Raw genomic sequence first — 72,089 nt, 5'->3', positions numbered from 1 at the left:
ATGCTATGCGGGATGACAATGCGGTCCAGTTTTAGAAGAACCCCGTCTACAACCGCCAGATCATCTCTGACATTATAGAATTGAGGGCATTGGCCCTTGAGCCACCCGTCCGTTAGGTAGCGCATGACACGCTGTAGCAAGGGGTCAGCCGCCGTCTCGCGGCGAATTTGGACGAGGCGTTCATCCGAGGCAGGTAGATTGGAGGCCGCAAATGCCACATGGGCGTCAACCTGGCAGACAAATCCCGCTGGGTCACATGAAGTGTTGACTGCCCTGGAGAGAGTATCAGCAATGATGAGGTCTTTGCCTGGGGTGTATACCAACTGGAAGTCGTATCGCCGGAGCTTGAGAAGAATACACCGGAGGCGAGGCATCATGTCATTCAAGTCTTTCTGTATTATATTGACCAGCGGGCGATGGTCGGTCTCGACGGTGAATTGAGGAGGTCCGGAGACATAATCGTGAAACTTAACCACACCGGTCAGAAGGCCCAGACACTCCTTTTCTATCTGCGCGTAGCGCTGCTCCGTGGGGGTCATCGCATGTGACGCATATGCGACGGGGGCCCATGATGAGGCCTCATCACGTTGAAGGAGCATTGCTCCAATGCCGGATTGACTGGCATCGGTCGAAATTTTGGTCTCCTTTTCTGGATCAAAGAAAGCTAAGACCGGGGCCGTGGTCAGTTTTGTTTTGAGTTCTCTCCATTCGCGCTCGTGGGCAGGGAGCCATTGGAAGTCTGTCGTCTTCCTGACCAGGTTCCTGAGAGCCATGGTATGAGAGGCGAGGTGAGGGATGAATTTCCCTAAAGATTTGACCAAGCCCAGAAATCGGAGGACTGCCTTCTTGTCCTCTGGGGTTTTCATAGCTGTGATGGCAGTTACCTTGTCCCCATCCAGCTGCACACCTAATTGGGAGATGTGGTCCCCGAGGAACTTGAGTCCCGTCTGACCAAAAGAGCATTTGGCCCTGTTGAGGCGGAGGTTGGTTTAGCTCACTGGGCTAAATCGCTGGCTTTTAAAGCAGACCAAGGCAGGCCAGCAGCACGGTTCAATTCCCGTACCAGCCTCCCCGAACAGGCGCCGGAATGTGGCGACGAGGGGCTTTTCACAGTAACTTCATTGAAGCCTACTCGTGACAATAAGTGATTTTCATCTTCATTTCATTTTCATGCTCATGTATACGTCTGAATACGCGCTGGAGGCGACTAACATGCTCCTGCGAGGTGGTGGACCAAATGATTATGTCATCGACATAGACGCGAACACCTTCAATGCCTTCCATCATTTGTTCCATAATCCTATGGAACACTTCTGATGCAGATATGATCCCAAACGGCATCCTGTTGTAACAATATCTGCCAAAGAGGGTATTAAAGGTACACAGCTTCCTGCTGGATTTGTCGAGCTGGATTTGCCAGAATCCTTTTGAGGCGTCGGGTTTGGTGAAGAGCTTGGTCCGAGCCACCTCACATGTGAGCTCTTCGTGCTTGGGAATTGGATAATGCTCCCTCATGATATTGCGATTTAGATCCTTGGGTCAATGCAAATTCTCAATTCGCCGGAAGGCTTTTTTACACATACCACAGAGTTGACCCAGTCGGTCGGTTCCGTGACTTTGGAAATCACTCCTTGGTCCTGGAGGTCCTGCAGCTGCTGCTTGAGGCGGTCCTTAAGGGGTGCTGGGACCCTGCGAGGTGCATGCACCACAGGCGTGGCATTCGCTTTTAATAAAATCTTGTAGGTGTACGGGAGCGTGCCCATGCCCTTGAAGACGTCGTGGTACTGGTTGATAATGGCGTTGAGCTGCGCCCTGAAGTCAGTGTCCTGAAAGGCAGACGTGTCAGCAGGAGAGAGAGAGTGAACTCTCTGAACTAGGCTCAACAGCTTGCATGCCTGCGTGCCAAGCAGGGAGGCTTTCGAAGAGCCCATGATTTCAAAGGGAAGGATGGCTTTGCGTGACCTGTGCGTTACTTCAAGCTGGCAGGAGACGCTGGCAGCAATGGCATTGCCATTATAATCTAATAGCTGGCAGGCAGATGGGAGGATGGCTGGTTTGACATGAAGGCTTTGGAGGTCAGACCGGGCAATGAGATTGGCGGAGGCACCAGTGTCCAGGCGGAATCGTATTTGGGACCGGTTGACCGTAAGGGTGGCACACCACTCACATCTGGATCGATGCTGTACACCGATAGAGGCTGGAATCTTTGCCTCGGGGATACCCTGTTTTTTGTAACGATACCGATTCGAAAAGGTGCCTTCGGGTCCTCGGTGTCAATATCGGGTAGTAGGTCCGCATCGGAACCGGTGACCGTGGGTTGAATGGCCCGGACATTCCTGCGAGGCTGGCTGGAGCGATAAGAGTTGGCAGGCTGAGCTGATCTGCATAAAGCAGCATAGTGGCTAAGTTTGCCACATCTCAGGCATCGTCGGGCATTGCCGCTTTAATTGGGCGGAGCCACAGTTGCCACACGTTGTAGCGTCAGTATGTTTGCTGCGCCACCACGCATGCGCGGTGCAGTCATACGTGGTGCGCGCCTGCGCAGTACATCCGTCGACGTCCCCTCGTTCGGTGCGCACAAGCACGGGAGTCCGCGAAAAGCGCGCGAAATGGCCGCCCTCATCCAGGCCGAGGCCCTGGAGTTGCTCGATTGCTTGGACCTGTTCTGCCTCGTGGGGACCTTGGCCCGCCGTTTCAGCCGCTTGGATGTGGGAATACCGACTAGTGGCGTGTTCGTGTAGCACGCAGGTCTCGATGGCAGTCGCTAGGGTGAGCTGCTTTACCTTGAGAAGCTGCTGGAGTAGGGGGTCCGACTGAACACCGAAAACGATCTGGTCGCGTATCATGGAGTCGGAGGTGGGCCCGTAATTACAGGACTGCGCAAGGATGCGGAGGTGGGTGAGAAAGGATTGGAAATGCTCATCCTTACCCTGCAAACGCTGTTGGAATACATAGCGCTCAAAACTTTCATTCACCTCGATGTTGCAGGGAGTGTCAAACTTGAGGAGGACCGTCTTGTATTTTGATTTATTTTCATCATCAGCAAAGGTGAGAGAATTGAAAATGTGGATGGCATGTTTCCCTGCAGTGGATCGGAAGAGAGCGATCTTTCTGGTGTCTGAGGCAGCTTCCCGGTCTGTGACTTCAAGATAGAGCTGGAAGCGTTGTTTGACTATCTTCCAATTGGCCCCTAGGTTACCGGTGATGCGGAGCGGCGGCGGCGGGCGGACGCTGTCCATTTTGCAGGATGGCTGTATGCTGGTGGAAGGCAGATCACTTGCAGGTAGGTCTAAGAAGTTCTAATATCCCTCGACTCCTGGTATCATGATGTGTTGGGTGCTCTTGATCCATGGAACACATACAGGCCACCAACACTTAAAATAGTGCAACACTATTTTATTAAGTTAGAAACTGTTTAACATACTTTCACTGTGGGTTAACACGATGTTAGATTAAACTAAAGACCTATGCCTGTTCTAACCAGTCAATGCACTCAGCACATGGTGAAGATCTGTGCTGTAGGCTCTGTCCTTGTAGGAGGCTGCATCCCGAATGAGCGGGAACTCTGATGCCCCCTGTCTTTATAGTGAGTGTGCTCTAATGGGTGATTGGCTCCGGTGTTGTGTGTGTTGATTGGTCTTGTTGTGTGTCCATCAGTGTGTGTGTCTGCACCATGATATACTGGTGTATATTATGACAGATGCTGGCCTGATGTTCGGTGACTCCGGGAGCGTGCCAAAATCCTCTTCATCCTCGGGCATGGGCAGGGGAAGGACGGATGGTCCTGGTGGGGCTATTGCTGGGAGCGCCAGGGGAGGGGAGGGTGGCACCGGGCTGGAGGGTTGTGTGTGTATGGAACCTTCTGGTGCCAGGTCCCTGAGGGAGACAGTATCTTGGCGGCCGTCAGGGTACGCCACGTAGGCATACTGGGGGTTGGCATGGAGCAATTGCACCCTTTCCACCAATGGGTCCACCTTGTGGAGGCAGACGTGCCTACGGAGCAGTACTGGTGCTGGAGCTGCGAGCCAAGTCGGGAGTGACACCCGGACTTCCTGGGGAAGGCAAAAAGACGTTCATGGGGTGTGTTGTTAGTAGCGGTGCACAGCAGTGACCGAATGGAGTGGAGTGCATCAGGGAGGACCTCCTGCCAGCGGGAGGCCGGGAGGTTCCTGAACCGTAGGGCCAGTTGGACGGCCTCCATACCGTACCGTTCTCCCTCTCTACCTGCCCGTTTTCTCCGGGGTTATAGCTGGTCGTCCTGCTGGAGGCGATACCCCTGCTGAGCAGGAACTGAAGCAGCTCATCGCTCATGAATGAGGATCCACTGTCACTGTGGATGTAGGCGGGGAAACCGAACAGAGCGAAGATAGTGTTTAGGGCTTTGATGACGGTGGCAGACGTCATGTCGGGGCATGGGATGGCGAAGGGGAACCTGGAGTACTCATCGACCACACTGAGAATATACGTGTTTCGGTCGGTGGAGGGGAGGGGCCCTTTGAAATCCACGCTGAGGCGTTCAAATGGAAGGGAGGCCTTCACCAGGCGCGCACGGTCCGGCCAGTAGAAGTGTGGCTTGCACTCCGCACAGACCTGGCAGTCCCTGGTGATTGTCCGTACTTCCTCGACCGAGTAGGGCAGGTTGTGGGCCTTTATGAAATGGTACAACCGTGTGACTCCCGGGTGACAAAGGCTGTCGTGCTGGGTCCGGAGTTGGTCTACTTTTGCGCTGGCACATGTACCTCGGGATAGGGCATCTGGGGGCTTGTTGAGTTTGCCGGTGTGATACAAAATCTCGTAACTATAGGTGGAGAGCTCGATCCTCCACCACAATATTTTATCGATTTTGATCTTGCCCCGCTGTGTGTTATTGAACATGAAGGCTACCGACTGTTGGTCAGTTACCTGCCGGCCAGGTAATGCCTCCAATGTTGCACAGCTTCGACGATAGCTTGGGCCTCTTTTTCGACGGATGAGTGCCGAATTTCTGAGGCATGAAGGGTGTGGGAGAAGAATGCCACGGCCTGCCTGCCTGATTGAGGGTGGCGGCTAGGGCGATGTCCGATGCGTCGCTCTCTACTTGAAAGGGCAGCGTCTCGTCTACTGCATGCATCCCGGCCTTGGCGATATCGGCTCTGATACGGGAGAAGGCCTGCTGTGCATCGGCCGTCAGGGGAAAATGGGTGGACTGAATGAGTGGGCGGAACTTGTCCGCATAGTTTGGGACCCACTGGGCGTAGTACGAGAAGAACCCCAGGCAGCGTTTGAGAGCCTTGGGGCTGTGGGGGAGGGGAAGCTCCATGAGGGGGCGCATGCGGTCGGGATCGGGCCCCAGAACTCCGTTCTGGACCACATAGCCGAGTATGGCTAAGCGGTTTGTGCTGGACACGCACTTCTCCTTGTTATAGGTGAGGTTGAGGAGAGTGTCGGCGTGGAGAAATTTGGCAAGGTTAGGATCGTGGTCCTGCTGGTCATGGCCGCAGATGGTGACGTTGTCTAGGTACGGGAAGGTGGCCCGCAGACCGTACCGGTCTACCATTCGGTTCATCTCCCTTTGGAAGACCAAGACCCCATTAGTGACGCCAAAGGGAACCCTGAGGAAGTGATAGAGACGACCGTCCACCTCGAAAGCGGTGTATGGACGGTCTGATTTACGAATGGGGAGCTGGTGATAGGCGGATTTGCGGTCTACCATTGAGAAGACCCGGTACTGTGCAATCTGATTGACCATATCAGATATGCGTGGGAGGGGGTACGCGTCGAGCTGCGTGTACCGATTGATGGTCTGGCTGTAGTCCACGACCATTCTGTGTTTCTCCCCAGTTTTAACGACTACCACTTGGGTTCTCCAGGGCCAGTTGCTGGCCTCGATAATGCCCTCCCGAAGCAGCCGCTGGACCTCGGACCAGATGAAGGTCCTGTCCTGGGTGCTGTGCCGTCTGCTCCTCGTGGCGACGGGTTTGCAATCCGGGGTAGATTGGCGAAGAGGGAAGGCGGATCGACCATTAGGGGCGCGAGGCCGCACACAGTGAGGGGTGGTAGGGGCCCGCCGAATTTGAGGGTTAGGCTCTGGAGGTTACACTGGAAGTCCTGGCCGTGTAGTCGGGCAGCGCAGAGGTTAGGGAGGACGTAGAGGCGGAAGCCGCTGAATTCTACGCCCTGGACCGTGAGTGTGACCGTGCAGAACCCCCGGATTGCGATGGAATGGGATCCGGAGGCCAGGGAAATTCTTTGGTTGGCGGGGTGTACCACGACGGAGCAGCACCTTACCGTATCCGGGTGTATGAAGCTTTCGCTGCTCCCGGAGTCCAGCAGGCAAGAGGTCACGTGGCTGTTGATTTTCACACTGGTCGATGCGGTGGCCAGGTTGTGCGGACGAGACTGGTCGATTGTCACTGAGGCGAGTCGTGGTCGGTCGTCGCTGACGTTGGATGATGGGGAGCCTGTGGAGCCCAGGTCCTGGAATGCTGTCGGTGTCCATGTCCCGTGGGGAGACAAGATGGTGGCGCCTGAAGATCGTGCGGGGGACAAAATGGCGGCGCCCATGGGCCGCACATCGCGGGGGTTGGACAAGATGGCGGCGCCCATGGGCTGCACATGGACTAAGGGGGAGAAGATGGCAGCGCCCACTGGCCGCGCGTGGCCCCGGGAGGTGAAGATGGCGGCACCCACTGGCCGCGTGATCCGGGGAGATGAAGATGGCGGCGCCCATTGTGTGTAGGCTAGGGGGGGTGGGGGGCGATAGCGGCGACTGTGCGGGCCTGGTACACGAGGCGAAGTGCCCCTTTTTGCCGCAAGCCTTGCAAAGGACAGCGCGGGCCAGGCAGCGTTGGCGAGGGTGCTTATGCTGGCCGCAGAAGTAACATCGGGGACCCCCGGGGTGTGCGGGCTGGCGTGTGGTGCAGGCGTACTGGCTGGGTAAGGCCCCCGCTGGGGCGGCTGTCTGTGGGGTCCATGAGGGATAGGAGGAGTGGACCGCGCGGCTGGTGGGGTTGGCCTGAATGTTACGTGAGGCAACAGTCATGGAGAGCGCTAGCTTCTTTGTTTCAGCTAGGTTGAGCGTGGCCCCTTCTAACAGTCTTTGGCGTATGAGGTCCGACCCATTCCCCGTTACGAACGCGTCCCACGTAAGAAGGTTGGAATGTTCAGTGGCCATAATGGCCTGACAGTCACAGTCCCGGACGAGTGGGATTAGGGCCCACCAGATGTCTTCTATCGACTCGCCAGGGAGTTGAGAGCGAGTGGCGAGTACGTGCCTGGCGAAGAGCGTGTTCGTTTTCTGTGCGTAGTTTGGGGCGTCCTGGGTCAGCGGAAACACATTGGAGCTCAACCTTGAGTACAGGATCTGTATCTTCTGAGCCTCCGGAACAGGGGTGGTCGCTGAGTTGATGTACGCCTCGAAGCAGGCTAGCCAGTGATTAAAGTCCTTTTTGGCGTCGCTTGATTGCGGATCCAGCTGCAGGCGATCTGGTTTGATTTGGAGGTCCATCTTTTAGAAAGTCTTAAAGCAATAAATTGAGGCACGATCAATTGAACAAAGACTAGAGTTGGATACAACTGAGGCTTTATTGCTCTAAGATGTGTGGCCTCCCACAGCAGCTGGCGAAATGGCTGCTGAATGGAGGACACGCATATTTATACTCTGCCTACTGGGCGGAGCCAGCAGGCAGGGTCTACCGGCGAACCTGTAATACAGGTCCTACCTTACATCACCTAATACAGGTGCAACAGTGGTTTACCACACACTGGTCTTGGAATATGTGCTGGGGATGCGTTTAAAAGGAGCACCCCACTGATTACAGAGATTAAGTTTACACAGGGCGAATGTGTCAGAGGCAAGCCACCACGAGTGCGGCGTGAATGATGTGGAAAAAACAATTGTTAAAGGGGCTGAATATATGGTGAGGTTTACCCCAAGTGCCAACAGAATTCTCCCCGGTTTTCACACCGGAACCAACACTTTGAAAAGATACGGTAAGATTCTGCCCAGAGCCTGCAGATTGCACACTGGATTTATCAGCCATCTTAGAGCCCATTGAACTGGAGTGGATGCAAATCATCCATGATCCTGAAGGACTGTCTGAGAAGGAGGAGAGAGAGAGAGACAATTAAATATTTGTAAAATATTTTTGTCAGGAGAATGAGGATTTTCACAATTGATTTGTTGAATGGAGGAATAATTCAGATGCTGGAAGCAAAGGTGCTCCTCCGGAGGATAGAATTTGTAATCAACATCTGACTGTTGGGCGGCACGGTGGTTAGCACTGCTGCCTCATGCACCGAGGACCCGCCTTTGATCCCGGCCCTGGGTCACTGTCTGTGTGGAGTTTGCACATTCACCCTGTGTCTGCGTGGGTCTCACCCCACAATATAAACATATGCAAGGTAGGTGGATTGGCCACACTAAATTACCCCTTAATTGGAAAAAAAAGAATTGGTTACTCTAAATTTTTTAAAAATCTGACTGCTAATTCTCTGTTTAGTTTTAAATTTGTTTCATGTGGAGGAACTAACTGAAAATGCTCAGAGGCAGGATCATGGGCGAGGAGGTTGCTTGGTTAGGGTGGGAATGGGGGAAGCCTGTGGCAAGGCAAGGCCATGGTTTTCTTGCGGAATCCAAAACGAGGGCTATCAATCTGACCTGGTTCAGGTGGGTAACCAAGAACATTTATTTAAGGGGCAGCATGGCGGCGCAGTGGTTGGCATTGCTGCCTACGGCACTGAGGACCTGGGTTCAAATCCCAGCCCTGGGTCACTGTCCATGTGGAGTTTGCACATTCTCCCCGTGTCTGTGTGGGTGTCACCCCCACAACCCAAAGATGTGCTGGTTGGGTGGATTGACCACGCTAAATTGCCCCTTAATTGGAAAAAAATAATTTGGTACTCTAAATTTTTTAAAAAAGAACATTTATTTAATTTAGGCCCCGCTCTTAAGTTCAGGCCAGGCCAGGGCTGCACGGTGGCGCAGTGGTTAGCACTGTTGCCTCACGGCGCCATGGTCCCAGATTCGATCCCGGCTTCGGGTCATTGTCCGTGTGGGTTTGCACATTCTCCTCGTGTTTACGTGGGTTTCGCCCCCACAACCCAAAGATGTGCAGGCAATGTGGATTGGCCATGTTAAATTGCCCCTTAATTGGGAAAAAATGAATTGGGTACTTAAAATTTTTTTTTTTTTAAAGATCAGGCCAGGCTTCCACCTTCCCAGAATCCCTCAGTTTGTTGTCCACTTCAGGGCTTGTGAAAAACACATCCACCCCTTTTCTTTAAAGTCAGGCCTTAGGTCTTTCAAAGCATTCCGCAATGTTATTCATAACTGGTGTTATGTTCATTCCCATGATTTTAATTCTCCTGATGCAGACTCGATGGGCTGAATGGCCTCCTTCTGCACTGTAAATTCTATGATTCTATAAGGTCACCCTTGGTAAGCGGTCATTTGAGCTTTTTCCACAGCAATATAGAATCCATAGAATCCTTATAATGCAAAAGATGGCCATTCGGCCCATCGAGTCTGCACAAGGCCTCCATGCCACCTTTGATATGCCTGAGCCACTGCCCTTGACATGATTTATAAGGCGTGGGTTTCTGCAAAAAGAGACAGTGGAAGACTTGAAGCACCCAAGAAATGGCACCAATTACTGTAAAAACTACAAGTATGGGTAGACTATGAGATAAACATCCATATTTGCTGCTGAATTCAACAGTGACTTGCCTTTATTAATCAGCTTGCTTCAGGGTACACAATAACCACAGTATTTCCGATGAACAGCAGGGAATCTTACACAGAAAACGACAGTTATTCCACTAATTTATCCAATCCTGATATGTCGGAAGGCAGGGGTGTGAGGGATGGTGCAAGCTATTTCATCTCATGTTATTAAAAGTTATATTTTAACATCAGTAAAACAGAAGATCTGGTCATTGCTGTTTATGGGACCTTGCTATGTGCAAATTGGCTGATGCGTTTCTGCATTACACCATTGATTGTACTTCCAAATGTACTTAATTGGCTGTAAAGCACTTTGGCATGCACTGAGCTTGTGAAAGGCACAATAGAAATGTCAGTTCTTATCGCTTCTCGGCCTTTTGGCTAAGATGAGCGTGAGGTCAGTTGTAATGCCTGGATCTGGTATGTCTCTCTTGTGGGGACCATGAATTGGATTCAATTTGAATGGGTTTTTGGAGCAGGCGAGGAGCTGGATTAGGGGTTTGCCCCTTTCCACACTCTGAGCTCTGGCTTTGTAACTGATAAAGTAATTTTAAAAAATGTCCGTTCTTTCTTCACAGTCACTACTTGATAGGCCATCAGTCCAATCCACAGGAAATATCCAGATAAGCAGACACTGGAAAGAGCCAAGCTTCCTGTCAGCAGTTTCCTTGGCTAGCTGGATATTCCCTTAAAAGGGCAAATGGAGTTCTTAATTTATTGGTTTCAGAGTATTAAAAAATCCTCTCTGATAGGGTGACTGGCATTCCATGAACAATTAGCTGCATTCTTCTCATTAATATTCATGAGACCTAATCAAGGTTAGCCTTCGCGAGTAATTGTGTCTGTTTTAGTAAACCCAATTCAACTGTTGTCGGAAAGGGGGATAGACGTTTGGAATAATAAATATACCATAAATGTACCAGTTGGACCTGGAAATGTTCTAATTTAATTGCATTGTGCATGTGGAAGGAATCATTTCTTCCCCCACTTTACCTCTGAAGGGTTGGTCAGTTTGGATTTCAGTTACATCAGCTGAGCGAATCACAGCCTTCCTGTTTCGGGTCAGCTGATTAAGTGTGTGCAAGAGTGTCTGAGCTGAGGAATGTTGTCGCTGTGTGATAGCTGAACGCAGGTGTGTTAGCACTGGGTTATTGGAAATTGGGAGTGTTCACGCTGTGCATTACCTGAATTGCTTGGCAGACCCCAATGCCAAAAACAATATCCTACCACAACACTTGGTAGCTTCATGTACAGAACCTCAAGGATTGATCTCTTCAGTCTTCAGCAAAAGCGCACCATATTGTTACGACCGGTCTCCCAGCAAGGTTCCCTAATCTGTCATGATTCCGAACAAGATATCCCCAAACAGATATGCTCCCGGATGAAGAGGGATGAACTAGTTCACTTTCTTTATTCAATCCCCTTGATTGGTTACAACAAGACTGATTTAAAAAGATCCCTTCCCTCATGAATATCTTTTCCCAATCCAAATATATTTATGTTTTAAAAAGAGCCAATATAACCAGGCTTTCTTGTGTTAAAGAAAGGGTTATTTTATTAGTCACTAAAACACAAGAAAAATAAAATAACAAAGCACAGTGCACGTGCACACAAATTAAAAATGAGAAGTGAGCCCAAAAATAAAAGTTTTAAAAAAGTCTTTGGCTTGTCTGTGAGAAGTGTATGGTGAATCATTGTAGCCGTTAAGTTGGGTGATTCCAGTAGTGCTAACTTTGGCAGTTGGTTTAGAGATTCCTGGTTAACTGAAAAGAATTGTCCTGTTTCATCCTCGACTGTGGCTTTGCTGACTTGTGACTTGCTTCTAAAAATATTACCTGCAAGCATCGAGGATGCCCAGTGGACGTTCTTCAGCTGTGACCTTTACAACACACACTAGCACAGTAGAACAGCAGAGTAGCACACAGAGGCCAGGGTCGCGGTTGGCTTTTAACCCTTTCCTTGTGTATTCCTGGAAGTAGAAAAACACAAACATGTCTTTTGTCTAGAAACCACGGGCTCGATTCTCCGACCCCCCCCGCCGGGTCGGAGAATCGCCGGGGGCTGGCGTGAATCTCACCCCTGCCGTGTCCCGAATTCTCCGGTGACCAGAGAATCAGCGGGGGCGGGAATCGCGCCGCGCTGGTCGCCGGGCTCCCCCCCGGCGATTCTCCGGCCTGCGATGGAGACCACCTCCACTGCGCGTGCGCGGGGATGCCGTGAGCGGCCGCTGACGCTCCTGTGCATGTGTCGCCCGGTGAAGCCCTTTCGGCGCCGGCTGGCGTGGCGCCAAAGGCCTTTCCCGCCAGCCGGCGGGCCGGAAATCACTCCGGCGCGGGCCTAGCCGCTCAAGGTGAGGGCTTGGCCCCTAAAGGTACGGAGAATTCCGCACCTTTGGGGCGGCCCGACGTCGGAGTGGTTCACACCACTTCATTACGCCGGATTCCCCCGCCCCGCCGGGTAGGGGAGAATCCCGGCCCGCATTCTGTCAACTCACATCAGAGCCATAGATCTGGGATATAACTCACATGATATTACTCTGGATTAGTTGGTCAAGTGTAATCCACAATAGTGTTTTCCTGCAAGTGTTTACTTTGCAGCCTCAGCTAGGTTTTACTTGTAAGTCCTTTCAAAAAACAATTACATTCTTAAAAGTTCAATATTTCCATAAGTAATTCAGGGCTATGATCCATTTGTCACACGTCCAAAATGGATGTGTTTGCTTTTTAAAAAAATGTATTTTATTCAAAGCTTATTCAAAAAGTACAAAAACATAAATAATCCATGGAACACACTCTCCAACACAGTTTTACAGTCTGTACAAATTTTCCCCTTTTCACCGCCCATAAAAACTCTGAAATGACTGTCAAACTTCTGAAAAATGGCTTTTGGAATAAAAATAAGGAACATCTGGAATACGAATAGGAACCTTGGCAGGACATTCATTTTCACCATTTTCATCCTCCTCGCCAGCGTCAGGTGCAGTGTATCCCACCTCCTAATATCCTCCTTTATCACCTCCATCAACTTTAAATTCCACTTGTGCAACATCGCCCACACCCCCGTCACCTGGATCCCCAGATACCTAAACCTATCCCTGGCTACCCTAAATGGCAACCTCCCTAAATTATCTCCCCAGCCCGACTCATTCACCAGGAACTCACTTTTCCCCACATTCAATTTATAACCCGGGAAAGCCATGAATCTCTCTAATAGGCTCATAATCCTCCCCATACTCTCCAGCGGGTCTGAGACATATAACAGTAGGTCATTCACGTACAGCAACACCCGGTGCTCCCTGCCCCTCATAATCCCTTGCCACTCCGCTGACCCCCTAAGGACCATTGCAGAGGGCTCAATCGCCAATGCAAACAGTAGCGGCAACAGTGGACACCCCTGCCTCATTCCCCTATGCAACCCGAAACTCCGTGAGCTCATCTCATTGGTCCGTACATTCGCCACCAGGGTCATGTACAACAGATGCACCCATGCCACAAACTTTGGCCCAAACCCAAACTCAAACCTTCCCAGGACCTCGAACAGTTACCGCCATTCCACCTGATGAAATGCCTTCTCCGAGTCCATAGATACCATTACCTTGGGTGCCTGTCATCTTAATGGGGCCATGATCACATTTGGTAATCACCTCATATTACTCGAGAGTTGCCTGACCTTTACGAAGCCAATTTGACCCACTGCAACCACCCCCAGAATGCATCCTTCCATCCTCCCCACCACTAACTTAGCCAGCACTTTCACTTCCGTATTTAACAGCGATATGGGCCTGTACGAACCACATTCTAATGGGTCCTTCCCTTTCTTTGGTATCAGCGTAATTGTCATCAGTGTAATTGGCTCCAGCAGCTCCCCCTTCTCCAGGGCCTCGCTAAATGCCCCAGTAGGTGTGGTGCCAGTTCCACCATAAACACCTTATATAATTCCGCCGGGTAACCGTCCGGCCCCGGGGCCTCCCCCGATTTCATCCCTCTTATACTCTCCATTACCTCCCTCAGCCCTAAAGGCTCCTCTAGCATCTGCCTCCTCTCCTCATCCAGCCGCAGAAATTTCAACCTGTCTAAGAACCACCACATACCCCCATCCTCACCCCCTGGGTTTACCCTGTAAAATTCTGATGCACGATCAATGACCACTGAAGCGAGGTTGTAGTCCAACTGAAGGCTTTAATAAGCTAGATGTTTCCCCAGCAGCTCAGGTACAGAATGAGGGCTGCTGGGGCGGCACGGGTTCTTATACTCCGCCTATCAGGGCGGAGCTATTATACAGTCTAGCCAATAGAAAGCATACAGTTTCCACCAATGGTGCTTTAGCCTATCAGGTACCGTAATACCTATAATACCACATTCACCCCTGTTAAAAAAAAGAGTCCGGCGGGGGTGGTGGCCAGAAACTACAAAACATAACAACATGGTATAATTAGTTATGGAGGTACCGTAATACCTCTATACAGTGTTTAGTAACTATTTACAAGTCTGGTAGCTATGTACATTTGATGGTTTATATTTACAGATTAGAGTCAAAATGAAGCAATCAGTCGATCCTCTGTGATCGTCGGAGCCTCAGTGGTGACTCGGTGGATGCTCGGGTGTCTGTGACTCCAGGAGCGTGGCTTCGATCTCCATGGCAGCTTCGTCACCCCTAGACGGTGCTGGTGGTGAAAATGGCCTGACCTGGGAAGGGAGCACCTGCGGGGGGCGTCGGTGGGTGGGGGGGCCTAGACGGGGGCGGCGGAAGGACCGATCCTCCTGTAAGGTGCTGCGGTGGAGGGGAGGGTGGGACTGGTGGCAGGAATGTGCGTGGAGTTCCGGCGGGCGCCAGGTCACGTAGGGAGGCCGTATCTTGTCGGCCGTCGGGGTGCGCCACGTAGGCGTACTGGGGGTTAGCATGGAGCAGATGGACCCTCTCGACCAACGGGTCCGACTTGTGCGCCTGCACGTGTTTTCGGAGCAGGATGGGTCTGGGTGCTGCCAGCCAGGTCGGGAGCGATGTCCCAGAGGAGGACTTCCTGGGGAAGACAAGAAGACGTTCGTGAGGTGTCTGATTGATGGTCGTACAAAGCAGTGACCAGATGGAATGGAGGGCATCCGGGAGGACTTCTTACCAGCGGGAGACTGGGAGGTTCCTGGAGCATAGGGCCAGTAGGACGGTCTTCCAGACCGTTCCGTTCTTCCAGACCGTTCCGTTCTCCCTCTCTACCTGTCCGTTTCCCCGGGGGTTGTAACTGGTCGTCCTGCTCGAGGCGATGCCCTTGCTGAGCAGGAATTGACGCAGTTCGTCGCTCATAAAGGAGGACCCCCTATCACTGTGTATGTAAGCGGGGAATCTGAACAGTGCAAAGATGCTATGGAGGGCCTTGATGACGGTGGTGGCGGTCATGTCGGGGCAGGGGATGGCGAATGGGAACCGGGAGTACTCGTCAATCACGTTCAGGAAGTACATGTTGCGGTCGATGGAGGGGAGGGGGCCTTTGAAGTCCATGCTGAGGCGTTCAAAGGGACGGGGAGCCTTTATCAGGTGCGCTCTCTCTGGCCGGTCGAAGTGCGGTTTGCACTCCGCGCAGATTTGGCAGTCCCTGGTGGCTGTCCTGACCTCCTCGATGGAGATGGGCAGGTTGCGGGTCTTGACGAAATGGAAAAAGCGAGTGACCCCCGGGTGGCAGAGGTCCTCGTGGAGGGCTCGAAGGCGGTCCACTTGTGCGGTGGCACATGTGCTGCGGGACAGGGCGTCAGGAGGCTCGTTTAGTTTCCCGGGACTATACAAGATCTCGTAGTTGTAGGTGAAGAGTTCGATCCTCCACCGCAAAATCTTGTCGTTTTTTATCTTGCCCCGCTGTGCATTATCGAACATGAACGCCACCGACCGTTGTTCAGTGAGGAGAGTGAATCTCCTGCCGGCCAGGTAATGCCTCCAATGTCGCACAGCTTCTACTATGGCCTGGGCCTCCTTTTCGACTGAGGAGTGGCAGATTTTGGAAGCATGGAGGGTACGGGAGAAGAAGGCCACGGGTGTGCCCGCTTGGTTGAGGGTGGCCGCCAGAGCTACGTCGGACGCATCGCTCTCGACCTGGAAGGGGAGGGACTCGTCGATGGCGTGCATCGTGGTCTTTGCAATGTCTGCTTTGATGCGGCTGAAGGCCTGGAGAGCCTCTTTCGACAGGGGAAAAGCTGTGGATTGGATCAGGGGACGGGCCTTGTCCGCATAGTTGGGGACCCACTGGGCGTAGTAGCTAAAAAACCCTAGGCAACGTTTCAGGGCATTGGGGCAGTGAGGGAGGGGGAAATCCATAAGGGGGCGCATGCGTTCAAGGTCGGGGCCTATAACTCCATTTCGCACTATGTAGCCGAGAATGGCTAGACGGCCGGTGCTAAACACGCATTTATCCTTATTGTATGTTAGGTTAAAGATTTTAGCGGTCTGGAGAAATTTTCGGAGGTTAGTGTCTTGGTCCTGCTGTTCGTGGCCGCAGATGGTGACATTATCGAGATACGGGAATGTTGCCCGTAAACCGTTCCAGTCAACCATTCGGTCCATCTCGCGCTGGAAGTCCGAGACCCCGTTGGTGACACCAAAGGGAACCCTTAAGAAATGATAGAGCTGCCCGTCTGCCTCGAAGGCAGTGTATTTGCGGTCACTAGTGCGGATGGGGAGCTGGTGGTAGGCAGACTTGAGATCCACCGTAGAGAAGACCTTATAATGCGCGATCCTGTTTACCAGGTCGGATATGCAGGGGGGAGGGTACGCATCCAGCTGCGTAAACTTGTTGATGGTCTCGCTGTAGTCGATGACCATCCTATGCTTCTCCCCGGTCTTAACCACCACTACTTGAGCTCTCCAGGGGCTGTTACTGACTTCAATGACCCCTTCCCTCAGTAGCCTTTGGACCTCTGACCTAATAAAGATCCGGTCCTGGGCACTGTACCGTCTGCTCCTGGTGGCGATGGGTTTGCAATCCGGGGTGAGGTTTGCAAACAGGGAAGGCGGGTCGACCTTAAGGGTCGCGAGGCCGCAGACAGTAAGGGGGGTATCGGGCCGCCGAATTGGAAGGTCAGGCTTTGAAGGTTACACTGGAAGTCGAAACCCAGATGTGTAGCCGCGCAGAGGTGGGGAAGGACGTAGAGATGGAAATATTCGAACTCCCTTCCCTGGACTGTGAGGTTTGCTACACAAAACCCCTTTATCTCCACTGAGTGGGAACCGGAGGCCAGTGAGATTTTTTGATTAACAGGGTGGATGAGGAGGGAACAGCGCCTTACCGTGTCAGGGTGTATGAAGCTCTCCGTGCTCCCAGAGTCGATTAGGCAGGACGTCTCGTGCCCGTTGATGAAAACGGTCATCGTAGCGGTTGAGAGTGTTCGAGGTCGAGACTGATCCAGGGTCACCGAGGCCAATCGCAGTAGTTGAGAGTTCTGTTCGGGCAGTGTGTGGTCGGCCGAGCTGGGGTCCTGGGGGTTCATCCAAGATGGGGTCTCCCATTGGTCGACCATGGCCGGGGGTGCACAAAATGGCGGCACCCATCCCTCCAACGTGGCATCCGCGGAACAAGATGGCGGCACCCGGGGTCCGCACGTGGCCCTGGGATATCGAGGTGGCGGCGACCACTTGCCGCACGGGGCCCGTGGAGAAGTTTGTGGTTGCGGTCCGCATTCGCCGCTGGAGACCGCTGCCACCGCTCGGGCCTGACATACCGCCACGAAATGGCCCTTTTTGCCGCATCCCTTGCAGCTGGATGTGCGGGCCAGGCAGCGCTGGCGGGGGTGCTTGGCCTTCCCGCAAAAGTAGCAGCGGGGCCCCTCCGGTTTGCCAGGCTGCCTTGCAGCGCAGGCCTGTGGGGGAACGGGGGAAGTCTCGGGGTCGGCCGCGGCGGGTTTCCACGCTGCCCAGGGGGCTGCCGCGCGGTTGGGAACGTAGGCGCGGGCGTTCCTGGAGCCACGTCCAGGGAGCCTGCAAGGGCCCGTGCCTCCGTGAGACCCATGGTGTCCTTCTCTAACAGGCGTTGGCGAATTTTTGACGGAAGCATACCTACCACGAAAGCGTCCCGGACTAAGAGTTCCGTGTGTTCGCAGCCGCAGCTTCTTCCCAGCACCAGGAGTGCGCGGTAGAATTCCTCCAGTGATTCCCCAGGGGTTTGTCGCCTTGTTGCAAGCAGGTGTCGGGCGTAGACCTGGTTTACCGGGCGAATATAGTGTCCTTTTAGCAGCTCGATTGCTGCATCAAAGTCTTCCACTTCCTCGATGAGGGTGTAAATCTCCGGGCTCACCCTTGAGTGTAGTTTCTGCTCTCCCGTGGGTGTGTTTTTGGCCGTCTCGAGTTACCCTTCAAAGCACGCCAGCCAGTGCTTAAAGATTGCCGCTGAGTTTGCCGCGTGGGGGCTAAGTTGCTGACACTCCGGCTTGATTCGGAGCTCCATCCTTTCTTCTTGAAATTCTAGCTTATTAAATTGATGCACGATCAATGACCACTAAAGCGAGGTTGTAGTCCAACTGAAGACTTTAATAAGCTAGATGTTTTCCCCAGCAGCTCAGGTACAGAATGAGGGCTGCTGGGGCGGCACGGGTTCTTATACTCCGCCTATCAGGGCCGAGCTATTACACACTCTAGCCAATAGAAAGCATACAGTTTCCACCAATGGTGCTTTAGCATATCAGGTACCGTAATACCTATAATACCACAAATTCCTCATAATATTCCCTGAACATCTCATTTATCTTCCCCGGCTCAGACACTACCTCCTCCTTCCCTGTCCGTATCCTCAAGGTTTCCCTAGACATGGCCTGCCTCTGTAGCTGATAGGCTAGCATGCGGCTCGCTGTCTCTCCATATTCACACTGCACCTCTCCTCCCTCACCCCCGTAGCTGCCCAACAGCCCTTCCCGTCGTCAACCTAACGAACTGTCCCTGTAATTTCTTTCTCTTCGCCAATCCCTCCGCAGTGTGGAATATTATCCTTCGAATAATCCCTGTCCACCTTGACTATCTCGCCCAATTTGTTCGTATTCCTCTCTCCTTTTCCTATCTTCCTGCACGTTGAATGAGATAATCTCCCCCCAAACCACCGCCTTCAATGCCTCTCAGAATATGGCCACCGATATTTGGTTCAACTCCACGGCGTCCTTAATCACTGACCGCACCTTATCGCAAAATCCCCTGTCCATTAACAGCCCTGAATCTAACCTCCATCACGGCCTCTGCTCCTGTCCCGAGCTAAGTCGAACCTCCAGCCAGTGTGGCTTGAACCTAGGGCTCGATCTCTCCACCCTCAGCTCCAGCACACAATTCAAATCCCTTCCCATAATCAACTGATGTGTGGCCAGGTCCGGAATCGCTCCCAGCAGCCCCCTCACAAACCCCACATCATCCCAATTTGGTACATATATGTTCACCAGCACCACCGGCATCTCCTCCTACACCCCGCTCACCATCACGTATATTCCACCTGGGTCCCTCACTTCCTTCGCACTCACAAATGCCATCTTTTTATTCAGCAAAATAGCCACGCCCTGCGACTTAGAGTCAAACCCACCCATCCCTTTCTCAGCCTAACTTGATCCCTCACGCAGAGGTTCATCTCCTGCAGAAAGACCCCCCCCCCCGCCTTCAGACTCCTTAGGTGCGCAAAAACCCAAGATCTCTTCACCGGCCCGTTTAGCTCCCGCACAGTCCATGTTCTAAGCCTTACCAGAGGCCTGCGCCTCCACCCCCTCTACTGCACCCATCCTCCTCTACCGATTCTGTCCCCTTTAATTTCACCCTAAACTGGGCCCACCCAAGATGGCCTCCTTCTCCACCCATGAGGACACTCCTTCTCCAATTCTACCACATCACATCTCCTTCCCCTCCATCCCTCTCCCTCCCCATCCCCCTCCCCCTCGGCCATCCCTCGCGGCCATCTCCCCCACCTCACTTCCATTCACCAGCATTACCTATCAGCGTGGCAGCTCCTGCCTGAAGGCTCCTCCTATTTACCCCTCAATCCCTCCCAAGCCCTTTCCTCCTTGATCTGTGTAAATGTCTCCCCATGGACCTCCCCCTCCCCCAGCCAAACAAAGATACTTCCAAAACCACAGGTTGCTTCCAAAACATAAACACCACCACAGGCGGCAAGAGGAACGGGGCAGTTTCCCCTTACAAACTTGTTATCCCCTTAACAAATAGTCATCCCAATGAAAAACCCGACCTGAGAAGAAAGAAATGCCCCCCCACCTTCTGACCCCCACAAGACCCACCCCCTCCAAACTCCATTGTGCCAACTCCTCTGGCTCTCATCAAAGTTCAGTTCTCCTCAAGTTTATGCTCTTTAATAAAGTCATTGGCCTCCTCTTGGGTTTCAAAACAGTACCCTCGGCCTTCATAAGTCACCCACAGTTTCGCCAGGTACAGCACCCCAAACCTGATCTGCCATCGATAGGGAGCCGCTTAGCCCTGTTGAACCCGGCGCGACTTTTCGGCAGCTCCACTCCAATGTCCTGATATATTCGGACTTTGTTCCCCTCCCATTCGCAGTTCTGTTTCTCCCTGGCCCACGGCAGGATCTTTTCCTTCTCCATAAACTTGTGGAGCCTCGCAATCACCGCCCATGGCTGCTCCCCAGCTCTTGGCTTCTGAGAGCTATGCGGTCTATCCACATCTGGGACCTTGTCGAGCACCCCCTCCACCACCAGCCCAGCCAGCATCCTCGAGACATGTGTCGTAGCACTCGTGCCTTCCACTCCCTTCAGGCAGGCCGACAATATGAAGATTCTGCCTCCTAGACCTGTTCTCCTGCTCTTTCACCTTTGCCCTTAACGACTTGCAAAGGTCCCCCAGGAGCCCCACCTCCGCTTCCAATGCTACTGCCCAATCACTGTGGTCCAACACCACCCAGTTCATCTCCCGGATCTACGACCCCTGTGCCTCCAAACACTTCTCGACCCTTTCCAGCGAACCCTTCAGTGGTGCCACAATGATCAGCCAGAGTTTTTGTTCTTGAACATGGACATCTAAGTTAATGGTCATCTCACAAATTTTAAACTAGATATGCGAGCCAACGTTAAGGTGTTCTCGGACAAGGGGTGGGAGGGGGGGAGGCCCTCCATGTTGGGGGGGAGTGCGTGGGGATGACAGCCCCGCCGGCCGGGAACGGCCCACCATGGCAGGGCGGAGCCAAAGCCATGGACGCCATTACGGCAGTCAGGGTGATGGGCACCGACCCCTGGCACTAGCTGAGCGCAAGCCTCCGGCCGTGCGGATGGGTGCCGGACCCCCCAGGGGGCGGCCCTCCCAGCTGCCGGCACAAACCGGCGGGTAGGTCCAGGGCCGCACCCACGTCAGTCTCCAGTGAGGGCAGTGCCATCCAACGGTGGCGCTTGCAGGAAGGACGGGAAACAGGAGTCAGGGCACCAAGGGTGAGGGCAGGGGTGGGGGGAATGCGTGGCCGGGGCGCAAGCTGGCAACCAGGGCGGCCATGTAGCCCATGGCACCTGGTTGTAGAGACAGTCATGCGCCATGGTTAAACCTGTAGTCTGCCCCCCCCACCCCCAAATCACCTGCAGATCATAAGGTTTGGGCACCAGCCAGCGATGTTGGCCGCCATGGCGGGGGCGCTGCCCTGCATGCAGCCCTGTAGCAACGTCGGCGCAGGCAGCTCAGAGACGCAGCAGAGGCTGCAGCAGAGAGACGGGCTGCAGAGAGCCAGATGGAACCCGCTCAGGCTGGAGGGCCGCCCGCCTGACAGGTGCAGGAGGAGGAGGAGGAGGACAACGTCGAAGGCGAGGCACAGGAACGATGATACCGATGAGGAGGACGAGGAGGAGGAGGAGGGGGTGAGGGGGGAGGAGGAGGAGGTAGTGGTGGTGCCACAGCGCCGCTGGCGCCCGATGGGGCCTCATGTCAACCGGCGCCGCATGTCCTCCCAGGACCTCCCGGACAGGGCATGTAGGAGGAGACTCAGGATGAGCTGGGAAACCTTCACCCATATTTGCCACCTGATGGCACACCTGGCACCGCGTGGAACTGGGGGAGGAAATGCTCTCCCGGTGGCCATCAGGGCGACGGTGGCCCTGAACTTTTATGCCACGGAATCGTTCCAGTCGCCGAGTGGGGACCTGTCCCTGGGCATCTCCCAGGCATCGGTGCACCGGTGCATCCATGCAGTGACGGACGTATGACATCACGGAGTGCTACATTAAGTTCCCTGTGGACCGCACCCACCAGGATGCCCGGGCAGCGGGCTTCACTGCCGTGGCCAGGATACCCATGGTATAGGGGGCGATCGATGGGGTGCACGTCACCAGGCGGCCACCAGCGGATAACAGGGCCGTGTTCATGAACAGGAAGGGGTCCTACTCCATGAACATTCAGGTGGTGTGTGACTACCAGATGAAGATCCTGCACGTCTGCGCCCGTTACCCGGGTAGTGTGCATGACTCATTTATCCTGGCACAATCGTTTATCCCCGCTATGTTTGAGGGACCCCCCTCCCCCCCCCCCCCGGCTGAGGGGCTGGTTGCTGGGCGACAGGGGTTACCCGTCGTGGTCGTGGCTGATGACGCCTATACGGAGGCCACAGTCTGGCGCGGTGATCAGCTACAATGATGCCCATGCAGCCACCAGGGGTGTGGTTGAGAGGTGCTTTGGGCTGCTGAAGATGCGCTTCAGGTGCCTGGACCACTCTCGAGGGGCCCTCCAGTATCTGGTGGAGAGCGTCAGGCATATCGTTGTGGTCTGCTGCGTCCTGCACAATATAGCCCAGCAGAGGGGCGATGTGCTGGAGGAGGAGGAGGGGGAGGCAGAGGGGCAGGATAGCACGAGGAAGGGCATGCCTCTCCAGATGAGGAGGATTGGGGGGGCGGGGGGCAATCAACGCGACCTGGTGGCTGGATATGGACGGGAGGCTGCACGGTGCCACCTGCAGGGCCAGCGAGCACGGGAGACGTTGATCGCCGCACGTTTTACCAACTAGGGGGTAGGGGTTCGCTGAGCAGGGGCACTGACCCCACTGTACTGCACCACCTAACCACCTGCCACCCCTACCTCTCACAACACCCGTGAGACGCACCTCCCACACCACCCACCACCCTTAGGTCCCACAACACCCCTCCATTGCACATCCACCTGCGGCACAACGGGCTGGGCTCACACGGTTGCCAGTGGAAGCGGGTGTGCTCGATGCCATGGAGGATGATGACAACCCGCTGTACGATGAGCTCTGAGCTCCAAATCGGCAGACAATGTCTGACACATGGCCACAGTTACACCCTTCACCTGGGTGGTCCCTGCATGCGGGCTGGACATTCCATCACATGGCCCTGTTGTGGAGTGGGGGGCTGGGATGAGGGTGTGGAGTGGGGGACTGGGGTGAGGGTGTGGAGTGGGGGACTGGGATGCGGGTGTGGAGTGGGGGGCTGGGGTGCGGGTGTGGAGTGGGGGGCTCGGGTGCGGGTGTGGAGTGGGGGGCTGGGGTGAGGGTGTGGAGTGGGGGGCTGGGGTGAGGGTGTGGAGTGGGGGGCTGCGGTGAGGGTGTGGAGTGGGGGGCTGGGGTGAGGGTGTGGAGTGGGGGACTGGGCTGAGGGTGTGAAGTGGGGGGCTGGGGTGAGGGTGTGGAGTAGGGGGCTGGGGTGAGGGTGTGGAATGGGGGGCTGGGATGAGGGTGTGGAGTGGGGGGCTGAGGTGAAGGGGTGGAGTGGGGGGCTGGGGTGCGGTTGTGGAGTGGGGGACTGGGGTGAGGTTGTGGAGTGGGGGGCTGGGATGAGGGTGTGGAGTGGGGGGCTGGGGTGAGGTTGTGGAGTGGGGGGCTGGGATGAGGGTGTGGAGTGGGGGGCTGGGGTGAGGGTGTGCAGTGGGAGGCTGGGGTGAGGGTGTGGAGTGGGAGGCTGTGGTGAGGGGGTGGAGTGGGGGGCTGGGGTGAGGGTGTGGAGTGGGGGGCTGGGGTGAGGATGTGGAGTGGGGGGCTGGGGTGAGGGTGTGGAGTGGGGGCCTGGGATGAGGCTGTGGAGTGGGGGGCTGAGGTGAAGGGGTAGAGTGGGGGGCTGGGGTGAGGTTGTGGAGTGGGGGGCAGGGATGAGGGTGTGGAGTGGGGGGTTGGGATGAGTGTGTGGAGTGGGGGGCTGGGGTGAGGGTGTGGAGTGGGGGGGCTGGGGTGAGGGTGTGGAGTGGGGGGCTGGGGTGAAGGTGTGGAGTGGGGGGCTGGGGTGAGGGAGTGGAGTGGGGGGCTGGGGTGAGGGTGTGGAGTGGGGGGCTGGGGTAAGGGGGTGGAGTGGGGGGCTGGGCTGAGGGGGTGGAGTGTGGGGCTGGGGTGAGGGTGTGGAGTGGGGGGCTGGGGTAAGGGGGTGGAGTGGGGGGCTGGGCTGAGGGGGTGGAGTGGGGGGCTGGGGTGAGGGGGTGGAGTGGGGGTCTGGGGTAAGGGGGTGGAGTGTGGGGCTGGGGTAAGGGGGCGGAGTGGGGGGCTGGGCTGAGGGGGTGGAGTGGGGGGCTGGGGTGAGGGGGTGGAGTGGGGGGCTGGGGTAAGGGGGTGGAGTGTGGGGCTGGAGTAAGGGGGTGGAGTGGGGGGCTGGGCTGAGGGGGTGGAGTGGGGGGCTGGGGTGAGGTTGTGGAGTGGGGGGCTGGGGTGAGGGTGTGGAGTGGGGGGCTGGGATGAGGGTGTGGAGTGGGGGGCTGGGGTGAGGGGGTGGAGTGGGGGGCTGGGGTGAGGGTGTGGAGTGGGGGGCTGGGCTGAGGGGGTGGAGTGGGGGGCTGGGGTGAGGGTGTGGAGTGGGGGGCTGAGGTGAGGGGGTGGAGTCAGCCAGGGGAGTTTCATTTGATGGTGCACCTCCGACCTGGAAACCGACAATCTCCCGGTCCTTGGCTCCTCCTGCGAGGTCCAATGCCCCTTGCTGGTCAGTGAGCGGGTGCAGCACGGGTGGACTCCCTCCGGTTCTCTCTCGCTCCCTGTGGTTGTGGTCAGTCTTATCCTGGGGGGTGAAACAAACATCAGTGTTAGGCTGTCCGATGCATGCAATGCAGCTGTTGGGTATATGATGGCATGGCAGCACGGGGCACCCAGCCAATGCGGCTGGCATGGGTGGGTGCAGCCCATGTGGGTCAGGGCGGGGGTTACGCCGTCCTCATGGGGGTGGGGGGCAGCCTTTCACATGTGTGGGGGGTAGGGGTGGTGGTTCCAGGGGCACGTTGCTGTGTACTCACCCTGGCTGCCCTCGTTAGGTCTTGCAGCATTTTGCGGCACTGGTCGTCGGTACGTGGGGTGTGCTCTACGGTGCTGACGGCCTGGCCACCTCCCTCCACATACGCCGGACGGTGCTGAGCGGGTGGTGCTGGCACCGTCTGGGGCACAGGACTACCCCCCTCTCCTCTACCGCGTCCAGGAGTGTGTCCAAGTCGTGGTCCCTGAACCTCGAGGCAGCACGGCGGGCGGTGGCCATCTTGCCAGTGTCGACAGTGAGCGCCGCTCGCGCACGTGAAATGACTCGGCGCCGCGTAAGTGACTCGGCCCGCGTGGCCGACGCTGGTCTGCGGCCGCTCCCCCCTGCGCTTCTCGCGGCACCCTTGCTGGCCCCTTTTGCGGCGCAGAATCGCTGCTCCCAGCGGCCCGCTGACGCCATCGTAAAACGCTCCGGCGTTTACGACGGTGTCAACGCTCGGCCGCTGGATCGGAGAATCCCGCCCATGATTCTTGAACCATGAAGATATGGTGGCAAATAAATCTTTGAAGGCATGTGTGCAGCCCATAACCAGTCTATTTCTCTTCTATCTGTGTTGACGGATATCTGTGTTGCCCTGAGCCTTCTTAAAACTGCACAAGATGGCAAGCAACGTCTGTTGTCAATTACATAGAACTGCAAGTTCCTGAGATCCCCGACAGAAAAAATACTCTTGTAACTGGAACTTTAGCTCTGAATTGTGTTCACTCTTTGCACAACTGGTTTGTCCATTTTCTTTGCAGGTGCCTGAATTTCCTCATTTGGTCAGAGTTACCAACCACTCAGGTGGTTACCATAATGCCTCAAGTGAAAGAACATCCTCAACCTCCGACTCCATCATATTTTGATAAGATGTCTCAAGACACCGCAAACAGACACTGCAACCTCCGCCCAAACAACCATTAGCCAGAAGATGCTGGAACAAAAAAATAGCCATCGTCTGACTGCATAGGACACTTTGGAAGGCCTGTCAGGCTAACACAACCAGGTGAACAGATGATCCCAAGACAATTCACCACGGCATCTCAGTGAGACTAGGAAGCAAATCAATGAGAACGTAACTGTCTACCCATTCCTCCAATTGTTGTAAAGGCAAGGTTCGTGATCTAGCGGCTGTGCTAGCTGCAGGTGCAAATCCTGAATGGCTGCTCAATCTCATGAGTGGCCCAAAACGGGATTTGCGCCAGTGAGGTCTCAGCCTGGGATCTTGCCCACTCCACCCTCCGAAGATATGATCAGGTTAACACCCAAGAAGAGTGCGAGCCTGATTTGAATATTTAAAAATATATTTACGTCTAATTATGGTGTGCACTAGGGTTGGAGGGTGATGGCCCTGCAATGATGGGTAAAGGGGCAGTTAGGGTTGATAAAGTTCTAAATAAATTGTTTCAAGAAAAGCTAAATGTTGACTATCTCCAAGTCATTCATAGACTAAGAGAAATGTTATCGAGCCAGAAGACCAGCGGCACGGTGGCGCAGTGGTTAGCACTGATGCTTCAAGGCACCGAGGATCCTGGTTCGACCCCGACCTGGGGTCACTGTCTCTGTAGAGTTTGCACATTCTCCCCGTGTCTGCCTGGGTCTCACCCCCACAACCCAAAGATGTGCAGGGTAGGTGGATTGGCCACGCTAAATTGCCCTTTAATTGGGAAAAAAAAGATTTGGGCACTTTAAATTGTTTTTTAAATTTAGCCAGAAGACCAAACAAATAAAGGGCTAGAAACCACGGTGACCGCCCAAAACTATAAATTATACTCAGCTACATTCTCCCTGAAGGAAGGGTTCCTTCCAGAACTGAACAAAATACAGTACTGCAGATTTGGTTGGAACAGCACACTATAGGGAGAAAGAAAGATTTGCATTTATATAGAGTTTATACAACCTCAGGACATTTCCAAGCAGATGACAGCCAATTAAGTACTTTTAAAGTACTTTGTGTCAACACACCTTGGGTGGTATTCTCCCATTCGGTGGCAGAGTGTCCACGCCATCGGAAACGCCGTCGCATTTGATGACGGCGTGAACGGGTCGCTGGGAGTACCGATTCTGGCCCCTACAGGCCAGCCTCCCATCCCGGTGCGAACTGTGCGCCGCGGGATCCGTGCATGCGCAGTGGCGCCGGCGCCAACCTACGCATGTGCGGTGGCCTCCTTCAACGCGCCGGCCCCAACGCAACATGGCGTGGGAGTTCAGGGGCCGGCGCAGAGGAAAATAGGCGCGGGGAGCAAGAGGCCGGCCCGCCGATCGGTGGACCCCAATCACGGGCCAGGCTGCATTGGAGGACACCCCCCCCCCCCCCCCCCAAGGGCCGCCCCCCGACCCTGCACGCAGAGTTCCCGCCAGCTGAGAGCAGGTGTGGACGGAGCCAGCGGGCGCTCGGCCGATCCCGGGCTGGGAATTTGCGGCCCGGCGTCGGGGGGGGCGTGGCCCGGTTGCGGGGGGTCTCCAGCCGGTCCCTGGGCTGGGAGAATCCCGCCCCTTATATTGAATTTATACAGAGAAAGGTCCCACAAACAGCAATGTGATAATACCCAGGTAATTTTTTTTAGCCTTATTGGTTGAAGGATAAAATTGTGTCTCATCCGACATACTGCATCTCTCAGAGTGCAGCATTCAACTGTCAGCCTTCATTCTGTGTACCTACAACATTCTGATTCAGATGCAAGAGTGCTACCACTAAACTAAAGCTGACTGTATACTGTACTGCAATAATTTTCTTTAACCTATGCTCTATTCCCTTTTCTTGCAACCGAACATCCCATTTCATCACAGGACGCAAATCCTACAGTGATGTCCTGTGGAAGTGATCTGCTTCTTTCCCGATTCTTTTCTTAATGGCAGCTTTGCTGCCAATGTTATGTATGTGCAACTGGAATGTGCTACTCCATGACGTAGGAGCAGCCAGGGCCAAAGATGGTGCTGCTCAAATCATCACAGCTCTGTTTTAGGCAGCAGCATCCTTTTACCCATCCTTAGGCCATCCTACTGGCTCCATAAAGTTAACGCAACAGTTCCAAATTCACTAAACAGAGAAAATACCTAAACTTAACTATATTAATGTGTATTTAACCAATTATTTAAAATTAAGGCATTGTATTTTTACCCCCATTTGGACAGATATAGATTAAATTGACTATTTGGAGACAATTTATTGTAACCTGTTGCATTAAATGTGTTACTTTTCCTGCTTTTCAGCTTTCTTAAATTTCAAAAAACATGTTCAATATTTATTGAATAATATAGTTCCATAGGGCAAGATTTTCCAGGCCTCCCGTGACATGTTTCACGGCAACTGAGGCGGTTCACCATTGGCTAGCGGCGGGAATCTTCTGATCCTGCCACTGTTGTTTCCCATTCTATGCACCCCCACCGCCGGAAAATCTGTGACAGGGATTTGCGGTTGGCAGCACCAGAAGATCCCGCCAGCGAGAGAGGCCGGAAAATGCCGGCCACAATGTCTCTGAGGGGGATGTACAAGGGTGGACTGATGTCCCTACACATGCGCATGCAGTGGAGTGATGGCACTGGTTTCCACACATAAGCAGACCAGTTTGCATTGGCAGAAGACAGTGGGCGGAAATCTCCGTTCCTAAGGTGTGATTCACGACAGGACAGTCGGTGTGAACCCCTCACCGATTCTGGTACCAGTGAGGGGCCGCGCATGCGCTGGGTTGATGAGCTGCACCGGTCGTGCCGGAAAACATGACGCCGGCTGTGCTGGAACCCTAACCCACCCACCCCGCCCCCACAGGCCACCCCCTTGCCACCCCCCCCCCCCCCCCCCCCCCCCCCCCCCCCCCCCCCCACCACCACCACTCGCCCCAGCCCTAGCAGAAGTCCCCCGGTCAGCAGCACGGATCCCGGATGAGTGTGGCAGCGCTGGACACTATCTGCAGCCAGCACACCAGGTTGCCGAGCGCCGGGACCACATGTGGCCCGCGCCGTCGGGAACTCGGCCCATCAGGGGCGGAGCATCGCAGGCGGGCCAGCTGATGACGCGCCAACAACATTGAACTGTATATGACAATCGCCTGCCCATCTCTTCAAGCAGCCTAGATCCCTCTATATCTTGTCTAAATTAACCACTTCTGTCATTATGGCATCATCCATAGAGTTTGAAATGGTGATTTGGGTGGAGACAGGGGGGGTGTCGGTGCACATAGGAACCATATCCGCGCCACATTTCCTTAGCAATAAGTCAATATCCTCAGGGCAGAAAATGTAAGTAGGAAAAAAAAACAGCCTAATTCCAATCAAAAAATAATCACAGCCACATGTTTGGATATTGTGCATATCTGGTGAAACATTAAATGTAAACAATTTTTTATAAAGAATTTACATGAACAGACAAGTTACATTCTCTACAAGGAAAAATGTTATGAAAATGCTGGAAATTATGCAAAATGTAAAAATAATTCCTGCAAAAATGTTGCAAAGTAAACCATTTTTCTTCAGCCGGAACATGGCTTTGATCTAAATCACTGCCTTCACAGGAAATCTTAAATCTTTAATAGTAAGTAGAACCAAATGGTTCCTTTGTGCTGAATATGCTCATTACGGAGACCTTAAACACATATTCCACCTATTTGAGCGAATGGCGTTTTGTCCTTCATTGCTGGAGGGATGGAGTTTAAGACTGGGGAGGATTTGCAGCAATTGTATAAGGTGTTAGTGAGGCCACACTGGAGTATTGTGTTCAGTTTTGGTCTCCTTACTTGAGAAAGGATGTACTGGCGCTGGAGGATGTGCAGAGGAGATTCACTAGGTTAATCCCAGAGCTGAAGGGGTTGGATCACGAGGAGAGGTTGAGTAGACTGGGACTGTACTCGTTGGAATTTAGAAGGATGCGGGGGGGGGGGGGGGATCTTATAGAAACATATAAAATTTTGAATGGAATAGATAGGATAGATGCGGGGAGGCTGTTTCCACTGGCGGGTGAAAGCAGAACTAGGGGGCATAGCCTCAAAATAAGGGGAAGTAGATTTAAGACTGAGTTTAGGAGAAACTTCTTCACCCAAAGGGTTGTGAATCTATGGAATTCCTTGCCCAGTTAAGCAGTTGAGACTCCTTCATTAAATGTTTTCAAGATAAAGATGGATAGTTTTTTGAAAAATACAGGAATAAAGGGTTATGGTGTTCAGGCGGGAAAGTGGAGCTGAGTCCACAAAAGATCAACCATGATCTCATTGAATGGCGGAGCAGGCTCGAGGGGCCAGATGGCCTACTCCTGCTCCTAGTTCATGGGCGTAATTCTCCGGTATCGGCACGATGTCCGCCGACCCACGCCCAAAACGGCGCAAATCAGTCGGGCATTGCGCCGCCCCAAAGGTGCGGAATCCTCCGCATCTTGGGGGGCCGAGCCCGAACCTTAAGGGGCTAGGCCCACGCCGGACTAATTTCCGCCCCGCCAGCAGGCGAAAAAGACCTTTGGTGCCCCGCCAGCTGGCGCGGAAATGACATCTGCGGGCGGCGCATGCGCGGGAGCGTTAGCGGCCGCTCACGGCATCCCCGCGCATGCGCTGTGGAGGGAGTCTCTTCCACCTCCGCCATGGTGGAGACCGTGGCGAAGGCGGAATGAAAAGAGTGCCCCCACGGCACAGGCCTGCCCGCGGATCGGTGGGCCCCGATCGCGGGCCAGGCCACCGTGGGGGCACCCCCCGGGGCCAGATCGCCCAGCGCCCCCCCCAGGACCCCGGAGCCCGCCCACGCCGCCTTGTACCACCGGTAAGGTAGGTGGTTTAATCTACGCCGGCGGGACAGGCATTCTAGCAGCGGGACTTCGGCCCATCCGGGCCAGAGAATCGCGGGGGGGGGGGGCCCGCCAACCGGCGCGGCGCGATTCCCGGCCCCGCCGAATATCCGGTGCCGGAGAATTCGGCAACCGGCGAGGGCGGGATTCACGCCAGCCCCCGGCGATTCTCCGACCCGGCGGGGGGTCGGAGAATCTCGCCCCTTATGTTTATGAAACACACAGCGCTGTGGCGTAGGCCCTGGCCAATGGGGCAGGGGGGGGGCACATACTGAGAAGTGACTGATGTGGGAGCAGCAATCAGAGCCTGGTAGATCTGAATTTGCTGATAGCCTCATTTCTTGAGCCAATCAGCAGGCAATACAGAACAACATCGGGCACTAATTGGTGGACTCCGCTTTAGAGTGAGAGAACAGTTTGCCAGATATTGAGAGACTTAGAACAGTTCGGACAGAAATCCTGAATTGTTGTGAGGATTTTGAACATTCACTGAGTGAAGCAGCAGCCATGTTTCTGACATTTGGCCCGGAAGGCAGCCTGAAACAAAAGTGAGGTTGCCAAGCTAATTTCAGGGTGTGAGCCCGCAAAGCCTTTGTCATGATATCCACATCAGCATATCATGGTGCAATCACACACACACTGAAGGACAGGTAGTTGGACCAACCAACACACACACAACATCGCAGCCAATCACCAGTGAGAGCACACGCACTATAAACCAGGGAACACCACAGTTCCCGCTCATTCTACCAGGAGATAGCTCAGAGCACAGAGCTCACAGCGTGCCACTCAGACATAGACCATGTGCTGAGTGCCTCACCAAGATAGTGATAGGGCTGGGTCCACAGGTTAGCTGGTGAAGCACAAACCTAAGCCAGCAGTTAGTAGTTGTCATTGCTTAAGACAATAAAACAGAGTTGTACCATCTACAGCCGTGTTGGATAATTTGTGCATCGGAACACCAAACACGACATGATACCAGTAGTGGAAGCTAGCCAGTGACTGTGAGGCCTACCTGCACCCTTTCAGAAATCTGCCATCCTGCTCCATGGAAAACATCAGCCCGCCGCAGCTGCTCCGAATCGCTGGAAACCTTGAGGTCAACTGGAAGCTGTTTAAACAGCGATTCCAGCTCTTCCTAGAAGCCACAGGCAGGGAGAATGCATCGGACACCAGGAAGATCGCCCTCCTCCTCTCCACGAGGGGGCAACACGCCATCCACATCTATAACTCCCTCACATTCGCGGAAGGCGATGACAAGACAAAATACAAGACGGTGCTTCTAAAGTTCGAGGAACACTTCAGCGTGGAAGTCAATGAGAACTTCGAGAGGTACCTCTTCCAGCAGCGCCTGCAGGGTAAGGATGAGCCTTTCCAATCTTACTTTACACACCTCCGTATCCTCACGCAGTCCTGCGGCTATGAGGCCACCTCCGACTCCATGATACGGGATCAGATAGTTTTTGGGGTTATCTCGGACACCCTGCGCCAGCAGCTCCTCAAAATTAAGCGCCTCACCCTTGCGACTGGCATCGAGACCTGCGTCCTCCACGAGAACGCGACCAGCCGGTACTCCCAAATCCAGGCGGCCGAAACGGAACGGCAGGGGTCCTACGAGGCGGAGCGGGTCCAGTCGATCGAGTTCCTCACGGCCCGTGGCCCGGACGAGGGCGACCATTTCGCGCGCTTTCCGAGGCATCCCACACTTCTACGCGCCAAAAGAGGGGACGTTGACACAGAGGGACGTGATGCTCAGACGCGCTCTACGCAGGACCGCACCACGCATGCGCGGTGGCGCAACGAACACCATGACGTCACGACGTGCAGCAACTGTGGCTCCGCCCACTTAAAGCGGCAATGTCCGGCCAAAGCGCGACAATGCCTCTGCTGTGGCAGGATGGGCCACTACGCTGCCTGCTGTCGATCAGCTCAACCTGCCAACTCTCAACAATTCCGCCAGCCTCGCAGTGACGTGCGGGCAATTCAGCCCCCATACACTGAGTCATATCCTGACAGCATGCAGATCAGCAATACCGAAGACAGGGAACCCTTCCGCGTTGCGGTAATCCACAAGAACCGGATGTCCCCAAATCGGAACCACCAGCCGCTGCCAGTGCACAGCATTGATCCGGGCGGTGAGTGGTGTGCCACCCTAACAGTCAACCCGAATTCGTCGCCCACCTGATTGACTTGACTTATGAGCCTGTTAGCACATTGGACTCACTGAATTGTTTTACAGAACTGTTAACGTGTTTCTTTCTTGTCGTTCCAGAAGTTCTCTCTCGTCGTTTGCTGATTGCATTTGTTCTGTTATTGGTACAACCTCGTTGCTCTGTTGCACCTGACACCTTCCTCTGTATATAGTTTAGCCTCATGTACATGTTGTAAATATTGCACACACATACTCAGATGCACTCAGGACACATTTCTATTTATTAGCATTTAGGCACATATCCTTGTGAAAATGCTGGATGTCATGATATCCACATCAGCATATCATGGTGCAATCACACACACACACTGATGGACAGGTAGTTGGACCAACCAACACACACACAACATCGCAGCCAATCACCAGTGAGAGCACACGCACTATAAACCAGGGAACACCACAGTTCCCGCTCAGTCTACCAGGAGATAGCTCAGAGCACAGAGCTCACAGCGTGCCACTCAGACATACACCATGTGCTGAGTGCCTCACCAAGATAGTGAAAGGGCTGGGTCCACAGGTTAGCTGGTGAAGCACGAACCTAAGCCAGCAGTTAGTAGTTGTCATTGCTTCAGACAATAAAACAGAGTTGTACAATCTACAGCCGTGTTGGATCATTTGTGCATCGGAACACCCAACACGACAGCCTTCACCAAGGCGAGGAGGAGGTGCTGGCCAACAGCTGTTGAGGGAAGTAGCAGGGTGACTCTGAACCTCTAGCCAGGGTTGAGGGGGGCAGGCGGGAAACTAAGCAAAGAACAGAGGCCAGGCCAGAAAAAGCCAGCAGCAGCAGCCAGGAGCACACATGGTCGTTGAAACTCAAGGCCGGGCCACCCGACAAGAGCCGAGGGGTGAGCATTGGGACCTGTGAAGGCCAGGCAAGCACTGGCGTTGTGGTTTTAGGGGAGCAGCGGCCAGCAAGGTAACTTGATCAGAGGCCAGGGCTGAGAGTGAGAGGACTGGGCGGCAACCAGACTGGGTGGGTTGGCAGAGGCCAGGCCAGATAGCCAGCAGCAGGCAGCCAGCCAGGAGCACATGTGGTTGTCGAGGCTCGGCCATCTGGGCGAAAGGTGTAAGCAGTTGGGAGGTGTGAGAACCAGGCAAGCACCAGTGTCTTTTTTTCGGGGAGCAGTGGGGCGACTCAATCAGAGGCCAAGGCTGAGAGTGAGAGGGATAGGCGGCATCCGTTTGCGCTTTGAAATATCGACTTGGAATTCAATTATTCTTGCTGTGAACCAATTCTGTGAATTTACCTATGCGGAATTCTGCAGGGAAAAATGTTTTTAAAATTTTAATAGAAAAAAAATTCCAATTAAGGAGCAATTTTAAAAATATAATCTTTATTGTCACAAGTAGGCTTACATTAACATTGCAATGAAGTTATTGTGAAAAGCCCCCTGTCTCCACATTCTGACGCCTGTTCGGGTACACTGAGGGAGAATTCAGGATGTCTAATTCACCTAACAGCACGTCTTTCGGGACTCGTGGGAGGAAACTGGAGCACCCGGAGGAAACCCACGCAGACACAGGGAGAACATGCAGACTCCACACAGACAGTGACCCAAGCCGGGAATCAAACCTGGGACCCTGGAGCTGTGAAGCAACAATGCAATCCACTGTGCTACTGTGCTGCCCACTTTAACGTGGCCAATTCAACTACCCTGCACATCTTTGGGTTGTAGCGGTGAGACCCACGCAGTCATGGGGAGAATGTGCATACTCCACACAGACAGTGACCCAGGGCCTTGCCACCATGAGGCAGCAGAACTAGCCACTCCCCACCATGCCACCCTTGCAGGGAAAGATTTAATGGGGCATTCTGCTTTCACACTTCGATCAAGACCTTCCAATTTTGTGTCAAGGCATGATGATTTCTCCAAGACGTTGATCTGCAGTTACATCTGCTGGGATGTAATTACCCCAGGTTTAGTTATCCTGAGTGGAGCTGGAGGACTCAACTTTTGAAACTGGTCAGGAAATACCATTCCTATGCACATTCTCCCCGTGTCTGAGTGGTTCTCATCCCTACAACCCAGAATGTGCAGGCTAGGTGGATTGACCATGCTAAATTGCCCCTTAATTAGAAAAAAAAGGAATTGGGTATTCTAAATTTATTTTTAAAGAAGGAAATACCATTCCTAATCCAGCATTGTAATGTTGGCCATTAGATCTTTGACCAGTGACCGTATTGCTTTGAATTCAGACAGGGATTGTCAAGGCCGCCAATTTTCAAATTGGCTCTCTGTTCTTTACAGTTCAATGGGGGTTTTAAATTGCTGGCTTTCGCCGAGAGAGTCCACTGTTTGAAAAGCAACGGGAATTTTCACTTTTTGGGGGCTTGTCCGGGAATTATACCATTTGTGGATCAAAGCCAGATTCTACTACCAAGCAGCCGACAAGAAATTCCAGTATCGTTTCCATCCCTGCTTCTTCCGCAACAAACAGTCCATCCTCTTGGGAGTCGACATGCAATTCCATATGGTATTCCTTAAGTTATCAGTTGGATGGGGTTTCCCATGGTTTTGTTTCTGCTAGGTACTCCATTACTTCAGCACTCATCAAATGACATTTAATTGGTTTGGACCCGGCTTGGGAGTCAATACTAGTTCAGTCCATTCGGACATTTCAATTGCAAGGTTCGTTTTGCAAGATTTGAATTCTTGGGAGTAATTTGGGTTTGAATGCGTAGTCTCTTTGCATGATGACACAGTGGGGATGTATTTTTGTCATAGTGTTTTGAAACCTCACTGAATTTGTTGATGCTTCTGCTGTGCTTATTATAGAGGCCAGTTCTTCTGCAGCTCTGTTGCAGTTCTGGACATGTGTTGTTTGCTCATTTTTCTGGGCTGTCTCTTGAAACCTGTACTTGGCACAGCTTTACAGAGTCATTCGCAACACTGGTGTGGAACTATCAGCATCTTCACTTGTTTTTGCAGGTTGAATTTACAGCCTACTGGATGGATGGAACCCTCATCACTGGCCTTCAGAAAGTCTCTTCTCCTCTGGTCAAGAAACAGCATCGTGCCAGACAGCTAACAGAAAAGCCACTGATATGAGACTTGGATTGGACACTCCACTTCATTGGAGCAGTTGCTCCAACGCTGATTTTTTTCGAACTCATTCTGTCCTGCACTAGCCTATGCTGTGCTGCACTCGTATCATTGGCTGATTTCTCCAACCCTTTGCACATCAGCCAGTTCATGTTTGCTTGCCTCAAGATACATAGATCACAATATTTACCATCTCTACCGTCATGCTGACAACTTGGGTTTCAGTTTATCAATTACAGCAGTATTTTTCAAACTTTTCTTTCCAGGGATCCACTTTTACCAACCGGCTGACCTTCGTGACCCACACCAGCTGATCTTCGCAACACTCCATTTTTGCTTACCTTTAATGCGACAGGTGAGCCTGCTTGGTCCTCATGATCTCACTCCATCCAGGTTCACAGAAGGAGAGGGTGATGTGCATATCAGGTGCAGAGTTCAGCCGGTTCATTTGTGCTGACTTCATCATTGGGAGGGCGGAAAATCCAACGTCGCACATGTAGGTCATTGTGAAGGGCAATAGCAACAAAATGCTTGTTTTACTCAGCACTGGATACCCCTCGGAGAGGCTACTCCAGAATGGTCTCATGGACTTGTGGCTAGATTTTAATGTGCCTCAAGGTCAGCCTCTCTATTTGGAGTCAACTGTAAGTTAATAATTGACTCTGGGGTCTCAAACTCAAAAGGATTTTTCACGACTTCTTCTCTTTCAAAATCTGAAACTTCTCCTCTAAAAGTGTCGACAAAAACTGTTGATCAGCACACCCAGATGCAACTGAATAAGGTTTGCCAGTCTATTGTTAGTTCCTTTCCTCACACTATTTTCTTTGACATATTGTCGCAGTGTGGGGAACATTAAGTAGTTTTGGCTTTGTACTCACACTTGCCAAACTTCCAATGACTTTTGGAAATCATCTATTTCTTCACAGCACCGAAAGCAATCATCATTGTTCCTTGTGATTTCAGGATCAGTTCATTTAGCATTGAAAAGGTGTCTACAAGGAAAGACATAGTTAGCATCTAAGTTTCATCAGCAAATGAATCAGCCAGAAGGGATGATTTCCCAAGGAGGAAAGTGGATTTCATACCTCCGTTTGTAAACTCTTACAATCACCCTACCTCTTGACAGACAACGTACCTCTGTATAGAATAATATATGTGTGTGCTCGGCCCTCATATCAGAACACAGAGCTTCAAAAAGCCTGGTATTGAGTGTGCTGCATTTAATGAAATTCACAACTTTCACACTTTCTTTCAACACCACTTCAAGGGCAGCACAGTAGCTCAGTGGTTAGCACAGTTGCTTCACAGCTCCAAGGTTCCAGGTTCAATTCCCGGCTTGAGTCACTGTCTGTGCGGAATCTGCGCGTTCTCCCTGTGTCTGCGTGGGTTTCCTCCGGGCGCTCCGGTTTCCTCCCACAAGTCCCAAAAGACATACTGTGAGGTGAATTGGGCATTTTAAATTCTTCCTCTGTGTACCCGAATAGGCACTGGAATTTGGCGACTAGGGGCTTTTCATAGTAACTTCATTGCAGTGTTAATGTAAGCCTACTTGTGACAATAAAGATTATTATTGTTATTATTAAGATCCGATGGAATTCCTATCCATGTCAATGCCTCATGGTGAATAAAGCAATTATTCCAAACAATGTCCTGGCCAACTGGCTCTTTAACTTTTATTATAACTCCGCTGTTTTTCCCAGTCATGTTGGTTGCTCCATCGCTTGTGATTCCTCTGCAAAGAACCCAAACAAACCCATACTTTCCAACCACAAAACTATTCAATGCTTCAAAAATCTGTACGCCAGTCATGCTGCTTGGTAAGCTAGGAATGTTGCACAATCTGAAACATCTTACTTGTATCCAGTTGCATTGAGAATTCCTGTGCTGACTTTAAATGAAAAATAAGCTGGGCTTCTAAATTCTCAGCAGTATTACAAATTTGACGAGCCACTGCGTTATCACTAAGTGGATGCATTTCAGTTTTCCAGCTGACCTCTCATCTCGGACCGTACAAGCTGGCACAGTGGGCTAAACAGCTGGCTTGTAATGCAGAACAAGGCCAGCAGCGTGGGTTCAATTCCCATACTGGCCTCTCTGCACAGGCGGTGGAATGTGGTGACTAGGGGCTTTTCACAGTAACTTCATTGAAGCCTACTTGTGACAAAAAGCGATTATTATTATTATTACAAGCCATGACTAATTGTGCAGGGAAAATTAATCTCTCTGAAACAGTATGGGGCATTTTCTCTTCAGCTACCTGATAAGCTACCATGTAAGAGGCCACGGACCTGGCACCAAGTCATTCATCACTATTCCCCTTACCCAAGCTGCCAAAGGAAATGGTCACAGCCCCATTACTGGAAATTTCCAAGAGCCATCTTTAGATTATTTCCATTGATAAACTTTCATTCTTAAAACTACCATTTCAGCAGGCTGTACCTGGTTTAAGTCGGGCTACCTATACAAATGTTGGTGGAATACAGATGTTAGGCTGTGAGGCCAACACAACTAAACTAAACCAGAAGGAGACAAGCATTTGCACATCATTGCGATGTCTCCCAAACTCAAGAAAAGAGTTCAATTATTAGTTCCCCTTAATGTCTTGTAAACTGAAATAAAATTGTCCCTTAACCGTCTAAATTCCAAGAATATATTTCTATTTGATGTAATGCTAATTATTCTGTCTGCATTCCCTTTAAAACTAACAGGTCCTTCCTGAGGTATGGTGACCAGGGGCCAGATGCAGCGACTTGAGTTGAAGTCCGCTGAACGGCATGTTTAGCGGCTGTGTTTCTTGGCGCATGCAGTGCCGAGAAACATCATGTTATTCAACGGCACTTTGCTGGTTTTGTTTTAGCTTCGGGGTGATGCTCTCCACTGAGGCCATAATTAGGGGGGTTTCCTGCTTCCTCGCTGATCGGGACGCCATTTTGGAAGGCTGCCCAAATCTCCCTACCAGGCACCCTGACACTCAGGCACCCTGGCACTGCATAACTGGCAGTGCCATCCTGGCACCCTGGCAGTGTTGATGTGCCCAGGTACCGGAGGGAGAACCAAGGTGCCACCCTGCCCTGACCACCTTTGGTCTCCAATGGCTTGGAAAATCACCCCAAGTGCCATTATGCCTGCTCCACATTTGTGTGGACCAGAACTAAACCCCACCCCCCTCAAGTGTGGTCTCCCAGACGTGGCCATTGAGTCCCGGCGGCGATGAATCCGGTGAATGTACATTTGAATGAGACCTATGCGGGTCTGGATCAAGCCCATTCAGGGTGAGTTCCAGATCTGCAAGATTCCGTAGGAACTCGTGAGACATTTCGAGCGTTGCAAATCTCGCGAGAGGCCTCTTGGTAGATTTAACGGCCCCATACCAACACCAAGTCGGGTGCGCGAGGCTGCTGAATTGCGCTCCAGAACTTCTCACAGCAATCCAGGTACAGCCTACCCATAAACCTGTACAGCTATAGCTTAATTTCAACCCTCTTGTATTCTAATTCTCTTGAGATCAGATGATTCGCTTTCTGAAATGATTTTCTGTATGTGTCCACATTTTAGTGGTCTATGGTCCCAAAGTTTCTTTGGGCCTTCACTCTTTCTGACTTTACACTGGTTAGAAATTCCTTTGGTCCATCCTCATTCAGCCTAAAGTGGGTGACCTCACATTCATCTACACTGAATTTCATTTGCAACAATTTCTCCCAAATATTGAATTTATTCATATTTCTTTGTAATTGTGTGCTTCAATCTACACTGCTTACATTGCCACCAGCCGGAATAACCTTGGATATGTGACTTTCTACCCCTTGATCTAAGTTATTAATAAATATGGTGAATAGCTGAGGCTCCACATGGATCCTTGAGAGACATAAGAAAGCTAAAATAGTTCTCTTTTAGAGCAGAGAAGTTTAAAGGGAGTTTCAGTGGTGTTAAAGTGATGAAAGGTTTAGACAGAGTAGATGGGAAAGATAGGCAGGCAGGTTGGTTAGCAGAAGACAGTTTTAAGGTAACTTGGCAAAAGAAGCAGGTAAGGAGAAGGTTTTTTACACAGTGAGTTGCTATATCTGGAATGTACTGCCTGAAAGGGTGATGGAAGCTGCTTCCATCGTAACTTTCAAAAGAAAATCAGATACACACTGTGGTAGTCTGTGTAGAGGTATTGCGGTACCTGGTAATGCTGGAACACCATTGGTAGATATTGTATGCTTTCTATTGGTCAAGCTGTATGGTAGCTCCACCCTGTAAGGTGGGGTATAAGAGCCCGTGCCACCCCAGCAGCCTTAATTCTGTACCTGAGCTGCTGGGGGAAACATCTAGCTTATTAAAGGCTTCAGTTGGACCACAACCTCACTTTAGTGGTCATTGACCGTGCATCAACTTAATAAGCTAGATTTAAACGGATGGAGCTCCGAATCAAGCCGGAGTGTCTGCAACTCAGCCCCCACGCGGCGAACTCAGCGGCAGTCTTCAAGCACTGGCTGGTGTGTTTTAAAGGATATCTCGGAACGGCCGAAAACACACACACGGGAGAACAGAAAATGCAAGTCCTGCACTCGAGGGTGAGCCCGGAAATTTACACCCTCATCGAGGACACGGAAGAGCTGCTAAAAGGACATTATATTCGCCTGGTAAACCAGGTCTACGCCCGACATCTGCTAGCAACGAGGTGACAAATCCCTGGGGAGCCGCTGGAAGAATTCTACCGTGCGCTCCTGGTGCTGGGGAGAAACTGCAGCTGCCCGCAAGTTTCGGCGAGCGACCACACAGAACTCTTGATCCGGGACGCTTTCGTGGCAGGTATGCTGTCCTCCCAAATCCTCCAGCGATTACTGGAAAAAGACACCCTAGGCCTCAAGGAGGCACAGGCCCTTGCAGGTTCCCTGGATGTGGCCACCAGAAACGCCTGCGCTTATGTTCCCGACCGGGCGGCAGCCCACTGGGCAGCGTGGAACCCCTCCGCAGCCAACCCCGAGCCATCCCCCATCCCCCCACAAGCTTGTGCTGCAAGGCAGCCTGGCAACCCCCGGGGGTCCCGCTGCTACTTTTGCGGGCAGGCCAAGCACCCCCGGCAGCGCTGCCCGGCAGCGCATCCACCTGCAAGGGATGCGGTAAAAAGGGCCACATTTGGTGGTATGCCAGGCCCGTGCGGTCGCCGCGGTCTCCGGTGGCGAATGTGGACCGCCACCACAAACCTCTCCACGGTCCCCATGTGCCCAGCAGGCGCCGCCATCCTACTACCCCAGGGCCACGTGCGGCCCCCAGGCGCCGCCATCTTGTCCCGTGGATGCCACGTTCGATGGATGGGCGCCGCCATTTTGTGCACCCCCAGCCATGTGCGACCAATGGGAGCCGCCATCTTGGATGGACTCCCAGGACCGCAGCTCGGCTGACCGCACACCGCCCGAAGAGAACACTCAACTGCTGAGATTAGCCTCGGTGACCCTGGATCAGTCCCGGCCTCGAACACTCTCAACTGCTACAACAGTACTAATCAACGGGCACGAGACGTCCTACTTAATCGACTCTGGGAGCACGGAGAGCTTCATACACCCCGGCACGGTAATTCGCAATGGGAGCGGGAATCCAGAGTTGCAGTAGATCAGATTTTTGAGTCACAAAGGCGCTACAAAAAAAAATTCTCCAACCAGTCCTAATGAGTGGAGGAGACACAGCAGACCAGTTCATCCAATATTGTGGGCCAGAATCTTCCGGCCATTCACGCTGGCGGGATTCCCTAGTGCCGCGGCAGTACACCCCCTGCCCCAGGATTCCCGGTGTTGTTCGGTGGCTTCAGTGAGAATTCCCATTGACTGTAGCGGGACCAGAGAACGGCGCACCGCCTTCCACCACTGAGAAACACGCGGCTGGGAGACAGGAGAATCCTGCCCGTAGTCTGCAAAAATAGTTGCCAGGCCCGATGAACAGAATAGGATTCCAATTTAAATGTATTCATGGGGCACCCACCTGAGTCAGTTGGGAATGTGGTGAAGGGGCAGACAATCAACGGGCAGTTAAGATCGCACTTAAAGAAAGGAAATTAAAATCTTTCTTAGGTGTCTGGACCTTCTCATCTGTAAATTGCCATCAAAGCTCTTTAATATCAATCACTCTGAGAAAAAAGTACCATTAATACAAAACATTCCATGACTCAGAAAGATATCTTTTACACTGAAATTTGGAAAGTAGTTTTGGCTTTCTGTCATGGAGCTGTTTTCTTTCTTGTCAATATAAAGCATTCACAAGATAGCTGGCATCTATTACCCTGTTGCAGCATTTTTAGAAGAGTATAAAGATATTTTTGTGTTGTAGGATTAGCGGATGAGATGTTTTGAATAAATTAGCATATTTCATTATCGCCATGAATCACAATTGGTTATTCATTTATGAGGCGATAACTTTGGGTTGTGATAGGTGGTTATATTAAAATAGCAAAAACTAGAGACCTAAAGTCACTGATGTGAAACCTTGGTCAGGTGTTAGCAAATCTCGCAGTCAAGAAATTATCTGCATTTCTATTTGCCAGGATCTGTTTGATGTTGTATTATTAAGAATATAGTTCATCCTTCAGCTGAATGTTCAAATCCTCAGTTATGTTTTTATACTTGATGCCCGATTCTTATATAGATGTAGTTGACTCCTTGCAGTAATATTTATTTTGCTATCATAAAAGTGGAATGAAAAACCCAGTAAAATTAGAATTTTTTTTCTCCCTTATTTCATGGTATGTGAGCATCATTGAAAGATCAACATTTGTTGCCCTTCCTCTGGGGCATGCATCACGTGGGTGAAAATTGGTGTGGGTCTTTACAAACTTTGAAAAAAAATTCATTTTTTCCAATTAAGGGGCAATTTAGCGTGGCCAATCCACCTACCCTGCACATCTTTAGGTTGTGGGGGCGAAACCCACACAAACACGGGGAGAATGTGCAAACTCCACACAGACAGTGACCCAGAGCTGGGATAGAACCTGGGACCTCGGCGCCGTGAGGCAGCAGTGCTAACCACTGCGCCACCGTGCTGCCCGGGTCTTTACGAACTTGGCCCTGACACAGTGGACCTCGCAGTGGGCCAAGGGGGTGACTCTTTTAGGGAGTTTCCCCGAACGTCTATCGGAGGGGTCCCCCATGCAATTCCTGCCCAGCCCTCCCCCTCCAGACTCCCCCACTCTTCCCCCCACCAGAGACCCCCAATTACAGAGACCCCCACCAGAGGCCCCCACAATTAAAGAGACCCCCACCAGAGACACCCCGTAAAAGAGGCCTGGAAGCCTCCCATAAGAGAGACTCCTGCAAAGATTTGCATGGCTAATGACTGTGACTCACTTCCGGTGTGAGCACAAATCAGGTGCAATTCAGCTCTGATGGGTGACCATAGGGCTGGATTCTCCAGACTCCCAGCCGCGTGTTGCCCCATGGCGCGCTGTTCGCTGGTAGCAGCATTCTACACTTCCACCGCTTATCAATGGAATTTCCCATTGAAGCCACCTGTTGCTCTTTTTGACCTTAGTCTATTTGCTCTGTTTAGGTCACCTTTGCTCATGAGTCGCCAGGTATCTTTATGATACCGCCACGTGATTCAAGTTCAGGTTATGATTAATAACACAGCACACCGCTTAGTAAGGATTAAAACAACGGTCATTTATTATATACAACAAGCAATATTAATACCCTAATACTACTTTCTATATAATAAACCTATCACTACTGGCCAATACTTAACTTTAGGAAGAGCCCACCAGGTCAGGGAAACGAATGGCTTGTCCAATCAAATCTGGCCCGCGAGATTCAAAAGGCTGCTACAGGTCGGTGGCTAGATGTCTCTATCGGATAGCGATCACTGGATTCAAACTTACTATTAACGGTGCCTGGTCTTGCGAAGGTCTCGGGCAGGCGAAGATGAGAGAGAGAGAGATCTGAACTTGGTCCTTCACTTTTATAGGGCCCAGGGGCTTCCCGCCTCCTGGGGCGGCCCTTGACCCTGAGTCCCAAGTGATTGGATTCTGTCCCCAATCTCTGGGGTCGATGTGTCCAATGGTGAGGCGATTCCTCGATCGGGGGGTGGTCGCTCACGTGTCTTTGTTTCGGCCACTGCAGGCGCCGACAGGTCTGGCACGGTATTCAATTGCTAATATGTTGCAATTGTTCCCGGGGATAGCTGATTTAACTGTGGATGTCTGAATAGATTGGCTGCAAACAGTCCTGAATGCAACTGCGAATACCTGGTTGATGGGCTGTTGATAGCCCTGAGTATCGATCTGGGCTACCTTCCCAGAGCCGAATATGCAAAACTGTCTGCAGCTGCCTGCTTGTGTCTTCTTGGCTGCTTTTCCCAGCAGTCTTTCGGGTTAGCCGTTTTAAACTGGGTTTTGGCCAGATTAATCGGAACGCAGCCATTTTACATGGCTACATACCCGCCTTGTGATCCTAACGCGAAGCGTGAAGGATCACATAAACTTTGTCCTCTTTGTTTCCCCACTGGGGGGGGGGGGGCACCTTCTACATGGCCACTACTCTGACCCTAGCTATGCACAAAAATTTACCTAAACAATTCTTGAGGGCGCTATGTCAGGCAGGGGCATGTATCTATAAAAAAATAAACTGGGAACCTCTAATTTTGCCTAAACACTCTATACTCCTAAACATTGCATTATCCTATCTTCCTAAAACATACAACAACAATCACAACATTTAATATACTCTTTCCTGGCTTGTCAAGCTCAGGATCATACATTTTTTTTTTTGGAAACGTTCCATATATCTCTTTATTTACAGGAATAATGCACGTGAATACTCTTTATTCTTTATAGGTCGCGGGGGTCTGGGGTCTGGTCATAGCTGAATATCGGGGATCGGATCCGATATACCGGGGTTCGAGCGCGGTACGCTCTCCTTTTCCACTTGCGGAGGCGCATGGTCTGTACTGCACAACTGAGTATAGCCAATGCCAACAGTGCCTCAATGATGTATGATAGAGAGTACCAAGTTATGAACTTGGCACACCAGGATAATGCAGCGTGGTTGGTGACTGGGCCCTCGGTACTACTGGGCAGTGAAGTGTTAACAGTAAAGGGGTTTGGAGTGATGGGGTCCGCGTTCCCGCGCAACAAAAAGTCCATAACAAGCATGTTGAGCGCAAGGAAAGGAGTCCCCATGGCTGTCTTCTTTCTTTTCTTTTTCCTGTTTGCTGGTTTTCTCCGGACTTGGAGCTTCTGGAGTTCTGTAAGACAAGCGTAGTGTGTGTAAATACTTTGGTTTAATATCTGGTGTGTTAGTGTGTCTGTCCTTCTTGGGGCCAATTAAACCCTTATAATTGGTCACAGTATGTGACTCTCCCCCCATTTTTTTTTTTCAAAACAAATGTTTGGACACAGCACACTTCCCAATGGTGGACCAGTTCTAAGTTTATCATCCAAATGTTCCAGGATGTAAATAGCATGTGGCAGCAACCCAAAGGTTGCCTAAATAAAATAAAACTGTTTTTGAAAGAAAAGGTCGAATGAGGTGCATGTGGGCTGCGACGGGTACGATTTGGGTGGAGTCCCCGGGTAGGACGGCTACCAATACAGTATCTTCCCTACCCGAGCGTCTTTGACCAACGGGGGGGTCCCCAGGCAGGGCGGGTCTCACGCCGTTTCTCCACTGCCTGAGCGACCAAAGAACGGACAAAAATGTAGTCATCATGGTGGGGTTACTGTTCTGATTCTACCATCAAATCAGAGGAGTAGCTACGATCGGGCATCTGGTCTGGTGACCAGGTATCTGTGGACAAGTTGGTACCGCTGAACAAGCGTCTGGCTTGTCCAATTGGAAAAGAGCTAAAAGTTCAGGTGAATGTGTGTGGGGCGGTGAGAAAATTCTCCTGTAGGACGAACAACATTTAATAAACAGACAGACAACATAAAACATTCTGCAGGTTCCATCAGAATACGGGACATCGTAAATCACATTTGGGCTGGGGTGTAATTAGCATATGGAGGGAGTGCAGCGTGACCAAAGAAGAAAGGAAGGAGGAGTGAAACAAAAATGAAGTGGCCTTGCTGAGGTAACGCTGCCATGAGAAGTGGTGGGTAAGCGCTCCCAGTTTGCATGGGGCAGCTGGGACCTTGTAGCTGCTGTGGGTGGTGTTCTCTTTCATATCTGGGGGCTAGTCTAGCTGGTGGGGGTCTCCTGCAATCTCGGGCGAAGTGTCCTGGCTGCTCACAGTTGTAACATGACCCCTGAGGCACATAAGGTGGAGCAGGCTCTCTGGTGCATTGTTCCCTTGGGTGTGGTTCCCTGGGTGGGGGGTCGGGGCTGTTGGTTTCTTTGCTGGTTCGGGGGGCATTTGTGGGCTTATCCCGTTGGTGTTTCAGGGGGGCTTGACATTCTCGTGCGTAATGTCCTAATTGTCAGCAATTGTAACATTCCGTTTCTGTGGGGGGCTGTTCCTTCCTTCGATTACCCATGCGGGGTTCTGGTGCGTTTTAACTGGATGCATGTCTGCCTGCTCTTCCTCGGGTTCCCTAACTGCGGGTTTGTCTGCTTCTGCCTGCTGTTCGTCAGGATTTTTAACTGTGGGTATGCTTTGTACAGACTGCTCCCAGGCGCGGGACAATCTTTTTAAAACCCATTTCTCATTGTGGGCGTCCCCGCGGAGTCGCCAATTATGTTGCTCTTTTTGACCTTAGTCTATTTGCTCTGTTTAGGTCACCTTTGTTCATGAGTCGCCAGGTATCTTTATGATACCGCCACGTGGTTCAAGTTCAGGTTATGATTAATAACACAGCACACTGCTTAGTAAGGATTAAAACAACGGTCATTTATTATATACAACAAGCAATATTAATACCCTAATACTACTTTCTATATAATAAACCTATCACTACTGGCCAATACTTAACTTTAGGAAGAGCCCACCAGGTCAGGGAAACGAATGGCTTGTCCAATCAAATCTGGCCCGCGAGATTCAAAAGGCTGCTACAGGTCGGTGGCTAGATGTCTCTACCGGATAGCGATCGTTGGATTCAAACTTACTATTACCGGTGGCTGGTCTTGCGAAGGTCTTGAGCAGGCGAAGATGAGAGAGAGAGAGATCTGAACTTGGACCTTCACTTTTATAGGGCCCAGGGGCTTCCCGCCTCCCGAGGCGGCCCTTGACCCTGAGTCCCAAGTGATTGGATTCTGTCCCCAATCTCTGGGGTCGATGTGTCCAATGGTGAGGCGATTCCTCGATCGGGGGGTGGTCGCTCACGTGTCTTTGTTTCGGCCACTGCAGGCGCCGACAGGTCTGGCCCGGTATTCAATTGCTAATATGTTGCAATTGTCCCCGGGGATAGCTGATTTAACTGTGGATGTCTGAATAGATTGGCTGCAAACAGTCCTGAATGCAACTGCGAATACCTGGGTTGATGGGCTGTTGATAGCCCTGAGTATCGATCTGGGCTACCTTCCCAGAGCCGAATATGCAAAACTGTCTGCAGCTGCCTGCTTGTGTCTTCTTGGCTGCTTTTCCCAGCAGTCTTTCGGGTTAGCCGTTTTAAACTGGGTTTTGGCCAGATTAATCGGAACGCAGCCATTTTACATGGCTACACACCCCAGGGGCTGTAGGGTCCTACGTGGTTGGGCCGGCTGGAACCGCTGACAGGTGGGGCTGTTGAGCACTGTGTTGCCGATGTCGTCATTGATGCCGGGACTGTCGGCGGCACTTCTCCACACCAAGATGAACCTTGTGTAGCTGTTCCAAGACAAGCGGAGCGGCGGCAGCGGGCTGATGTTGTCCATGTTGCAGGATGACGGAATGCTGGCGGAAGGCAGATCACTTGCAGGTAGGTCTAAGAAGTGTTAGTATGCAACCACCCCTGGTATCATGATGTGTTGGGTGTCCTGGATTACACACAGGTCACCAACACTTGAAGTAGTGGAACACTATTTTATTAATAGGTTAACTATTTAAACATACTTGAACTGTGGGTAAATACGATACTAGCTTTAACTAAAGACCTTTGCCTTGTCCTAACCAGTTGATGAACTCAGCACATGGTGAATGTCTGTGTTGCAGGCTGTGAGCTCTGTGCTCCTAGCTAGCTGCTACTCGAATGAGCGGGAACTCTGATGTCCCATGTCTTTATAGTGCATGTGCTCTCACTGGTCATTGGCTGCGGTGTTGTGTATGTTGATTGGTCCCACTGTGTGTCCATCAGTGTGTGTCTGCACCATGATACACTGGTGTATATTATGACATTGGGTACACAAAATTTATATTTAAAAAAAGGGGGGCTATGTCCCCCATGCCTTCGGCACCTGTTGGCACAGCGCCAACCCCACCGGCACCGGCCTAGCCTCTGAAGGTGCGGAGGGTTCTGCACCTTCCAGGCAGCCCGACGCCGGAGTGGTTCATGCCACTCCTCGGCGCCGGTACAGTCCGCCCCGCCGGATAGCGGAGAATCCCGCCCATAAATTCCTATCAACAAATTAATAGAAGCATAAGACATTTTCCCCACCTTTATCCCCTTAGCTATGGAGGCCACTTTTTTCCAAACATATATTCACAAAATATCTTAAAGTACATTCCAGAATATTTCAAATTAGGCATTACGGAAAGCGCAATAATATTTAACCTTTATCCATAGAGCATGTTGCATTCTGAGGTACCTCAATACATTTGCAACATACATGATATTTACTATATGTATTCAATGTCAGGCATACAGCTTGAGGGGTTCTACGGTATTAACATCCCCTCAGTGCCTTAGACAGCAACCTTTCCTCATTGTGCCTTTGTGGCAGTTGCCCCGAGCTTTAGTGTGTCCCTCAACACATAGTCTTGGACCTCGGAATGTGCCAGTTTGCAACACTTGCACTGGAAGATCAACACGTTTCAACCAGACCAAAGATCGTCCTACATTGAGTTGATGGTCCTTCAGCAACAGTTGACGTTTGTCTCCGTGTACATCTCTGGGAGCAGCCCATTTATAGGCAGCACAGTAGTACCGGGAGACCAGAGAATCTCAGTCAAAATAAAAATGAAAAAGAAAAGTGCTCAGAAAATGCAGCAGATCTGGCAGCACTTTTTCTTTGGAAGAATATTGGTTTTGAAACATTAACTGTGATTCTCTCTTCACAGGTGCCGCCAGGCTTGGTGAGCTTTTCCACTATTTTTTGTTTTTATTTCAGATCTCCAGCATCTGCAGTATTTTGCTTTTAGACCTTCCTTTTAAGTGAGTCGGGCCAAAATGCAATGAATTGCACTCATTGTGCCAAAAAATCAGCAATGGTTTCTATCGTTTACTCCAGCGTTTAGTTGACGCAGCTGGTCTTCATCAATGGAAATTTCAACATCTCAGCACTTCCCCACTGGGACTGACAAAATAAGCCTCCTGGCATTGGTGACAATAACGGAAAGGGGAGGGATTGCATCTGCCACAGCTGAGTTGGAATCTTTGTCCTTCAATTTTATCTCTCAATTGTATTTGTACCCATCTTGCACTGCCCCCCTCCCCATCTCCCACATCCCCCCACACAGTTTTCTGGCCTACTGTGGATAGAGTTTCAGTGCCTTTTGAATAAGATGTTAAAACAAGGCCTTGCCTGCCCTCTCAGGTGGATATAAAAGAACCTGTGACACTATTGTGACAAAGAACAGGGGAGTTCTCCCAGGTGCCCTGGCCAATATTTATCCCTCAACCAACATCACCCAAAAACAGGTTATCTGGTTTTTGTCACATTGCTGTTTGTGGCGTCTTGAAGTAGGCAAAGTGGCTGATTCATTGCAACAGTGACTGCATTTCAAACGTGCTTCATTGGCTGTAAAGCACTTGGATCACTCTGACCATGGTGAAAGGCATTTTATAAATGCAATTTATTGTTTTGTCAAAGAAGACACCATGAAAGCCATTTGGCCCATCATACCCGTGCTAGCTCTGTGAAAGATCTAGTCCATTATTCCCAATGCCCTCTTTCCCCAAGATGCAGCAATTCTTTATCTTTCCAATATTTATTCAATTCCCTTTGAAAGTCACTATTAACTTGTTTCCATCATCCTGTCAGACAGTGCATTTTATATCATAACTGCCGTGTTATCTTTCCATTGGTCAAATTTACAGATTTGCTGTGTTTACATTCAGATTATTATTTATATGGAGCGAAACAGCAGAAAACTCCAGTGCAGAGGGATTGAGGGTCTTCGTACATAAACCACAAAAAGCTAGCATGCAAGTTCAGTCGGTAATGGGGAAGGAAAATGGAATGTCAGTCTTTATTTCAAAGAGAATGGAGTATGAAAATAGGGAAGCCTTGCTAAAACTATACAAGGCACTAGTTAGACCACACCTGGAATGCTGTGAACAGTTTTGGTCCCCTTATCTAAGGAAAGATATACTGACATTGGAGGCAGTCCAGGGAAGGTTCACTAGGTTGATCCCAGGTATGGAGGGACTTTCTTATGAGGAGAGGCTGAGTTGATTGGGCCTGTACTCATTGGAATTTAGAAGAATGCGAGACCATAAGATATTGGAGCAGGATTAGGCCTTTCGGTCTCCAATGCCACTATATCTTTCCTTAGATAAGGGGACCAAAACTGTTTACAGTATTCCAGGTGCGGTCTAACTGGTGCTTTGTATAGGTTTAGCAAGGCTTCTCTATTTTCATACTCCATTGAATCTGCTCTGGCATTCGATCATATGAGGTGATCTTGGGGGCAGCACGGTGGTGCAATGGTTAGCACTGCTGTCTCACGGCGCCAAGGTCCCAGGTTCCATTCCGGCTCAGGGTCACTGTCCTTGTGGAGTTTGCACATTCTCCCAATGTCTGCGTGGGTTTCGCCCCCACAACCCAAAGATGTGCAGGGTAGGTGGATTGGTCATGCTAAATTGTCCCTTAATTGGAAAAAATTAACAACGGCGCGAAACGGGCATAGGTATGACCGATTCTGTCTCCCACAGGGGGCCAGCACGGCGCTGGAGCGGTTCACGCCGCTCCAGCCTCCCTTCCCGGCACCAAATGGGCACCGCGCCAACCCGCGCATGTGCAGTTGGGCTGCGCCAAACTGCGCATGCATGGGGGACTTCTTCAGCGTGCCCGCCCCAACGCAACATGGCGTAGGGGATCAAGGCCGGCCGCGCAACAAGATAGGCCTTGGGGGGGGTGGGGGGGTGGAGAGAGGCCGGCCCGCCGATTGGTGGGCCCCAATCGCGGGCCAGACCCCATCGGAGGGACCCCCGGTGAAGGTGCACTTTTCCCCGCCTCACAGGCCGCCCCCCCCCGACCCTTCGCGCAGAGTTCCCGCCGGCAGCGACCGGGGTGAACGGCACCGGCGGGACTCTGCTTTTTCCGTGCGGCCGCTTGGCCCATCCAGGCCGGTGAATCGGCAGCCCCGCTGATTCCAGCAGCCCGCAACCGGCGCCTCGTCAAACGCGCCGGCAAAATTGGAGCTGATTCTCTGCACCTCGTGGCGCCGTTGCACCGATTCTCTGGCCCGGCGCGGGGCTAGGAGAATCGCGCCCATAGGGTGTGATTGTCTCACTGCATCGCGCCCGCCCCAAATCGGGCTCCGCGCTCCCACTAGTCTCATTTAAATATTCACACAGTGTCCGTGGTTGGAGTCATACATAGCACAAAGGAAAATAGTTGTGGTAGTTGGAGGACAATCATCTCAGCTCCAGGACATCACTCAGGGTAGTGTCCTAGGCCCAACCATCTTCAGCTGCTTGGTCAATGACCATCCTTCCATCATAAGGTCAGAAGTGGGGATGTTTGCAGATGACTGCACAATGTTCAGCTCCATTCGCGCCTCCTCAGATAATGAAACAGTCCATGTCCAAATGCAGCAAGAACTGGACAATATCCAGGCTTGGGCTGACAAGTGGCAAGTTCCATTCGCACCACACAATTGCCAGGCAATGACCATCTCCACAAAAGAGGATCTATCCATCGTCCCTTGACATTCAATGACATTACCATCACTAAATCCCCCAAAATCAAAAACCAGCGACACCCACATCCTGTCAATTAATTTTAAAATCCAATAGCCGCACCTGCGAGGCCGCAACCAGGTGCCGTTTGATGCTGGTTTCCAAAATCATGGACCAGTTGTGATGGCATTTTGGAGGTCTTGCAGGCCATTAGGGCCCCCTAGGTGGTCATGGACAGGGCAGGGTAGTACTCTGGCACACCCCGGCACTGGGGCACCTTGGCACTGCCAGTCTGGCACTGCGAACCTCGATTTCATGACAGTATCATGGTGCCAGGGTGCCAGTGTCAAGTTGCCCAAGTGCTAGGGGCCGAGACCTGGGGGCCGTGCCCATTAAAGGGGGGGGTGAGGAGAGGTTTGAGGGGGTGAAAGAAAGGTTGGGAGGGGGCAAAGGGATGTCTTGACAGTGGCGGGTCTTGAAAGGGAGGGTGTAGAGATCAGGCAGCCACTCAAAATGGCGCCCTGATCTCTGAAGAGCCGGTCCTGTCAACGGGTTCGGCCCCTCAGTGCAGGATATCTTCCTAAGTCCGGCCTCGATGAGGAGAAACTCCCCGAGACCCAAGAAAATGACTAAGTACCGTTGAATCGCGGTTTCAATCTCTGCACTGCAACCACTAAGAAACACCCCGCCAAATGCGTCTAAAACCAGGCTTGGCCATTTTTCAGGTGAATCACGCCCATAGAATTCTCAGGGGGCTTGACAGGGTAGATGCTGGGAGGTTGTTTCCCCTTGTGGGAGAGTATAGGACCAGAGGGCATAATCTCAAAGTAAGAGGCCGTCCATTTAAGACAGCGATGAGGGAGAATTTCTTCTCTCAGAGTAGAGGCTGGGTCGTTAAGTATGTTCAAGGCTGAGATAAGCAGATATTTAATCAGTAAGGGAATCAAGGGTTATGAAGATAAAGTGGAATAATGGTGTTGAGGATTTTATCAGATCAGCCATGATCTCATTGAGTGGCAGAGCAGACTCGATGGGCTGAATGGCCTACTTCTGCTCATATCTTATTACCAATATTTGAATAAGCTACTGGCTTTGGATGTTGTGAACACTAACATCCCTGTAAGGTCAGTATAAAAGCAAAATAAATTCTGCGGATGGCATCACTTGTGGAATTCTTTCTTTGTTATTCAAATGTTGGTTTGTAATATGTTTCTTCTCAGAAATGTGATAGTGTGTGCCGTGGAAGTTGGAATACTGCTAACCGCAGATTTTCAGCCAAGAGTAGACAGGAGAATGGCAAACGCTGAAATACTGGGCCATTTGGATTTGGTGGAGTTATTTTACACAAGAATTATCAGATCATTCTCATTTTGAAAATAAACAGATTTTTGAAAACTTTCAAAACTATCTGCTAATTATAATAGCGTTTACAGGCTGGAGTTCTATGTTCTGGAGCCAAAGTGCTCCCGCCAGCAGTGAATCGCTACTGGCCTCCGCTGGCGCGAGGAGGGGGGCCCGGTATGTGAGTCTCTCTCCTTTATCATGCTAACTTATGCATGGAGAAGGGCTCGTCGGATTCAATCGAAAACCTCGTATCAGGCTGGCATTTTGAGCAGGCAGCCTGATACTGAGGTTCGGCAGCAGGCCCCCCCTCCCCCAAAACAAATCTCGCCCACCCACCCAACCCCCCCCCCCCCACCCCCCCCCCCCACCCTGTGACAAGTAGGGGCATTCACCCCCGCTCCCCGACCACAGAAATAACAGGCCAACCCCCACAGCATGCACGCCTGAGGGTGACCTGACATCTCCACCACCAACCCGCCCCCCCACATCTCCCCCATCAGAACCCCCAAAAGAGACCAACAACAGAGGACCCCATCAGAGACCCCTATTAGTCACCCATGCCTGAATGCTGAAGAGCAGTCCAGGCAGTACAGTGAAAAATAAATACATTTTCACCTACCCTTCCCTAACATCTGCTGCCTCAGATAAAAGTGTTTAAAGCAGCAACTGTTACAATGGTCGGAGGCTTCAAATCTAATCGCCCTCATGCGTGCATGCTGTGGGAAGGTGGCTCATTATTCCTGTGGTTGGGGGCTGGGAAGATGCCCCTACTTGTCAGCAGGGGGGGCAGGATTTGCATTGTGGGGGGAATGGGGATCTTCAGATGAACTTTGGGGGGCACCTCAATTATGCTCTGACCCCCTTGACCTACCTCGGGTCCATCACGTCAGGGACACACTTGGGCTGACTTGCACGAAAGCCTGCCCGATGGGTTTCCCGCTCTGGGTGGTGGATCATAACATGGAGAGGGGTGGAAGTGGAGACTCAGGCTTCAAGCCCGTTAATGACATTAACATTTATTTAAATGCTTGGTTTGCATCCACCCGCCAGAATGGAGCGGGTAGCACGCTGAGGCCGCCCGGCGGGGGATCAAAGCACCACAATGGCGGCGCGCGCGATCTGGGGGGGGCCTACCTTCTTCCGCGCCGGCCCACTGTGTGGCTCCACCATGTTGCGCGGACCTGTGGCCAGCCGGCGTGCACATGCGAGCGGCGCAGGGCTGCGTACGGCAGCTGGAGCAACGCGGAGCACTCCAGCACCGTGCTGGCGCCCCGTGGCCTACAGAACCGCTGGGCCAAGAAGCCCGTTGACGCCGTCATGAAACACTCCTGTGTTTATGCCGGCATCAACACTTAGCCGCGTTTTTAGAGAATCCCTGCCCCGTTTTCCCTTTGGCACTTCATTCTCTGCCCGATCGGGAATCTCGATTAGAGTGGCATTGAATGGAGAAACACCCCCCCAGAATGTTTTGCTCATTGTATTCATTCCAAAACATGCAGGACAAGAATTGATAGCGATGTAGCACTGAATGGGTTAAGTTCCTAGAATTGCTCTCTTGCAGCCATCTGCAGGCCATCAGCTGCTATTGCAAAAGGACAGAAACAGGAACAAAGAACTCAGCCAAGGAGCTGTGATTTGAATAGAAATGTGCCTTTTTAACAGATAAGTATCGTGCAACACTCCTCTTGAGCTGAGCGACAGGTAGAAGCAAAATCAGGCCCACATTACTTCACACGGGTGATTCAAAAATAAATGATACAAATCACACAAATATATAATTTTTATTGATGATGTTGTGAAGTCAGTTTTGCCTCATCCTATTCCTGGCTCGGTCTCCAATGCTTATTTCACTAAGCACAGTTGATTTTTTTTTCTCTAGCCACACATACAGACCACTTAGACCACAGCTGCAGTACTGTGTGCAGTCCTGGTCGGCAGACTATAGGAAGGATGTGTTTGCACTGGAGAGAGTGCAGAGGAAAGTCACCAGAATGTTGTCTGGGCTGGAGTGTTTCAAGAGACACAACATCTCATCTTCCGGTTAGGCACGCTACAGCCTTCCGGCCGAATTCAATAACTTCAGATGATCAGCTCTACCCCACCTCGACCCATTTGTTTTCATTTCATTTGATCTGTCTATTACCATTTCTTTCTTTCTTAATATATATTTAATTCCACCCCCCCCCCCCAATCTTATCCACCTTTCCTTCATCCTTCTCCTCTTTGCTTCCTCCCTCCCCTCCCCCCACATCTACAGTTCACCCTCTGATGTTAGTTTTCCTGCTGTTTGGCCTTTCACATCTTTTGTTCTCTCTGGGGACTGCCATTATCACTCTTTCCCCTTGGTTTCTGTGGCCTTTAGCACCCGGTTTCCCTGGGTTTCTGTGGCTATGACTCATCTTTCATTCTCACTCCACAGTATAAATATTCCCCACCTTCTCTGTCTGTTAGCTTTGACAAAGAGTCATCGGACTCGAAACTTTAGCTCTTTCCTCTCCCTACAAATGCTGCCAGGCTTGCTGAGATTTTCCAGCATTTTCTCTTTTGTTTCAAGGGAGACTGGATAGGCGGGGGTTGTTTTCTTTGGAGCACAGAAGGCTGAGGGGGGACCTGACTGAGGTGTACAAAATTATAGGGGCATTGATAGCGTGGATAGGAAAATACTTTCTCCCTTAGCCAAAGATTTGAGGTAAGGGGCAGGAGGTTTTGAGGGGGTGTCAGGCAAAACCTTTTCACCAAAAGGGTGGTTGGAATCTGGAACTCACTGCCTGAAAGGATGGTAGAGGCAACATTTTAAGAAGTATCTCGCCCACACGCCCCCCCCCAATATCCACGGAGGGTACCCCAAGCCCAATCGCGCACAAAGAACAAAGAACAAAGAAATGTACAGCACAGGAAGAGGCCCTTCGGCCCTCCAAGCCCGTGCCGACCATGCTACCCGAGTAAACTACAATCTTCTACACTTCCTGGGTCCGTATCCCTCTATTCCCATCCTCTTCATGTATTTGTCAAGATGCCCCTTAAATGTCACTATCGTCCCTGCTTCCACCAACTCCTCCGGTAGCGAGTTCCAGGCACCCACTACCCTCTGCGTAAAAAACTTGCCTCATACATCTACTCTAAACCTTGCCCCTCTCACCTTAAACCTATGCCCCCTAGTAATTGACCCCTCTACCCTGGGGAAAAGCCTCTGACTATCCACTCTGTCTATGCCCCTCATAATTTTGTAGACCTCTATCAGGTCTCCCCTCAACCTCCTTTGTTCCAGTGGGAACAAACCGAGTTTATTCAACCGCTCCTCATAGCTAATGCCCTCCATACCAGGCAACATTCTGGTAAATCTCTTCTGCACCCTCTCTAAAGCCTCCACATCCTTCTGGTAGTGTGGCGACCAGAATTGAACACTATACTCCAAGTGTGGCCTAACTAAGGTTCTATACAGCTGCAACATGACTTGCCAATTCCTATACTCAATGCCCCGGCCAATGAAGGCAAGCATGCCGTATGCCTTCTTGACTACCTTCTCCACCTGTGTTGCCCCTTTCAATGACCTGTGGACCTGTACACTTTGATCTCTTTGACTTTCAATACTCTTGAGGGTTCTACCATTCACTGTATATTCCCTACCTGCATTAGACCTTCCAAAATGCATTACCTCATGTTTGTCCGGATTAAACTCCATCTGCCATCTCTCCACCCAAGTCTCCAAACAATCTAAATCCTGCTGTATCCTCTGACAGTCCTCATCGCTATCCGCAATTCCACCAACCTTTGTGTCGTCTGCAAACTTACTAATCAGACCAGTTACATTTTCCTCCAAATCATTTATATATACTACAAAGAGCAAAGGTCCCAGCACTGATCCCTGTGGAACACCACTGGTCACAGCCCTCCAATTAGAAAAGCATCCTTCCATTCCTACTCTCTGCCTTCTATGAACTAGCCAGTTCTGTGACCACCTTGCCAGCTCCCCCCTGATCCCGTGTGACTTCACCTTTTGTACTAGTCTACCATGAGGGACCTTGTCAAAGGCCTTACTGAAGTCCATATAGACAACATCCACTGCCCTACCTGCATCAATCATCTTAGTGACCTCCTCGAAAAACTCTATCAAGTTAGTGAGACACGACCTCCCCTTCACAAAACCATGCTGCCTCTCACTAATACGTCCATTTGCTTCCAAATGGGAGTAGATCCTGTCTCGAAGAATTCTCTCCAGTAATTTCCCTACCACTGAAGTAAGGCTCACCGGCCTGTAGTTCCCTGGATTATCCTTGCTACCCTTCTTAAACAGAGGAACAACATTGGCTATTCTCCAGTCCTCCGGGACATCCCCTGAAGACAGTGAGGATCCAAAGATTTCTGTCAAGGTCTCAGCAATTTCCTCTCCAGCCTCCTTCAGTATTCTGGGATAGATCCCATCAGGCCCTGGGGACTTATCTACCTTAATATTTTTTAAGACACCCAACACCTCGTCTTTTTGGATCTCAATGTGACCCAGGCTATCTACACACCCTTCTCCAGACTCAACATCTACCAATTTCTTCTCTTTGGTGAATACTGATGCAAAGTATTCATTTAGTACCTCGCCCATTTCCTCTGGCTACACACATAGATTCCCTTGCCTATCCTTCAGTGGGCCAACCCTTTCCCTGGCTACCCTCTTGCTTTTTATGTACGTGTAAAAAGCCTTGGGATTTTCCTTAACCCTATTTGCCAATGACTTTTCGTGACCCCTTCTAGCCCTCCTGACTCCTTGCTTAAGTTCCTTCCTACTTTCCTTATATTCCACGCAGGCTTCGTCTGTTCCCAGCCTTTTAGCCCTGACAAATGCCTCCTTTTCACCAATAATACCAGCTTGGCACCTTGGCGGTGCCAATCTGGCACCGCCGAGGTGCTCAGGTGGCACCGTTCAGCACTGGTTCCCATAAACAGGGACCAGATGGAACAGCACTCGTGGGGGTCTCCCAGCGGATTGGACGTGGCACCAGCAGTGCAAAGGCACCACCCTGCCCAAAGGGCATGCAGCTGGGGGCCTCCAATCCCCTGGGAGACCCCAATGAGAGCCGTCCCATGAGGTCCACGTTTGTGGGGACCAATGCTGAACAGCGCTCACCCAAGGGGATGGATCCCAAAGCCTCAGGTACCTCAGGAATCTGCACATTAGAGAGAGACTACCTGTCTCGCTCTAATATGCAGATTTGCCAAAAAGTGACCCAGCCCACAATGGACGGGATTTACATCGCAATGTCTTGCGAGATCACGTTGGATCTCACGAGGCGTTGTGAGCCGAGTAGATCCAGGGAGCGGGTTCTCCCAGCTTCTATCGGCCACACTACGTCGGAGTGAGCTGCTTTTCAGGCGCAGAGTGGCCATTGGATTGCGCCCAATATGTCATTTTGGGCGAATTTGGCAGGGTGTTTCTCGCCCTCTTTTTGCGTGAGATGCACATGGTTATTCAACAACACTTCGGGCTGGATTCACCCGCCACGCCCACTGTACGATCGCCACAGGCAAACGCAGAAAATGGAGACGTCCAATGACCTCGGGTGCGATTCTCTAGTCGCGGCGCATGCGAGGCCGGAAAATCCTGCCCTGAGCCATTCTTTTGGGCCTTGGGGAGTTTTTCCCCGGTCAAGCCCATTGTTTGAAATTTTTTCAGAGATCGGGCCGCCATTTTGAAAGGGAGACCTGATCTCCAAGTGACCTTGAGGGTCCCCCACACATATGGGCATTACTGCGCCCCCCCCGCCACCCAAGTTAGGACACCCCGCTAAGGGGTGGCTGAGGGAACACACCCTCAGTTTTGGGTTCCCCCTTCCAGGACTCCCACCATTAACCCCACCAACATTTATGAGGCCCCTTCATACGCCCTCTCCACCCTTCATAATCCCCTTATCCCCCTTTCAAGGAAATGGCCCCCTGCAGGCCAGCTCCCGTGGCATACCAGCACTGCCACCCTAGCACTGCCTACCTAGCAGTATCCCTGCCAACCTGGCAGTGCCACCCAAGCACCTTGGCTGTGCCAGGGTGGCAGTGTCAAGTTGCCAAGCTGGTGGCGCTGGGGTGCCTGGGTACCAGAGGGAGAGACAGGGGGGTCACCCATCCCTGTCCCCGACAACCCAGGGGTCTCCAATGGCCGGGGAGAACCCCCCCACCAGGTGCCGTTAGGCCTGGTCTGCATTTATCTGGACCAGTACTAAATGGCGCCAGGTTCAGGCCTTGCTGGGGAGGCCGTTAGCTCCCGGTACCAGGAGAATCCGGCGCATACATATTTAAATGACGCGTACTGCTCATTTTAATTTGTATATCTAGATCTCGCCCAAAAGCATATACTCCTCTTCCAGTAGAATTATAGAATTGCCTGGCACAAAAGGAGTTATTTGGCTCTTCCTGTCTGTACCAGCTCCTTGAAAGCACAATCTTTTTAAAAAAAATGTTTCCAATTAAGGGACAATTTAACGTGGCCAATCCACCTACCCTGCGTATCTTTGGGCTGGAGGCTGGATCTCAGGGAAAGGACCAGTCCCATTCAAGTGAGGTTACAGTGTGCTGGGCCACACCTTTGAAAGGGGTTTTGGTTTATTAGATTTTGTATTGAATTTGAACAGCTACCAAGGGGGATACATTAAGAGTTAGATACATAGATTACTGTAGCTGTAGTGTGTTTTTCCTTGTTTGTAATTGATAACAAATTCTTGATAAGCATTTTATATATGTTAACTACATCCTTATAATAAACTTTGTTTTGATAAAAACACCTAGGAAGTCTGATGAATCAAACCTGAAGTGAAGGCTCTTGTACTCATCCCAGCCAAATTCAACATAAAAGTTATAGGTCAGGGGAGCTTCATAATACACTTTGGAGTTTCTAAGCCGTGGCCCATAACACCATCAACCCGTGAAGATTATGTGGACAATCGCTTCTCGGCCTTTTGGCTAAGATCAAGCGCAGCGCTTCTTTGTTTTAAAATTTAGAGTACCCAATTCATTTTTTCCAATTAAGGGGCAATTTAGCGTGGCCAATCCACCTACCCTGCACATCTTTAGGTTGTGGGGGCGAAACCCACACAAACACGGGGAGAATGTGCAAACTCCACACGGACAGTGACCCAGAGCTGGGATCGAACCTGGGACCTTGATGCTGTGAGGCTACAGGGCTAACCCATGAGGCTGCAGGGCTAACCCATGAGGCTGCAGGGCTAACCCAAAGCACAGCGCTTCTAGGCCTTTTGGCTAAGATGAGCGTGGGATCAGGTGTAATGCCTGGATCTGGTATGTCTCTCTTGTGGAAACCGTGAATTGGATTCAATTTGAGTTGGTTTTTGGAGCAGGCAAGGAGTTGGATTGGGGGTTCGCCCCTGTCCACACTATGAGCTCTGGCTTTGTAACTGATAAAGTAATGGATTAAAAAAAATAATGTGGACACCTAAGGGCCTCATCCAGATACCGCTGGTATTAAAGCAGTGGCAGTGGGCCTGTTGCCACATGGGGAGCACAATAAGTAAACCTGTAGACATTGTTTGTGGTCTCTCGGTCGTGGGGGGAGCCGGGGGAGGTCCCCTGTTCAAAGGCACTAAGTGCCTGGTTGAGGAATTCAACAACCAGAAGGTGGGAAGGGAGCCACTGAGCGCCACTGCCCCGTCCTTGCTGCCAACGCATCCTAAACTCTCCACTCTGCGATCCCTACCCCACAAACCCCACCATCACTTACCTTTGGCCTGGGCCACTCCACAATGCTCGGTTTCCGGTGTGTATTTCCCAAAGCAGCCAGCATCTCCCGGATGATGCTGTTAAGAAAAGGAACTGCCAGCCTCTGACTAGCCAACAGCTCTCGGTGGGTGAGACTTTCCGCAACTGGGGTCCTGATCCCATCGATGGCCTGTTAATTCAATTGCCTAATTGGGTCCTAATTTGGCCAGCCATTCCCAATGTGGGTATTTGGTCAACTCTCCATTGGTGGCCGAAATACCCATCACCTTCAGAAAATTCACTCCCCCACCCCTGCCACCCACCTTCCCCACCGTTGTGTCCATTTTGTTCATTTGCTAGACAGTAACCAGGGGCACCAACTCTTCCACCTCAACACCATCTCTCTCGACATCTTCACTATTGCTAAATTATCAGACAGCTTATCCAACATTCAGTACTGGATGAGCAGAGATTTACTCCAATTAAATATTGGGAACATTTGTCTTTGTTGTCAAACAGTGCTCCAAACTCCATATCCTAGTTACAATTTCCTGACAAAGTCCGAGATTAAACCACTCAGCTCGCAGCCTTGGTGTCAGATTTGACCAGGAGATGAGCTTCCGACCTCGTATTCATGCTATCACTAAGACCACCATCTCCATAACATCTCCCGATTTCATCCCTGTCTCTCATCTATTGCCTCATTCAATTCTTTTTTTAAACTAAATTTACAGTACCCAATTATTTGTTTCCAATTAAGGGGCAATTTAGCGTGGCCAATCCACATATCATAGAATCATAGAATTTACAGTGCAGAAGGAGGCCATTCGGCCCATCGAGTATGCACCGGCTCTTGGAAAGAGCACCCTACCCAAGGTCCACACCTCCACCCTATCCCCATAACCCAATAACCCCACCCAATACTAAAGGCAATTTTGGGCACTAAGGGCAATTTATCATGGCCAATCCACCTAACCTGCACATCTTTGAACTGTGGGAGGAAACCGGAGCAACCGGAGGAAACCCACGCACACACGGGGAGGATGTGCAGACTCCGCACAGACAGTGAGCCAAGCCAGAATCGAACCTGGGACCCTCGAGCTGTGAAGCAATTGTGCTATCCACAATGCTACCGTGCTGCACATCTTTGGGTTGTGGGAGTGAGACCCACTCAGATCCAGTGAGAATGTACAAACTCCACACGGACAGTGACCCGGGGCCGGGATCAATCCCGGGTCTTCGGTGTCATGAGACAGCAGTGTTAGCCACTGCGGCACCGTGCCACCCCGTCTCATTCATTCCTGTGTTATCTCTTAACCTCACTATTCTAATACGCTGCTGGTCTCCCACAGTCTACCTTGTGTAAACTTTTTATTTCTCCTGTTCATTCACAGGATGTGGGTGTCGTTGGCTGGGCCTTATTGCCCATTCGTATTTGCCCTTGAACTGAGCAGCTTGCTCGGCTATTTCAGCAGGCAGTTACGAGTCAACCACATTATTGTGAATCTGGGGTCACTTGTAGGCCAGACCAAGTAAGGACAGCAAATTGTCTTCTCTGAAGGACATTAGTGAGCCATTGTTGTTTTTACAACAATTGACAATGATGCCACGGTCATGATCAGACTTTACATTCCATGATCAGACTTTACATTCACATTTCATTGAATTCAAATGTCATCATCTGCCACGATGGGATTCGAACGCAGGTCCCAGAGTATTACCCTGGGTCTCTGGATTGCTAGTCCAGTGGCAATACCACTATGCCACCACCTTCCCATGATGACTTAAGGTTATCCAAAATCCTGTGGGCATATCTTAACTCGCACCAACACCCGTTCATCTATCATTCCTGTGCTCGCTGGCCTACATTGGCTCCTGCGATCAAACAACATCTTCATGGCAGCATGGTGGCGCAGTGGGTTAGCCCTGCTGCCTCACGGCGCCGAGGTCCCAGGTTCGATCCCGGCTCTGGGTCACTGTCCGTGTGGAGTTTGCATATTCTCCCCGTGTTTACGTGGGTTTTGCCCCCACAACCCAAAGATGTGCAAGCTAAGTGGATTGGCCACGCTAAATTGCCCCTTAATTGGGAAAAAATTAATTGGGTACTCTAAATTTGAAAAAAAACAATATCTTTATTTTAAAATTCTCATCCTGATTTTTAAATCCTTTCATGGCCTTGTTCCTCCCTTTCTCTGTAATCTTCTCCAGCCTAACAATCCTCCAAGATATCTGCAATCCTCTAACTTTGGTTCTTTCAGCATCGCAATTTGAATTGCTCCACCATTGGTGCCGGGCTTTTAGTTGTCTAGACCCTAAGTTCTGGAATATCCTCTCTAAACCTCTCCAGCTCTCTATCTCGCTTTCCTCGTTTAGTTCGCTCCTTAAAGCCTATCTCTTTGATCATGTGTTACTATTTCATGTTAAAAGCGTTTTATAAATATTAGCTGTTGCTATTGTTGAGACTGAGGCCAATTCCAATAACCCAAGTGCTGTCCTGCACTGATAACAAACATTAGCCCAAGGGGGAGCAAAATAGGAAACCAGAGGGGTAAAAATCCCATTTCCCTGCCAAGTCTTCCCCAGAGGTGCATCAGATACCTAATTTACAGAGTTCCCCAATCTTTTTAAAATTAAAAATAAATAAATTTACAGTGCCAAATTCCTTTTTTTCCAATTAAGGGGCAATTTAGCGTGGCCAATCCACCTACACTGCACATCTTTGCGTTGTGGGGGTGAGACCCATGCAGGCCCGGGGAGAATGTGCATACTTCACACAGACAGTGACCTGGGGCCGGGTTCAAACCCGAGTCCTCGGCATCGTGGGGCAGCAGTGCTAACCACTGCACCACTGCCCTTGGGGCTTCCAATTCTGATGCACTTGTGGCAAAGTTGCGGAGAAGGAGCAACTTTTACATTGTCATAATATACACAAGTATATCACGGTGCAGACACACACACTGATGGACACACAGCAAGACCAATCAACACACACAACACCGCAGCCAATCACCAGTTAGAGCACACTCACTATATCATAGATTATCATAGAATTTACAGTGCAGAAGGAGGCCATTCGGCCCATCGAGTCTGCACCGGCTCTTGGAAAGAGCACCCTACCCAAGGTCAACACCTCCACCCTATCCCCACAACCCATAAACCCCACCCAACACTAAGGGCAATTTTGGACACTAAGGGCAATTTATCATGGCCAATCCACCTGACCTGCACATCTTTGGACTGTGGGAGGAAACCGGAGCGCCCGGAGGAAGCCCACGCACACACGGGGAGGATGTGCAGACTCCGCACAGACAGTGACCCAAGCCGGAATTGAACCCGGGACCCTGGACCTGTGAAGCAATTGTGCTATCCACAATGCTACCGTGCTGCCCGATATATATAGACAGAGGGCATCAGAGTTCCCGCTCATTCGGGATGCAGCCTCTCAGAAGGACAGAGATTACAGCTGACAGCACAGATCTTCACCATGTGCTGAGTGCATTGACTGGTTAGGACAGGCATAGGTCTTTAGTTTAATCTAACATCGTGTTAACCCACAGTGAAAGTATGTTCAACAGTTTTTAACTTAATAAAATAGTGTTGAACTATTTTAAGTGTTGGTGGCCTGTATGTGTTCCATGGATCCAGAGCACCCAACACATCATGGTACCAGTAGTTGAGGGATGTTAGAACTTCTTAGACCTACCTGCAAGTGATCTGCCTTCCACCAGCATACAGCCATGCTGCAAAATGGACAGCGTCCGCCCGCCGCCGCCACTCCGCATCACCGGTAACCTAGGGGCCAACTGGAAGATATTCAAACAACGCTTCCAGCTCTACCTTGAAGCCACAGACCGGGAAGCTGCCGCAGACACCAGGAAGATTGCTCTCTTCCTATCCACGGCTGGGGACCATGCCATCCACATTTTCAATTCTCTCACCTTTCCTGATGGTGAAGATAAATCAAAATTCAAGATGGTCCTCCTTAAGTTTGACAGTCACTGCGACATCGAGGTGAATGAAAGTTTCGAGCGCTATGTATTCCAACAGCGTTTGCAGGGTAAGGATGAACCTTTCCAGTCCTTTCTCACCCACCTCCGCATCCTTGCGCAGTCCTGTAATTACGGGCCCACCTCCGACTCCATGTTACGCGGCCAGATCGTTTTCGGTGTTCAGCCGGACCCCCTACGCCAGCAGCTCCTCAAGGTAAAGCAGCTCACCCTAGCGATTGCCATCGAGACCTGCGTGCTACATGAACACGCCACTAGTCGGTATTCCCACATCCAAGCAGCTGAAACAGCGCGGCAAGGTCCCCACGAGGCAGAACAGGTCCAAGCAATCGAGGAACTCCAGGGCCTCAGCCTGGATGAGGGCGGCCTTTTCGTGGACTCCCACGCTTGTGCGCACCGAACGAGGGGACGGCGACGTCGACGAACGTACTGCGCAGGCGCGCACCACGTACGACCGCACCGCGCATACACGGTGGCACAGTGAACGTACTGACGCTACAACATGCGGCAACTGTGGCTCCGCCCACTTAAAGCGGGAATGTCCTGCCAAATCCCGACGATACCTGCGATGTGGCAAACTTGGCCACTATGCTGCTTTATGCAGATCAGCTCAGCCTACCAACTCTCGTTGCTCCAGCCAGCCCCGCAGGAATGTCCGGGCCATTCAACCCACGGTCCCCGAGCCCGATTCGGACCTGCTACCCGATATTGACACCGAGGACCCGAAGGCGCCTTTTCGAGTCGGTATCATTACAAAAAACAGGGTGTCCCCGAAGCAAAGAATCCAGCCTCTATCGGTATACAGCATCGATCCGGACGATGAGTGGTGTGCCACCCTTACGGTCAACCGGTCCCAAATACGATTCCGCCTTGATACTGGTGCCTCCGCCAATCTCATTGCGCCGTCTGACCTCCAAAGCCTTTGTGTCAAACCAGCCATCCTGCCATCAGCCTGCCAGCTATTAGATTATAATGGCAATGCCATTGCTGCCAGCGGCTCATGACAACTTGAGTGACGCACAGGTCACGCAAAGCCATCCTTCCCTTTGAAATCATGGGATCCTCGAAAGCCTCCCTGCTTGGCGCGCAGGCATGCAAGCTGTTGAACCTAGTTCAGAGAGTTCACTCTCTCTCTCCTGCTGACGCGTCTGCCTTTCAGGACACTGACTTCAGGGCGCAGCTCAACGCCATTATCAACCAGTACCACAACGTCTTCGAGGTCTTGGGCACGCTCCCGTACACCTACAAGATTTTATTAAAAGCGAATGCCACGCCTGTGGTACATGCACCTCGCAGGGTCCCAGCACCCCTTAAGGACCGCCTCAAGCAGCAGCTGCAGGACCTCCAGAACCAAGGAGTGATTTCCAAAGTCACGGAACCGACCGACTGGGTCAGTTCCATGGTATGTGTAAAAAAGCCTTCCGGCGAATTGAGAATTTGCATTGATCCCAAGGATCTCAATCGCAATATTATGAGAGAGCATTATCCAATTCCCAAGCGCGAAGAGCTCACATGTGAGATGGCTCGCGCCAAGCTCTTTACCAAACTCGACGCCTCAAAAGGATTCTGGCAAATCCAGCTCAATAAATCCAGCAGGAAACTCTGCACATTTAACACCCCCTTTGGAAGATATTGTTACCGTTTGGGATCATCTCTGCATCAGAAGTGTTCCATTGGATTATGGAATAAAATGATGGAAGGTATTGAAGGTGTTCGGATCTATGTCGATGACAGAATAATTTGGTCCACAGGAGCATGTTAGCCGCCTCCGGCGCGTATTCAGACGTACACATGAGCATGGCCTCAGCCTCAACAGGGCCAAATGCTCTTTTGGTCAGTCAGAACTTAAGTTCCTCGGGGACCACATCTCCCAATTGGTGTGCAGCCGGATGCGGACAAGGTAGCTGCCATCACAGCTATGAAAACACCAGAGGACAAGAAGGTGGTCCTCCGATTTCTGGGCATGGTCAATTTTTGGGGGAAATTCATCGCTAACCTCGCCTCTCATACCATGGCTCTCAGGAACCTGGTCACGAAGACGACAGACTTCCAATGGCTCCCTGCCCATGAGCGCGAATGGAGAGAACTCAAGGCAAAACTGACAACGGCCCCGGTCTTAGCTTTCTTTGATCCAGCAAAGGAGACCAAAATTTCGACCAATGCCAGTCAATCCGGCATTGGAGCAATGCTCCTTCAACGTGATGAGGCCTCATCATGGGCTCCCGTTGCATATGCGTCACGTGCGATGACCCCCACGGAGCAGCGCGACGCGCAGATAGAAAAGGAGTGCCTGGGCCTTCTGACCGGTGTTGTTAAGTTTCACGATTATGTCTACGGACTTCCTCAATTCACCGTCGAGACCAACCAATGCCTGCTGGTCAATATAATACAGAAAGACTTGAACGACATGACGCCTCGCCTCCGGTGTATTCTTCTCAAGCTCCGGCGATACGACTTCCAGTTGGTATACACCCCAGGCAAGGACCTCATCATTGCTGACGCTCTCTCCAGGGCAGTCAACACTCCATGTGACCCAGCGGGATTTGTCTGCCAGGTTGACGCCCATGTGGCATTCGCGGCCTCCAATCTACCTGCCTCGGATGAACACCTTGTCCAAATTCGCCGCGAGACAGCGACTGACCCCTTGCTACAGCATGTCATGCGCCACCTAACGGACGGGTGGCTCAAGGGCCAATGCCCTTAATTCTATAATGTCAAAGATGATCTGGCGGTAGTAGACGGGGTTCTTCTAAAACTGGACCCCATTGTCATTCCGCAAAGCATGCGCCAGCTTGTCCTGGAACAACTACACGAGGGCCACCTTGGCGTGGAAAAGTGCCGCTGACGAGCCCGAGAGGCAGTGTACTGGCCCGGCATTAATGAAGACATAGCCAACACAGTGCTCAACTGCCCCATTTGTCAGCGCTTCCAGCCAGCCCAACCATGTGAGACCTTGCAGCCCCATGAGTTGGTCACGTCACCATGGACCAAGGTGGGCATCGACCTGTTCCACACGCTGGGTAGAGACTATGTCTTGATCGTGGACTACTTTTTGAATTACCCGGAGGTGATACGATTGCACGACCTCACCTCGTCTGCAGTCATTCGTGCATGTAAAGAAACCTTTGCTCGACACGGCATCCCGCTCACGGTTATATCGGACAATGGCCCCTGCTTCGCCAGCCAAGAATGGTCCAGCTTTTTTCAGGCAGTACAATTTTGCCCATGTGACGTCCAGTCCCCTGTACCCCCAATCCAACGGCAAAGCAGAGAAGGGAGTACATATAGTCAAACGGCTCCTATGCAAGGCTGCCGATGCTGGGTCTGATTTCCACCTTGCCTTGCTGGCCTAGCGCTCCGCCTCACTGTCCACTGGCCTGTCGCCAGCCCAGTTACTCAGGAGTCGCACCCTGAGTACCCACGGTGCCGTCCATCCATGTCCCAGACCTCAACCACGTTCCGGTCCTTCGCCGGATGCAGCTGTCTTGTGCACAGCACAAGGCGGCTCATGACTCCCGTGCAACTGATCTCCCTGCTCTGGCTCCAGATGACAACGTCCGCGTCCATCTACCGGATGGTGGCTGTTGTCCTTCGGCAGGTGGCCAACCCGCTCGTTCCTGGTTCGTCTACCGGGTGGCTCTATTCTGCGCCGCAATCAACGCGCCCTTCGTCTCGTTCCACGCTCGCCACGTGATCTTCCAGTGTCGCCTCGCCCTCCTGCTGACCCTGCCACGGACTTTGCAGAGCTCCCTGTCACTCTGCCTCCCCCTGACTTTGACGCAGTCCAGCCTGCTCCTGAACCGGCGGCTCTCGACCCACCCTTGAGGCGGTCAACCAGAGTTCGTCGCCCACCTCAGAGACTAGATTTATGAACTTTTCGAATTTATGGACTCTTGAATTGTTTTGTTGCTTTGTTTTATCATTTCCCTGGTTTGTATATAGTGTTGATCTTGTTACTCTTGTTGCATACTGCTTCTCTGCACCAGGCACCTTCCCATGTAAATAGCTTAGTTCTCATGTACGTCGTCCTGTAAATATGTCTTCGCACCCCACACGTAGTTAGGAACATTCTCACCACACATTATTTATTGCCACACACATACATTATTTTATAAAAGGGGGGATGTCATAATATACACCAGTATATCATGGTGCAGACACACACTGATGGACACACAGCAAGACCAATCAACACACACAACACCGCAGCCAATCACCAGTTAGAGCACACTCACTATATAGACCGAGGGCATCAGAGTTCCTGCTCATTTGGGATGCAGACTCTCAGAAGGACAGAGCTTACAGCACAGATCTTCACCATGTGCTGAGTGCATAAGAACATAATAAGAACATAAGAACTAGGAACTGGAGTAGGTCATCTGGCCCCTCGAGCCTGCTCCGCCATTCAATGAGACCATGGCTGATCTTTGTGGACTCAGCTCCACTCTCCAGCACATACGCCATATCCCTGAATCCCTTTATTCGTTAGAAAGGTATCTATCTTTTTCTTAAAAACGTTTAAAGAAGGAGCCTCAACTGCTTCACTGGGCAAGGAATTCCAGAGATTCACAACCCTTTGGGTGAAGAAGTTCCTCCTAAACTCGGTCCTAAATCTACTTCCCCTTACTTTGAGGCTATGCCCCCTAGTTCTGCTTTCCCCGACCAGTGGAAACAACCTGCCCGCATCTATCCTATCTATTCCCTTCATAATTTTATATGTTTCAATAAGATCCCCCCGCATCCTTCTAAACTCCAATGAGTACAGTCCCAGTCTACTCAACCTCTCGTCATAATCTAATCCCCTCAACTCTGGGATCAACCTAGTGAATCTCCTCTGCACTCCCTCCAGTGCCAATATGTCCTTTCTCAGGTAAGGAGACCAAAACCGAACACAATACTCCAGATGTGGCCTCACCAACACCTTATACAATTGCAGCATAACCTCCCTAGTCTTGAACTCCATCCCTCTAGCAATGAAAGAAAAAACTCGATTAGCCTTCTTAATCACCTGTTGCACCTGCACACCAACTTTTTGCGACTCGTGCACCAGCACACCCAGGTACCTCTGCACAGCAGCATGTTTTAACATCTTACCGTTTAAATAATAATCCATTCTGCTGTTATTCCTAACAAAATGGATAGCCTCACACTTGGCAACATTGAATTCCATCTGCCAGACCCTAGCCCATTCACCTAAGCTGTCCAAATCCTTCTGCAGACTTCCGGTATCCTCTGCACTTTTTGCTTTACCACTCATCTTAATGTCGTCTGCAAATTTTGCCACATCGCACTTGGTCCCCAACTCCAAATCATCTTGTAAATTGTGAACAACTGCGGGCCCAACACTGATCCTTGAGGGACCCCACTAGTTACAGGTTGCCAACCAGAGAAACACCCATTTAACCCCACACTCTGCTTTCTGTTAGTTAACCAATCCTCTACCCATGCTACCACTTTACCCTCAATGCCATGCATCTTTAGTTTATGCAGCAACCTTTTGTGTGGCACCTTGTCAAAAGCTTTCTGGAAATCCAGATATACCACATCCATTGGCTCCCCATTATCTACTGCACTGGTAACGTCCTCAAAAAAATCTACCAAATTAGTCAGACACGACCTTCCCTTTATGAACCCATGCTGCGTCTGCCCAATGGGACAATTTCCCTCCAGGTGCCCCGCTATTTCCTCCTTAATGATAGATTCCAGCATTTTCCCTACAACCGAAGTTAAGCTTACCGGCCTATAATTACCCGCTTTCTGCCGACCTCCTTTTTTAAACAGTGGTGTCATGTTTGCTACTTTCCAATCCTCTGGGACCACCCCAGAGTCTAGTGAATTTTGATAAATTATCACTAGTGCGTTTACAATTTCCCTGGCCATCTCTTTTAACACTCTGGGATGCATCCCATCAGGGCCAGGAGACTTGTCTACCTTTAGCCCCATTAGCTTGCCCAATACTGCCTCCTTAGTGATTACAATCATCTCAAGGTCCTCGCCTATCATATCTTTATTTCCATCAGTCACTGGCATGTTATTTGTGTCCTCCACTGTGAAGACTGACCCAGAAAACCTTCTCATCTTCCAAAGGACCAATATTTACCTTAGCCACTCTTTTTTGTCTTATATATTTGTAGAAGCTTTTACTATCTGATTTTATGTTCTGAGCAAGTTTACTTTCATAGTCTACCTTACTCTTCTTTGTAGCTTTTTTAGTAGCTTTCTGTTGTCCCCTAAAGACTTCCCAGTCCTCTAGTCTCCCACTAATTTTTGCCACTTTGTATGTTTTTTCCTTCAATTTGATACTCTCCCTCTCCTGCATTGACTGGTTAGGACAGGCATAGGTCTTTAGTTTAATCTAACATCATGTTAACCCACAGTGCAAGTATGTTCAACAGTTTCTAACTTAATAAAATAGTGTTGTACTATTTTAAGTGTTGGTGGCCTGTATGTGTTCCATGGATCCAGAGCACCCAACACATCAACATTCACATTTTTTTTCAAGATAGCTTGGCCAATCTTGCCAGCTTCTTTGGGAGCAAATGAAACTGGGAAGTGGTGGTCACACACTGTTCCATTTCAGCATACATCCAGCTTGCACAAGCTGGCATTTCGACTACCTGTTCATTGACTGTAAGGAAGGTTACGGAAGACACAATTTAAATGCAAATTCTGTCTTATTTCTGGTGGGGCAACAACACAGAAAATATGATCATAACCAAACACTAAATGGTCCTAACTCTCCAACCTTGGAACAATATGGCGGTTGGGAGAGGACCATTTGTCCAAATAATGATTTTAGAAAATGCACAACAGACATCTTCTCAGTGCCACTCTAAATAAATATTCTTTAAAAAAATTATTGATGATCCTATTGAAATATAAATAGTGCTTGGCTCTCAGTTAGGTTTGCAGGTGGCTTATGAACCCTCAGCATTTTAAAATGAAAGAAATATTTCAGGAAGGTGCAAATGTTGTCAAAACAGGGAGAAATTGAATCCTGCCACCTAATGGTGTCACTTGGCAATTATAAAAATGTTCTAACAAGCTTCATGAATGTTATTTATATTCTGCTGCTTTCCCTGCATCATTGTTTCCCTCCCCTCTTGTACAGCTGGTGGCTCATGCTAAGCTATATATAGTGCTGGGAGCTTTTAGCCACCCAGTTTCTACACACTGAGCAAATGTGGACCTGTGGGTCTGGTCCCATCTGATACCATTACATGTTTGAAAAACAATGGAGGTTTAAGGTTAATTGAAATGGGAGGAA

The sequence above is a fragment of the Scyliorhinus torazame genome, chromosome 17, assembly GCF_047496885.1.
Source record: "Scyliorhinus torazame isolate Kashiwa2021f chromosome 17, sScyTor2.1, whole genome shotgun sequence".
Taxonomy (NCBI): Eukaryota; Metazoa; Chordata; class Chondrichthyes; order Carcharhiniformes; family Scyliorhinidae; genus Scyliorhinus; species Scyliorhinus torazame.
This window is presented reverse-complemented; position numbering follows the sequence as displayed.